Source organism: Idiotropiscis lumnitzeri, chromosome 14, assembly GCF_059441095.1.
Source record: "Idiotropiscis lumnitzeri isolate Australia: NSW breed Sydney's pygmy pipehorse chromosome 14, RoL_Ilum_1.0, whole genome shotgun sequence".
Lineage (NCBI taxonomy): Eukaryota > Metazoa > Chordata > Actinopteri > Syngnathiformes > Syngnathidae > Idiotropiscis > Idiotropiscis lumnitzeri.
The window spans coordinates 288,612-359,048 of record NC_142404.1 but is presented as its reverse complement, the minus strand read 5'-3'; positions in this window follow the sequence as shown (position 1 = coordinate 359,048).

Here is a 70,437-nt window from a genome sequence, read left to right as displayed (position 1 = left end):
GTCTCCCCAGGAGGCGTGGGTTCGAATCCCACCTCAGACAGAGCCCATTGAAAGTACCAAGCAATAACAAAGCAAACACAGTGATGAGAGCATTACCAGTTGCCAGGATGGCAGAGCGGTCTAAGGCGTTGCGTTCAGGTCGCAGTCTCCCCAGGAGGCGTGGGTTCGAATCCCACCTCAGACAGAGCCCATTGAAAGTACCAAGCAATAACAAAGCAAACACAGGAAAGAGAGCATTACCAGCTGCCAGGATGGCAGAGCGGTCTAAGGCGTTGCGTTCAGGTCGCAGTCTCCCCAGGAGGCGTGAGTTCGAATCCCGCCTCAGACAGTGCCCATTGAAAGTACCAAGCAATAATAAAGCAAACACAGTCAAGAGAGCATTACCAGTTGCCAGGATGGCAGAGCGGTCTAAGGCGTTGCGTTCAGGACGCAGTCTCCCCAGGACGCAGGGGTTCGAATCCCACCTCAGACAGAGCCCATTGAAAGTACCAAGCAAGAACAAAGCAAACACATTCAAGAGAGCATTAACAGATGCCAGGATGGCAGAGTGGTCTAAAGCGTTGCGTTCAGGTCGCAGTCTCCCCAGGAGGCGTGGGTTCGAATCCCGCCTCAGACAGAGCCCATTGAAAGTACCAAGCAAGAAAAAAGCAAACACAGTCAAGAGAGCATTACCAGTTGCCAGGATGGCAGAGTGGTCTAAGGCGTTGCGTTCAGGTCGCAGTCTCCCCAGGAGGCGTGGGTTCGAATCCCGCCTCAGACAGAGCCCATTGAAAGTACCAAGCAAGAAAAAAGCAAACACAGTCAAGAGAGCATTACCAGTTGCCAGGATGGCAGAGCGGTCTAAGGCGTTGCGTTCAGGTCGCAGTCTCCCCAGGAGGCGTGGGTTCGAATCCCACCTCAGACAGAGCCCATTGAAAGTACCAAGCAAGAACAAAGCAAACACAGTGATGAGAGCATTACCAGGTGCCAGGATGGCAGAGCGGTCTAAGGCGTTGCGTTCAGGTCGCAGTCTCCCCAGGACGCAGGGTTTCGAATCCCACCTCAGACAGAGCCCATTGAAAGTACCAAGCAAGAACAAAGCAAACACAGTCATAAGAGCATTACGAGGTGCCAGGATGGCAGAGCGGTCTAAGGCATTGCGTTCAGGTCACAGTCTCCCCAGGAGGCGTGGGTTGAATCCCACCTCAGACAGTGCCCATTGAAAGTACCAAGCAAGAACAAAGCAAACACATTCAAGAGAGCATTACCAGATGCCAGGATGGCAGAGCAGTCTAAGGCGTTGCGTTCAGGTCGCAGTCTCCCCAGGAGGCGTGGGTTCGAATCCCACCTCAGACAGTGCCCATTGAAAGTACCAAGCAAGAACAAAGCAAACACATTCAAGTGAGCATTACCAGATGCCAGGATGGCAGAGCGGTCTAAGGCGTTGCGTTCAGGTCGCAGTCTCCCCAGGAGGCGTGGGTTCGAATCCCACCTCAGACAGAGCCCATTGAAAGTACCAAGCAATAACAAAGCAAACACAGTAAAGAGAGCATTACCAGCTGCCAGGATGGCAGAGCGGTCTAAGGCGTTGCGTTCAGGTCGCAGTCTCCCCAGGAGGCGTGAGTTCGAATCCCGCCTCAGACAGTGCCCATTGAAAGTACCAAGCAATAATAAAGCAAACACAGTCAAGAGAGCATTACCAGTTGCCAGGATGGCAGAGCGGTCTAAGGCGTTGCGTTCAGGTCGCAGTCTCCCCAGGACGCAGGGGTTCGAATCCCACCTCAGACAGAGCCCATTGAAAGTACCAAGCAAGAACAAAGCAAACACAGTCATATGAGCATTACGAGGTGCCAGGATGGCAGAGCGGTCTAAGGCGTAGCGTTCAGGTCGCAGTCTCCCCAGGAGGCGTGGGTTGAATCCCACCTCAGACAGTGCCCATTGAAAGTACCAAGCAAGAACAAAGCAAACACATTCAAGAGAGCATTACCAGATGCCAGGATGGCAGAGCAGTCTAAGGCGTTGCGTTCAGGTCGCAGTCTCCCCAGGAGGCGTGGGTTCGAATCCCACCTCAGACAATGCCCATTGAAAGTACCAAGCAAGAACAAAGCAAACACATTCAAGAGAGCATTACCAGATGCCAGGATGGCAGAGTGGTCTAAGGCGTTGCGTTCAGGTCGCAGTCTCCCCAGGAGACGTGGGTTCGAATCCCGCCTCAGACAGTGCCCATTGAAAGTACCAAGCAAGAACAAAGCAAACACATTCAAGAGAGCATTACCAGATGCCAGGATGGCAGAGTGGTCTAAGGCGTTGCGTTCAGGTCGCAGTCTCCCCAGGAGGCGTGGGTTCGAATCCCGCCTCAGACAGAGCCCATTGAAAGTACCAACCAAGAACAAAGCAAACACAGTCAAGAGAGAGGTACCAGTTGCCAGGATGGCAGAGTTGTCTAAGGCGTTGCGTTCAGGTCGCAGTAACCCCAGGAGGCGTGGGTTCGAATCCCAACTCAGACAGAGCCCATTGATAGTACCAAGCAAGAAAAAAGCAAACACAGTCAAGAGAGAATTACCAGTTGCCAGGATGGCAGAGCGGTCTAAGGCGTTGCGTTCAGGTCGCAGTCTCCCCAGGAGGCGTGGGTTCGAATCCCACCTCAGACAGAGCCCATTGAAAGTACCAAGCAATAACAAAGCAAACACAGTCAAGAGAGCATTACCAGTTGCCAGGATGGCAGAGCGGTCTAAGGCGTTGCGTTCAGGTCGCAGTCTCCCCAGGAGGCGTGGGTTCGAATCCCACCTCAGACAGAGCCCATTGAAAGTACCAAGCAATAACAAAGCAAATAAAGTCAAGAGAGCATTACCAGTTGCCAGGATGGCAGAGCGGTCTAAGGCGTTGCGTTCAGGTCGCAGTCTCCCCAGGAGGCGTGGGTTCGAATCCCACCTCAGACAGAGCCCATTGAAAGTACCAAGCAAGAACAAAGCAAACACAGTGATGAGAGCATTACCAGGTGCCAGGATGGCAGAGCGGTCTAAGGCGTTGCGTTCAGGTCGCAGTCTCCCCAGGACGCAGGGGTTCGAATCCCACCTCAGACAGAGCCCATTGAAAGTACCAAGCAAGAACAAAGCAAACACAGTCATAAGAGCATTACGAGGTGCCAGGATGGCAGAGCGGTCTAAGGCATTGCGTTCAGGTCGCAGTCTCCCCAGGAGGCGTGGGTTGAATCCCACCTCAGACAGTGCCCATTGAAAGTACCAAGCAAGAACAAAGCAAACACATTCAAGAGAGCATTACCAGATGCCAGGATGGCAGAGCGGTCTAAGGCGTTGCTTTCAGGTCGCAGTCTCCCCAGGAGGCGTGGGTTCGAATCCCACCTCAGACAGAGCCCATTGAAAGTACCAAGCAAGAACAAAGCAAACACAGTGATGAGAGCATTACCAGGTGCCAGGATGGCAGAGCGGTCTAAGGCGTAGCGTTCAGGTCGCAGTCTCCCCAGGAAACGTGGGTTGAATCCCACCTCAGACAGTGCCCATTGAAAGTACCAAGCAAGAACAAAGCAAACACATTCAAGAGAGCATTACCAGATGCCAGGATGGCAGAGCAGTCTAAGGCGTTGCGTTCAGGTCGCAGTCTCCCCAGGAGGCGTGGGTTCGAATCCCACCTCAGACAATGCCCATTGAAAGTACCAAGCAAGAACAAAGCAAACACATTCAAGAGAGCATTACCAGATGCCAGGATGGCAGAGTGGTCTAAGGCATTGCGTTCAGGTCGCAGTCTCCCCAGGAGACGTGGGTTCGAATCCCGCCTCAGACAGTGCCCATTGAAAGTACCAAGCAAGAACAAAGCAAACACATTCAAGAGAGCATTACCAGATGCCAGGATGGCAGAGTGGTCTAAGGCGTTGCGTTCAGGTCGCAGTCTCCCCAGGAGGCGTAGGTTCGAATCCCGCCTCAGACAGAGCCCATTGAAAGTACTAAGCAAGAACAAAGCAAACACAGTCAAGAGAGAGGTACCAGTTGCCAGGATGGCAGAGTTGTCTAAGGCGTTGCGTTCAGGTCGCAGTAACCCCAGGAGGCGTGGGTTCGAATCCCAACTCAGACAGAGCCCATTGATAGTACCAAGCAAGAAAAAAGCCAACACAGTCAAGAGAGAATTACCAGTTGCCAGGATGGCAGAGCGGTCTAAGGCGTTGCGTTCAGGTTGCAGTCTCCCCAGGAGGCGTGGGTTCGAATCCCACCTCAGACAGAGCCCATTGAAAGTACCAAGCAATAACAAAGCAAACACAGTCAAGAGAGCATTACCAGTTGCCAGGACGGCAGAGCGGTCTCAGGCGTTGCGTTCAGGTCGCAGTCTCCCCAGGAGGCGTGGGTTCGAATCCCACCTCAGACAGAGCCCATTGAAAGTACCAAGCAATAACAAAGCAAACAAAGTCAAGAGAGCATTACCAGTTGCCAGGATGGCAGAGCGGTCTAAGGCGTTGCGTTCAGGTCGCAGTCTCCCCAGGAGGCGTGGGTTCGAATCCCACCTCAGACAGAGCCCATTGAAAGTACCAAGCAATAACAAAGCAAACACAGTAAAGAGAGCATTACCAGCTGCCAGGATGGCAGAGCGGTCTAAGGCGTTGCGTTCAGGTCGCAGTCTCCCCAGGAGGCGTGAGTTCGAATCCCGCCTCAGACAGTGCCCATTGTAAGTACCAAGCAATAAAAAAGCAAACACAGTCAAGAGAGCATTCCCAGTTGCCAGGATGGCAGAGCGGTCTAAGGCGTTGCGTTCAGGTCGCAGTCTCCCCAGGACGCAGGGGTTCGAATCCCACCTCAGACAGAGCCCATTGAAAGTACCAAGCAAGAACAAAGCAAACACAGTCATATGAGCATTACGAGGTGCCAGGATGGCAGAGCGGTCTAAGGCGTAGCGTTCAGGTCGCAGTCTCCCCAGGAGGCGTGGGTTGAATCCCACCTCAGACAGTGCCCATTGAAAGTACCAAGCAAGAACAAAGCAAACACATTCAAGAGAGCATTACCAGATGCCAGGATGGCAGAGCAGTCTAAGGCGTTGCGTTCAGGTCGCAGTCTCCCCAGGAGGCGTGGGTTCGAATCCCACCTCAGACAATGCCCATTGAAAGTACCAAGCAAGAACAAAGCAAACACATTCAAGAGAGCATTACCAGATGCCAGGATGGCAGAGTGGTCTAAGGCGTTGCGTTCAGGTCGCAGTCTCCCCAGGAGACGTGGGTTCGAATCCCGCCTCAGACAGTGCCCATTGAAAGTACCAAGCAAGAACAAAGCAAACACATTCAAGAGAGCATTACCAGATGCCAGGATGGCAGAGTGGTCTAAGGCGTTGCGTTCAGGTCGCAGTCTCCCCAGGAGGCGTGGGTTCGAATCCCGCCTCAGACAGAGCCCATTGAAAGTACCAAGCAAGAACAAAGCAAACACAGTCAAGAGAGAGGTACCAGTTGCCAGGATGGCAGAGTTGTCTAAGGCGTTGCGTTCAGGTCGCAGTAACCCCAGGAGGCGTGGGTTCGAATCCCAACTCAGACAGAGCCCATTGATAGTACCAAGCAAGAAAAAAGCAAACACAGTCAAGAGAGAATTACCAGTTGCCAGGATGGCAGAGCGGTCTAAGGCGTTGCGTTCAGGTCGCAGTCTCCCCAGGAGGCGTGGGTTCGAATCCCACCTCAGACAGAGCCCATTGAAAGTACCAAGCAATAACAAAGCAAACACAGTCAAGAGAGCATTACCAGTTGCCAGGATGGCAGAGCGGTCTAACGCGTTGCGTTCAGGTCGCAGTCTCCCCAGGAGGCGTGGGTTCGAATCCCACCTCAGACAGAGCCCATTGAAAGTACCAAGCAATAACAAAGCAAATAAAGTCAAGAGAGCATTACCAGTTGCCAGGATGGCAGAGCGGTCTAAGGCGTTGCGTTCAGGTCGCAGTCTCCCCAGGAGGCGTGGGTTTGAATCCCACCTCAGACAGAGCCCATTGAAAGTACCAAGCAAGAACAAAGCAAACACAGTGATGAGAGCATTACCAGGTGCCAGGATGGCAGAGCAGTCTAAGGCGTTGCGTTCAGGTCGCAGTCTCCCCAGGACGCAGGGGTTCGAATCCCACCTCAGACAGAGCCCATTGAAAGTACCAAGCAAGAACAAAGCAAACACAGTCATAAGAGCATTACGAGGTGCCAGGATGGCAGAGCGGTCTAAGGCATTGCGTTCAGGTCGCAGTCTCCCCAGGAGGCGTGGGTTGAATCCCACCTCAGACAGTGCCCATTGAAAGTACCAAGCAAGAACAAAGCAAACACATTCAAGAGAGCATTACCAGATGCCAGGATGGCAGAGCGGTCTAAGGCGTTGCGTTCAGGTCGCAGTCTCCCCAGGAGGCGTGGGTTCGAATCCCACCTCAGACAGTGCCCATTGAAAGTACCAAGCAAGAACAAAGCAAACACATTCAAGAGAGCATTACCAGATGCCAGGATGGCAGAGCGGTCTAAGGCGTTGCTTTCAGGTCGCAGTCTCCCCAGGAGGCGTGGGTTCGAATCCCACCTCAGACAGAGCCCATTGAAAGTACCAAGCAAGAACAAAGCAAACACAGTGATGAGAGCATTACCAGGTGCCAGGATGGCAGAGCGGTCTAAGGCGTAGCGTTCAGGTCGCAGTCTCCCCAGGAGGCGTGGGTTGAATCCCACCTCAGACAGTGCCCATTGAAAGTACCAAGCAAGAACAAAGCAAACACATTCAAGAGAGCATTACCAGATGCCAGGATGGCAGAGCAGTCTAAGGCGTTGCGTTCAGGTCGCAGTCTCCCCAGGAGGCGTGGGTTCGAATCCCACCTCAGACAATGCCCATTGAAAGTACCAAGCAAGAACAAAGCAAACACATTCAAGAGAGCATTACCAGATGCCAGGATGGCAGAGTGGTCTAAGGCGTTGCGTTCAGGTCGCAGTCTCCCCAGGAGACGTGGGTTCGAATCCCGCCTCAGACAGTGCCCATTGAAAGTACCATGCAAGAACAAAGCAAAAACATTCAAGAGAGCATTACCAGATGCCAGGATGGCAGAGTGGTCTAAGGCGTTGCGTTCAGGTCGCAGACTCCCCAGGAGGCGTAGGTTCGAATCCCGCCTCAGACAGAGCCCATTGAAAGTACTAAGCAAGAACAAAGCAAACACAGTCAAGAGAGAGGTACCAGTTGCCAGGATGGCAGAGTTGTCTAAGGCGTTGCGTTCAGGTCGCAGTAACCCCAGGAGGCGTGGGTTCGAATCCCAACTCAGACAGAGCCCATTGATAGTACCAAGCAAGAAAAAAGCCAACACAGTCAAGAGAGAATTACCAGTTGCCAGGATGGCAGAGCGGTCTAAGGCGTTGCGTTCAGGTTGCAGTCTCCCCAGGAGGCGTGGGTTCGAATCCCACCTCAGACAGAGCCCATTGAAAGTACCAAGCAATAACAAAGCAAACACAGTCAAGAGAGCATTACCAGTTGCCAGGATGGCAGAGCGGTCTCAGGCGTTGCGTTCAGGTCGCAGTCTCCCCAGGAGGCGTGGGTTCGAATCCCACCTCAGACAGAGCCCATTGAAAGTACCAAGCAATAACAAAGCAAACAAAGTCAAGAGAGCATTACCAGTTGCCAGGATGGCAGAGCGGTCTAAGGCGTTGCGTTCAGGTCGCAGTCTCCCCAGGAGGCGTGGGTTCGAATCCCACCTCAGACAGAGCCCATTGAAAGTACCAAGCAATAACAAAGCAAACACAGTCAAGAGAGAATTACCAGTTGCCAGGATGGCAGAGCGGTCTAAGGCATTGCGTTCAGGTCACAGTCTCCCCAGGAGGCGTGGGTTGAATCCCACCTCAGACAGTGCCCATTGAAAGTACCAAGCAAGAACAAAGCAAACACATTCAAGAGAGCATTACCAGATGCCAGGATGGCAGAGCAGTCTAAGGCGTTGCGTTCAGGTCGCAGTCTCCCCAGGAGGCGTGGGTTCGAATCCCACCTCAGACAGTGCCCATTGAAAGTACCAAGCAAGAACAAAGCAAACACATTCAAGAGAGCATTACCAGATGCCAGGATGGCAGAGCGGTCTAAGGCGTAGCGTTCAGGTCGCAGTCTCCCCAGGAGGCGTGGGTTCGAATCCCACCTCAGACAGAGCCCATTGAAAGTACCAAGCAATAACAAAGCAAACACAGTAAAGAGAGCATTACCAGCTGCCAGGATGGCAGAGCGGTCTAAGGCGTTGCGTTCAGGTCGCAGTCTCCCCAGGAGGCGTGGGTTCGAATCCCACCTCAGACAGTGCCCATTGAAAGTACCAAGCAAGAACAAAGCAAACACATTCAAGAGAGCATTACCAGATGCCAGGATGGCAGAGCGGTCTAAGGCGTTGCGTTCAGGACGCAGTCTCCCCAGGACACAGGGGTTCGAATCCCGCCTCAGACAGTGCCCATTGAAAGTACCAAGCAAGAACAAAGCAAACACATTCAAGAGAGCATTACCAGATGCCAGGATGGCAGAGTGGTCTAAGGCGTTGCGTTCAGGTCGCAGTCTCCCCAGGAGGCGTGGGTTCGAATCCCGCCTCAGACAGAGCCCATTGAAAGTACCAAGCAAGAACAAAGCAAACACATTCAAGAGAGCATTACCAGATGCCAGGATGGCAGAGCGGTCTAAGGCGTTGCGTTCAGGTCGCAGTCTCCCCAGGACGCAGGGGTTCGAATCCCACCTCAGACAGAGCCCATTGAAAGTACCAAGCAAGAACAAAGCAAACACAGTCATATGAGCATTACGAGGTGCCAGAATGGCAGAGCGGTCTAAGGCGTTGCGTTCAGGTCGCAGTCTCCCCAGGAGGCGTGGGTTGAATCCCACCTCAGACAGTGCCCATTTAAAGTACCAAGCAATAATAAAGCAAACACATTCAAGAGAGCATTACCAGATGCCAGGATGGCAGAGCAGTCTAAGGCGTTGCGTTCAGGTCGCAGTCTCCCCAGGAGGCGTGGGTTCGAATCCCACTTCAGACAGTGCCCATTGAAAGTACCAAGCAATAATAAAGCAAACACAGTCAAGAGAGCATTACCAGTTGCCAGGATGGCAGAGCGGTCTAAGGCGTTGCGTTCAGGTCGCAGTCACCCCAGGAGGCGTGGGTTCGAATCCCACCTCAGACAGAGCCCATTGAAAGTACCAAGCAATAACAAAGCAAACACAGTCAAGAGAGAATTACCAGATGCCAGGATGGCAGAGCAGTCTAAGGCGTTGCGTTCAGGTCGCAGTAACCCCAGGAGGCGTGGGTTCGAATCCCACCTCAGACAGAGCCCATTGAAAGTACCAAGCAATAACAAAGCAAACACAGTCAAGAGAGCATTACCAGTTGCCAGGATGGCAGAGCGGTCTAAGGCGTTGCGTTCAGGTCGCAGTCTCCCCAGGAGGCATGGGTTCGAATCCCACCTCAGACAGAGCCCATTGAAAGTACCAAGCAAAAACAAAGCAAACAAAGTCAAGAGAGCATTACCAGTTGCCAGGATGGCAGAGCGGTCTAAGGCGTTGCGTTCAGGTCGCAGTCTCCCCAGGAGGCGTGGGTTCGAATCCCACCTCAGACAGAGCCCATTGAAAGTACCAAGCAATAACAAAACAAACACAGTGATGAGAGCATTACCAGTTGCCAGGATGGCAGAGCGGTCTAAGGCGTTGCGTTCAGGTCGCAGTCTCCCCAGGAGGCGTGGGTTCGAATCCCACCTCAGACAGAGCCCATTGAAAGTACCAAGCAATAACAAAGCAAACACAGGAAAGAGAGCATTACCAGCTGCCAGGATGGCAGAGCGGTCTAAGGCGTTGCGTTCAGGTCGCAGTCTCCCCAGGAGGCGTGAGTTCGAATCCCGCCTCAGACAGTGCCCATTGAAAGTACCAAGCAATAATAAAGCAAACACAGTCAAGAGAGCATTACCAGTTGCCAGGATGGCAGAGCGGTCTAAGGCGTTGCTTTCAGGACGCAGTCTCCCCAGGACACAGGGGTTCGAATCCCGCCTCAGACAGTGCCCATTGAAAGTACCAAGCAAGAACAAAGCAAACACATTCAAGAGAGCATTACCAGATGCCAGGATGGCAGAGTGGTCTAAGGCGTTGCGTTCAGGTCGCAGTCTCCCCAGGAGGCGTGGGTTCGAATCCCGCCTCAGACAGAGCCCATTGAAAGTACCAAGCAAGAACAAAGCAAACACAGTCAAGAGAGAGGTACCAGTTGCCAGGATGGCAGAGTTGTCTAAGGCGTTGCGTTCAGGTCGCAGTAACCCCAGGAGGCGTGGGTTCGAATCCCGCCTCAGACAGAGCCCATTGAAAGTACCAAGCAAGAACAAAGCAAACACAGTCAAGAGAGAGGTACCAGCTGCCAGGATGGCAGAGCGGTCTAAGGCGTTGCGTTCAGGTCGCAGTCTCCCCAGGAGGCGTGAGTTCGAATCCCGCCTCAGACAGTGCCCATTGAAAGTACCAAGCAATAATAAAGCAAACACAGTCAAGAGAGAATTACCAGTTGCCAGGATGGCAGAGCGGTCTAAGGCGTTGCGTTCAGGTCGCAGTCTCCCCAGGAGGCGTGGGTTCGAATCCCACCTCAGACAGAGCCCATTGAAAGTACCAAGCAATAACAAAGCAAACACAGTCAAGAGAGCATTACCAGTTGCCAGGATGGCAGAGCGGTCTAAGGCGTTGCGTTCAGGTCGCAGTCTCCCCAGGAGGCGTGGGTTCGAATCCCACCTCAGACAGAGCCCATTGAAAGTACCAAGCAATAACAAAGCAAACACAGTGATGAGAGCATTACCAGTTGCCAGGATGGCAGAGCGGTCTAAGGCGTTGCGTTCAGGTCGCAGTCTCCCCAGGAGGCGTGGGTTCGAATCCCACCTCAGACAGAGCCCATTGAAAGTACCAAGCAATAACAAAGCAAACACAGGAAAGAGAGCATTACCAGCTGCCAGGATGGCAGAGCGGTCTAAGGCGTTGCGTTCAGGTCGCAGTCTCCCCAGGAGGCGTGAGTTCGAATCCCGCCTCAGACAGTGCCCATTGAAAGTACCAAGCAATAATAAAGCAAACACAGTCAAGAGAGCATTACCAGTTGCCAGGATGGCAGAGCGGTCTAAGGCGTTGCGTTCAGGACGCAGTCTCCCCAGGACGCAGGGGTTCGAATCCCACCTCAGACAGAGCCCATTGAAAGTACCAAGCAAGAACAAAGCAAACACATTCAAGAGAGCATTAACAGATGCCAGGATGGCAGAGTGGTCTAAAGCGTTGCGTTCAGGTCGCAGTCTCCCCAGGAGGCGTGGGTTCGAATCCCGCCTCAGACAGAGCCCATTGAAAGTACCAAGCAAGAAAAAAGCAAACACAGTCAAGAGAGCATTACCAGTTGCCAGGATGGCAGAGTGGTCTAAGGCGTTGCGTTCAGGTCGCAGTCTCCCCAGGAGGCGTGGGTTCGAATCCCGCCTCAGACAGAGCCCATTGAAAGTACCAAGCAAGAAAAAAGCAAACACAGTCAAGAGAGCATTACCAGTTGCCAGGATGGCAGAGCGGTCTAAGGCGTTGCGTTCAGGTCGCAGTCTCCCCAGGAGGCGTGGGTTCGAATCCCACCTCAGACAGAGCCCATTGAAAGTACCAAGCAAGAACAAAGCAAACACAGTGATGAGAGCATTACCAGGTGCCAGGATGGCAGAGCGGTCTAAGGCGTTGCGTTCAGGTCGCAGTCTCCCCAGGACGCAGGGTTTCGAATCCCACCTCAGACAGAGCCCATTGAAAGTACCAAGCAAGAACAAAGCAAACACAGTCATAAGAGCATTACGAGGTGCCAGGATGGCAGAGCGGTCTAAGGCATTGCGTTCAGGTCACAGTCTCCCCAGGAGGCGTGGGTTGAATCCCACCTCAGACAGTGCCCATTGAAAGTACCAAGCAAGAACAAAGCAAACACATTCAAGAGAGCATTACCAGATGCCAGGATGGCAGAGCAGTCTAAGGCGTTGCGTTCAGGTCGCAGTCTCCCCAGGAGGCGTGGGTTCGAATCCCACCTCAGACAGTGCCCATTGAAAGTACCAAGCAAGAACAAAGCAAACACATTCAAGTGAGCATTACCAGATGCCAGGATGGCAGAGCGGTCTAAGGCGTTGCGTTCAGGTCGCAGTCTCCCCAGGAGGCGTGGGTTCGAATCCCACCTCAGACAGAGCCCATTGAAAGTACCAAGCAATAACAAAGCAAACACAGTAAAGAGAGCATTACCAGCTGCCAGGATGGCAGAGCGGTCTAAGGCGTTGCGTTCAGGTCGCAGTCTCCCCAGGAGGCGTGAGTTCGAATCCCGCCTCAGACAGTGCCCATTGAAAGTACCAAGCAATAATAAAGCAAACACAGTCAAGAGAGCATTACCAGTTGCCAGGATGGCAGAGCGGTCTAAGGCGTTGCGTTCAGGTCGCAGTCTCCCCAGGACGCAGGGGTTCGAATCCCACCTCAGACAGAGCCCATTGAAAGTACCAAGCAAGAACAAAGCAAACACAGTCATATGAGCATTACGAGGTGCCAGGATGGCAGAGCGGTCTAAGGCGTAGCGTTCAGGTCGCAGTCTCCCCAGGAGGCGTGGGTTGAATCCCACCTCAGACAGTGCCCATTGAAAGTACCAAGCAAGAACAAAGCAAACACATTCAAGAGAGCATTACCAGATGCCAGGATGGCAGAGCAGTCTAAGGCGTTGCGTTCAGGTCGCAGTCTCCCCAGGAGGCGTGGGTTCGAATCCCACCTCAGACAATGCCCATTGAAAGTACCAAGCAAGAACAAAGCAAACACATTCAAGAGAGCATTACCAGATGCCAGGATGGCAGAGTGGTCTAAGGCGTTGCGTTCAGGTCGCAGTCTCCCCAGGAGACGTGGGTTCGAATCCCGCCTCAGACAGTGCCCATTGAAAGTACCAAGCAAGAACAAAGCAAACACATTCAAGAGAGCATTACCAGATGCCAGGATGGCAGAGTGGTCTAAGGCGTTGCGTTCAGGTCGCAGTCTCCCCAGGAGGCGTGGGTTCGAATCCCGCCTCAGACAGAGCCCATTGAAAGTACCAACCAAGAACAAAGCAAACACAGTCAAGAGAGAGGTACCAGTTGCCAGGATGGCAGAGTTGTCTAAGGCGTTGCGTTCAGGTCGCAGTAACCCCAGGAGGCGTGGGTTCGAATCCCAACTCAGACAGAGCCCATTGATAGTACCAAGCAAGAAAAAAGCAAACACAGTCAAGAGAGAATTACCAGTTGCCAGGATGGCAGAGCGGTCTAAGGCGTTGCGTTCAGGTCGCAGTCTCCCCAGGAGGCGTGGGTTCGAATCCCACCTCAGACAGAGCCCATTGAAAGTACCAAGCAATAACAAAGCAAACACAGTCAAGAGAGCATTACCAGTTGCCAGGATGGCAGAGCGGTCTAAGGCGTTGCGTTCAGGTCGCAGTCTCCCCAGGAGGCGTGGGTTCGAATCCCACCTCAGACAGAGCCCATTGAAAGTACCAAGCAATAACAAAGCAAATAAAGTCAAGAGAGCATTACCAGTTGCCAGGATGGCAGAGCGGTCTAAGGCGTTGCGTTCAGGTCGCAGTCTCCCCAGGAGGCGTGGGTTCGAATCCCACCTCAGACAGAGCCCATTGAAAGTACCAAGCAAGAACAAAGCAAACACAGTGATGAGAGCATTACCAGGTGCCAGGATGGCAGAGCGGTCTAAGGCGTTGCGTTCAGGTCGCAGTCTCCCCAGGACGCAGGGGTTCGAATCCCACCTCAGACAGAGCCCATTGAAAGTACCAAGCAAGAACAAAGCAAACACAGTCATAAGAGCATTACGAGGTGCCAGGATGGCAGAGCGGTCTAAGGCATTGCGTTCAGGTCGCAGTCTCCCCAGGAGGCGTGGGTTGAATCCCACCTCAGACAGTGCCCATTGAAAGTACCAAGCAAGAACAAAGCAAACACATTCAAGAGAGCATTACCAGATGCCAGGATGGCAGAGCGGTCTAAGGCGTTGCTTTCAGGTCGCAGTCTCCCCAGGAGGCGTGGGTTCGAATCCCACCTCAGACAGAGCCCATTGAAAGTACCAAGCAAGAACAAAGCAAACACAGTGATGAGAGCATTACCAGGTGCCAGGATGGCAGAGCGGTCTAAGGCGTAGCGTTCAGGTCGCAGTCTCCCCAGGAAACGTGGGTTGAATCCCACCTCAGACAGTGCCCATTGAAAGTACCAAGCAAGAACAAAGCAAACACATTCAAGAGAGCATTACCAGATGCCAGGATGGCAGAGCAGTCTAAGGCGTTGCGTTCAGGTCGCAGTCTCCCCAGGAGGCGTGGGTTCGAATCCCACCTCAGACAATGCCCATTGAAAGTACCAAGCAAGAACAAAGCAAACACATTCAAGAGAGCATTACCAGATGCCAGGATGGCAGAGTGGTCTAAGGCATTGCGTTCAGGTCGCAGTCTCCCCAGGAGACGTGGGTTCGAATCCCGCCTCAGACAGTGCCCATTGAAAGTACCAAGCAAGAACAAAGCAAACACATTCAAGAGAGCATTACCAGATGCCAGGATGGCAGAGTGGTCTAAGGCGTTGCGTTCAGGTCGCAGTCTCCCCAGGAGGCGTAGGTTCGAATCCCGCCTCAGACAGAGCCCATTGAAAGTACTAAGCAAGAACAAAGCAAACACAGTCAAGAGAGAGGTACCAGTTGCCAGGATGGCAGAGTTGTCTAAGGCGTTGCGTTCAGGTCGCAGTAACCCCAGGAGGCGTGGGTTCGAATCCCAACTCAGACAGAGCCCATTGATAGTACCAAGCAAGAAAAAAGCCAACACAGTCAAGAGAGAATTACCAGTTGCCAGGATGGCAGAGCGGTCTAAGGCGTTGCGTTCAGGTTGCAGTCTCCCCAGGAGGCGTGGGTTCGAATCCCACCTCAGACAGAGCCCATTGAAAGTACCAAGCAATAACAAAGCAAACACAGTCAAGAGAGCATTACCAGTTGCCAGGACGGCAGAGCGGTCTCAGGCGTTGCGTTCAGGTCGCAGTCTCCCCAGGAGGCGTGGGTTCGAATCCCACCTCAGACAGAGCCCATTGAAAGTACCAAGCAATAACAAAGCAAACAAAGTCAAGAGAGCATTACCAGTTGCCAGGATGGCAGAGCGGTCTAAGGCGTTGCGTTCAGGTCGCAGTCTCCCCAGGAGGCGTGGGTTCGAATCCCACCTCAGACAGAGCCCATTGAAAGTACCAAGCAATAACAAAGCAAACACAGTCAAGAGAGAATTACCAGTTGCCAGGATGGCAGAGCGGTCTAAGGCATTGCGTTCAGGTCACAGTCTCCCCAGGAGGCGTGGGTTGAATCCCACCTCAGACAGTGCCCATTGAAAGTACCAAGCAAGAACAAAGCAAACACATTCAAGAGAGCATTACCAGATGCCAGGATGGCAGAGCAGTCTAAGGCGTTGCGTTCAGGTCGCAGTCTCCCCAGGAGGCGTGGGTTCGAATCCCACCTCAGACAGTGCCCATTGAAAGTACCAAGCAAGAACAAAGCAAACACATTCAAGAGAGCATTACCAGATGCCAGGATGGCAGAGCGGTCTAAGGCGTTGCGTTCAGGTCGCAGTCTCCCCAGGAGGCGTGGGTTCGAATCCCACCTCAGACAGAGCCCATTGAAAGTACCAAGCAATAACAAAGCAAACACAGTAAAGAGAGCATTACCAGCTGCCAGGATGGCAGAGCGGTCTAAGGCGTTGCGTTCAGGTCGCAGTCTCCCCAGGAGGCGTGGGTTCGAATCCCACCTCAGACAGTGCCCATTGAAAGTACCAAGCAAGAACAAAGCAAACACATTCAAGAGAGCATTACCAGATGCCAGGATGGCAGAGCGGTCTAAGGCGTTGCGTTCAGGTCGCAGTCTCCCCAGGAGGCGTGGGTTCGAATCCCACCTCAGACAGAGCCCATTGAAAGTACCAAGCAAGAACAAAGCAAACACAGTGATGAGAGCATTACCAGGTGCAAGGATGGCAGAGCGGTCTAAGGCGTAGCGTTCAGGTCGCAGTCTCCCCAGGAGGCGTGGGTTCGAATCCCACCTCAGACAGTGCCCATTGAAAGTACCAAGCAATAACAAAGCAAACACATTCAAGAGAGCATTACCAGATGCCAGGATGGCAGAGCAGTCTAAGGCGTTGCGTTCAGGTCGCAGTCTCCCCAGGAGGCGTGGGTTCGAATCCCACCTCAGACAGTGCCCATTGAAAGTACCAAGCAAGAACAAAGCAAACACATTCAAGAGAGCATTACCAGATGCCAGGATGGCAGAGCGGTCTAAGGCGTTGCGTTCAGGTCGCAGTCTCCCCAGGAGGCGTGGGTTCGAATCCCACCTCAGACAGAGCCCATTGAAAGTACCAAGCAATAACAAAGCAAACAAAGTCAAGAGAGCATTACCAGTTGCCAGGATGGCAGAGCGGTCTAAGGCGTTGCGTTCAGGTCGCAGTCTCCCCAGGAGACGTGGGTTCGAATCCCGCCTCAGACAGTGCCCATTGAAAGTACCAAGCAAGAACAAAGCAAACACATTCAAGAGAGCATTACCAGATGCCAGGATGGCTTGAGTGGTCTAAGGCGTTGCGTTGAGGTCGCAGTCTCCCCAGGAGGCGTGGGTTCGAATCCCGCCTCAGACAGAGCCCATTGAAAGTACTAAGCAAGAACAAAGCAAACACAGTCAAGAGAGAGGTACCAGTTGCCAGGATGGCAGAGTTGTCTTAGGCGTTGCGTTCAGGTCGCAGTAACCCCAGGAGGCGTGGGTTCGAATCCCAACTCAGACAGAGCCCATTGATAGTACCAAGCAAGAAAAAAGCCAACACAGTCAAGAGAGAATTACCAGTTGCCAGGATGGCAGAGCGGTCTAAGGCGTTGCGTTCAGGTTGCAGTCTCCCCAGGAGGCGTGGGTTCGAATCCCACCTCAGACAGAGCCCATTGAAAGTACCAAGCAATAACAAAGCAAACAAAGTCAAGAGAGCATTACCAGTTGCCAGGATGGCAGAGCGGTCTAAGGCGTTGCGTTCAGGTCGCAGTCTCCCCAGGAGGCGTGGGTTCGAATCCCACCTCAGACAGAGCCCATTGAAAGTACCAAGCAATAACAAAGCAAACACAGTCAAGAGAGAATTACCAGTTGCCAGGATGGCAGAGCGGTCTAAGGCGTTGCGTTCAGGTCGCAGTCTCCCCAGGAGTCGTGGGTTCGAATCACACCTCAGACAGAGCCCATTGAAAGTACCATGCAATAACAAAGCAAACACAGTCAAGAGAGCATTACCAGTTGCCAGGATGGCAGAGCGGTCTAAGGCGTTGCGTTCAGGTCGCAGTAACCCCAGGAGGCGTGGGTTCGAATCCCACCTCAGACAGAGCCCATTAAAAGTACCAAGCAAGAAAAAAGCAAACAAAGTCAAGAGAGCATTACCAGTTGCCAGGATGGCAGAGCGGTCTAAGGCGTTGCGTTCAGGTCGCAGTCTCCCCAGGAGGCGTGGGTTCGAATCCCACCTCAGACAGAGCCCATTGAAAGTACCAAGCAAGAACAAAGCAAACAAAGTGATGAGAGCATTACCAGGTGCCAGGATGGCAGAGCGGTCTAAGGCGTTGCGTTCAGGTCGCAGTCTCCCCAGGAGGCGTGGGTTCGAATCCCACCTCAGACAGTGCCCATTGAAAGTACCAAGCAAGAACAAAGCAAACACATTCAAGAGAGCATTACCAGATGCCAGGATGGCAGAGTGGTCTAAGGCGTTGCGTTCAGGTCGCAGTCTCCCCAGGAGGCGTGGGTTCGAATCCCACCTCAGACAGAGCCCATTGAAAGTACCAAGCAATAACAAAGCAATCACAGTAAAGAGAGCATTACCAGCTGCCAGGATGGCAGAGCGGTCTAAGGCGTTGCGTTCAGGTCGCAGTAACCCCAGGAGGCGTGGGTGCGAATCCCACCTCAGACAGAGCCCATTGAAAGTACCAAGCAATAACAAAGCAAACACAGTCAAGAGAGCATTACCAGTTGCCAGGATGGCAGAGCAGTCTAAGGCGTTGCGTTCAGGTCGCAGTCTCCCCAGGAGGCGTGGGTTCGAATCCCACTTCAGACAGTGCCCATTGAAAGTACCAAGCAATAATAAAGCAAACACAGTCAAGAGAGCATTACCAGTTGCCAGGATGGCAGAGCGGTCTAAGGCGTTGCGTTCAGGTCGCAGTCTCCCCAGGAGGCGTGGGTTCGAATCCCACCTCAGACAGAGCCCATTGAAAGTACCAAGCAATAACAAAGCAAACACAGTAAAGAGAGCATTACCAGCTGCCAGGATGGCAGAGCGGTCTAAGGCGTTGCGTTCAGGTCGCAGTCTCCCCAGGAGGCGTGAGTTCGAATCCCGCCTCAGACAGTGCCCATTGAAAGTACCAAGCAATAATAAAGCAAACACAGTCAAGAGAGCATTACCAGTTGCCAGGATGGCAGAGCGGTCTAAGGCGTTGCGTTCAGGTCGCAGTCTCCCCAGGACGCAGGGGTTCGAATCCCACCTCAGACAGAGCCCATTGAAAGTACCAAGCAAGAACAAAGCAAACACAGTCATATGAGCATTACGAGGTGCCAGGATGGCAGAGCGGTCTAAGGCGTAGCGTTCAGGTCGCAGTCTCCCCAGGAGGCGTGGGTTGAATCCCACCTCAGACAGTGCCCATTGAAAGTACCAAGCAAGAACAAAGCAAACACATTCAAGAGAGCATTACCAGATGCCAGGATGGCAGAGCAGTCTAAGGCGTTGCGTTCAGGTCGCAGTCTCCCCAGGAGGCGTGGGTTCGAATCCCACCTCAGACAATGCCCATTGAAAGTACCAAGCAAGAACAAAGCAAACACATTCAAGAGAGCATTACCAGATGCCAGGATGGCAGAGTGGTCTAAGGCGTTGCGTTCAGGTCGCAGTCTCCCCAGGAGACGTGGGTTCGAATCCCGCCTCAGACAGTGCCCATTGAAAGTACCAAGCAAGAACAAAGCAAACACATTCAAGAGAGCATTACCAGATGCCAGGATGGCAGAGTGGTCTAAGGCGTTGCGTTCAGGTCGCAGTCTCCCCAGGAGGCGTGGGTTCGAATCCCGCCTCAGACAGAGCCCATTGAAAGTACCAACCAAGAACAAAGCAAACACAGTCAAGAGAGAGGTACCAGTTGCCAGGATGGCAGAGTTGTCTAAGGCGTTGCGTTCAGGTCGCAGTAACCCCAGGAGGCGTGGGTTCGAATCCCAACTCAGACAGAGCCCATTGATAGTACCAAGCAAGAAAAAAGCAAACACAGTCAAGAGAGAATTACCAGTTGCCAGGATGGCAGAGCGGTCTAAGGCGTTGCGTTCAGGTCGCAGTCTCCCCAGGAGGCGTGGGTTCGAATCCCACCTCAGACAGAGCCCATTGAAAGTACCAAGCAATAACAAAGCAAACACAGTCAAGAGAGCATTACCAGTTGCCAGGATGGCAGAGCGGTCTAAGGCGTTGCGTTCAGGTCGCAGTCTCCCCAGGAGGCGTGGGTTCGAATCCCACCTCAGACAGAGCCCATTGAAAGTACCAAGCAATAACAAAGCAAATAAAGTCAAGAGAGCATTACCAGTTGCCAGGATGGCAGAGCGGTCTAAGGCGTTGCGTTCAGGTCGCAGTCTCCCCAGGAGGCGTGGGTTCGAATCCCACCTCAGACAGAGCCCATTGAAAGTACCAAGCAAGAACAAAGCAAACACAGTGATGAGAGCATTACCAGGTGCCAGGATGGCAGAGCGGTCTAAGGCGTTGCGTTCAGGTCGCAGTCTCCCCAGGACGCAGGGGTTCGAATCCCACCTCAGACAGAGCCCATTGAAAGTACCAAGCAAGAACAAAGCAAACACAGTCATAAGAGCATTACGAGGTGCCAGGATGGCAGAGCGGTCTAAGGCATTGCGTTCAGGTCGCAGTCTCCCCAGGAGGCGTGGGTTGAATCCCACCTCAGACAGTGCCCATTGAAAGTACCAAGCAAGAACAAAGCAAACACATTCAAGAGAGCATTACCAGATGCCAGGATGGCAGAGCGGTCTAAGGCGTTGCTTTCAGGTCGCAGTCTCCCCAGGAGGCGTGGGTTCGAATCCCACCTCAGACAGAGCCCATTGAAAGTACCAAGCAAGAACAAAGCAAACACAGTGATGAGAGCATTACCAGGTGCCAGGATGGCAGAGCGGTCTAAGGCGTAGCGTTCAGGTCGCAGTCTCCCCAGGAAACGTGGGTTGAATCCCACCTCAGACAGTGCCCATTGAAAGTACCAAGCAAGAACAAAGCAAACACATTCAAGAGAGCATTACCAGATGCCAGGATGGCAGAGCAGTCTAAGGCGTTGCGTTCAGGTCGCAGTCTCCCCAGGAGGCGTGGGTTCGAATCCCACCTCAGACAATGCCCATTGAAAGTACCAAGCAAGAACAAAGCAAACACATTCAAGAGAGCATTACCAGATGCCAGGATGGCAGAGTGGTCTAAGGCATTGCGTTCAGGTCGCAGTCTCCCCAGGAGACGTGGGTTCGAATCCCGCCTCAGACAGTGCCCATTGAAAGTACCAAGCAAGAACAAAGCAAACACATTCAAGAGAGCATTACCAGATGCCAGGATGGCAGAGTGGTCTAAGGCGTTGCGTTCAGGTCGCAGTCTCCCCAGGAGGCGTAGGTTCGAATCCCGCCTCAGACAGAGCCCATTGAAAGTACTAAGCAAGAACAAAGCAAACACAGTCAAGAGAGAGGTACCAGTTGCCAGGATGGCAGAGTTGTCTAAGGCGTTGCGTTCAGGTCGCAGTAACCCCAGGAGGCGTGGGTTCGAATCCCAACTCAGACAGAGCCCATTGATAGTACCAAGCAAGAAAAAAGCCAACACAGTCAAGAGAGAATTACCAGTTGCCAGGATGGCAGAGCGGTCTAAGGCGTTGCGTTCAGGTTGCAGTCTCCCCAGGAGGCGTGGGTTCGAATCCCACCTCAGACAGAGCCCATTGAAAGTACCAAGCAATAACAAAGCAAACACAGTCAAGAGAGCATTACCAGTTGCCAGGACGGCAGAGCGGTCTCAGGCGTTGCGTTCAGGTCGCAGTCTCCCCAGGAGGCGTGGGTTCGAATCCCACCTCAGACAGAGCCCATTGAAAGTACCAAGCAATAACAAAGCAAACAAAGTCAAGAGAGCATTACCAGTTGCCAGGATGGCAGAGCGGTCTAAGGCGTTGCGTTCAGGTCGCAGTCTCCCCAGGAGGCGTGGGTTCGAATCCCACCTCAGACAGAGCCCATTGAAAGTACCAAGCAATAACAAAGCAAACACAGTCAAGAGAGAATTACCAGTTGCCAGGATGGCAGAGCGGTCTAAGGCATTGCGTTCAGGTCACAGTCTCCCCAGGAGGCGTGGGTTGAATCCCACCTCAGACAGTGCCCATTGAAAGTACCAAGCAAGAACAAAGCAAACACATTCAAGAGAGCATTACCAGATGCCAGGATGGCAGAGCAGTCTAAGGCGTTGCGTTCAGGTCGCAGTCTCCCCAGGAGGCGTGGGTTCGAATCCCACCTCAGACAGTGCCCATTGAAAGTACCAAGCAAGAACAAAGCAAACACATTCAAGAGAGCATTACCAGATGCCAGGATGGCAGAGCGGTCTAAGGCGTTGCGTTCAGGTCGCAGTCTCCCCAGGAGGCGTGGGTTCGAATCCCACCTCAGACAGAGCCCATTGAAAGTACCAAGCAATAACAAAGCAAACACAGTAAAGAGAGCATTACCAGCTGCCAGGATGGCAGAGCGGTCTAAGGCGTTGCGTTCAGGTCGCAGTCTCCCCAGGAGGCGTGGGTTCGAATCCCACCTCAGACAGTGCCCATTGAAAGTACCAAGCAAGAACAAAGCAAACACATTCAAGAGAGCATTACCAGATGCCAGGATGGCAGAGCGGTCTAAGGCGTTGCGTTCAGGTCGCAGTCTCCCCAGGAGGCGTGGGTTCGAATCCCACCTCAGACAGAGCCCATTGAAAGTACCAAGCAAGAACAAAGCAAACACAGTGATGAGAGCATTACCAGGTGCAAGGATGGCAGAGCGGTCTAAGGCGTAGCGTTCAGGTCGCAGTCTCCCCAGGAGGCGTGGGTTCGAATCCCACCTCAGACAGTGCCCATTGAAAGTACCAAGCAATAACAAAGCAAACACATTCAAGAGAGCATTACCAGATGCCAGGATGGCAGAGCAGTCTAAGGCGTTGCGTTCAGGTCGCAGTCTCCCCAGGAGGCGTGGGTTCGAATCCCACCTCAGACAGTGCCCATTGAAAGTACCAAGCAAGAACAAAGCAAACACATTCAAGAGAGCATTACCAGATGCCAGGATGGCAGAGCGGTCTAAGGCGTTGCGTTCAGGTCGCAGTCTCCCCAGGAGGCGTGGGTTCGAATCCCGCCTCAGACAGTGCCCATTGAAAGTACCAAGCAAGAACAAAGCAAACACATTCAAGAGAGCATTACCAGATGCCAGGATGGCAGAGTGGTCTAAGGCGTTGCGTTCAGGTCGCAGTCTCCCCAGGAGGCGTGGGTTCGAATCCCGCCTCAGACAGAGCCCATTGAAAGTACCAACCAAGAACAAAGCAAACACAGTCAAGAGAGAGGTACCAGTTGCCAGGATGGCAGAGTTGTCTAAGGCGTTGCGTTCAGGTCGCAGTAACCCCAGGAGGCGTGGGTTCGAATCCCAACTCAGACAGAGCCCATTGATAGTACCAAGCAAGAAAAAAGCAAACACAGTCAAGAGAGAATTACCAGTTGCCAGGATGGCAGAGCGGTCTAAGGCGTTGCGTTCAGGTCGCAGTCTCCCCAGGAGGCGTGGGTTCGAATCCCACCTCAGACAGAGCCCATTGAAAGTACCAAGCAATAACAAAGCAAACACAGTCAAGAGAGCATTACCAGTTGCCAGGATGGCAGAGCGGTCTAAGGCGTTGCGTTCAGGTCGCAGTCTCCCCAGGAGGCGTGGGTTCGAATCCCACCTCAGACAGAGCCCATTGAAAGTACCAAGCAATAACAAAGCAAATAAAGTCAAGAGAGCATTACCAGTTGCCAGGATGGCAGAGCGGTCTAAGGCGTTGCGTTCAGGTCGCAGTCTCCCCAGGAGGCGTGGGTTCGAATCCCACCTCAGACAGAGCCCATTGAAAGTACCAAGCAAGAACAAAGCAAACACAGTGATGAGAGCATTACCAGGTGCCAGGATGGCAGAGCGGTCTAAGGCGTTGCGTTCAGGTCGCAGTCTCCCCAGGACGCAGGGGTTCGAATCCCACCTCAGACAGAGCCCATTGAAAGTACCAAGCAAGAACAAAGCAAACACAGTCATAAGAGCATTACGAGGTGCCAGGATGGCAGAGCGGTCTAAGGCATTGCGTTCAGGTCGCAGTCTCCCCAGGAGGCGTGGGTTGAATCCCACCTCAGACAGTGCCCATTGAAAGTACCAAGCAAGAACAAAGCAAACACATTCAAGAGAGCATTACCAGATGCCAGGATGGCAGAGCGGTCTAAGGCGTTGCTTTCAGGTCGCAGTCTCCCCAGGAGGCGTGGGTTCGAATCCCACCTCAGACAGAGCCCATTGAAAGTACCAAGCAAGAACAAAGCAAACACAGTGATGAGAGCATTACCAGGTGCCAGGATGGCAGAGCGGTCTAAGGCGTAGCGTTCAGGTCGCAGTCTCCCCAGGAAACGTGGGTTGAATCCCACCTCAGACAGTGCCCATTGAAAGTACCAAGCAAGAACAAAGCAAACACATTCAAGAGAGCATTACCAGATGCCAGGATGGCAGAGCAGTCTAAGGCGTTGCGTTCAGGTCGCAGTCTCCCCAGGAGGCGTGGGTTCGAATCCCACCTCAGACAATGCCCATTGAAAGTACCAAGCAAGAACAAAGCAAACACATTCAAGAGAGCATTACCAGATGCCAGGATGGCAGAGTGGTCTAAGGCATTGCGTTCAGGTCGCAGTCTCCCCAGGAGACGTGGGTTCGAATCCCGCCTCAGACAGTGCCCATTGAAAGTACCAAGCAAGAACAAAGCAAACACATTCAAGAGAGCATTACCAGATGCCAGGATGGCAGAGTGGTCTAAGGCGTTGCGTTCAGGTCGCAGTCTCCCCAGGAGGCGTAGGTTCGAATCCCGCCTCAGACAGAGCCCATTGAAAGTACTAAGCAAGAACAAAGCAAACACAGTCAAGAGAGAGGTACCAGTTGCCAGGATGGCAGAGTTGTCTAAGGCGTTGCGTTCAGGTCGCAGTAACCCCAGGAGGCGTGGGTTCGAATCCCAACTCAGACAGAGCCCATTGATAGTACCAAGCAAGAAAAAAGCCAACACAGTCAAGAGAGAATTACCAGTTGCCAGGATGGCAGAGCGGTCTAAGGCGTTGCGTTCAGGTTGCAGTCTCCCCAGGAGGCGTGGGTTCGAATCCCACCTCAGACAGAGCCCATTGAAAGTACCAAGCAATAACAAAGCAAACACAGTCAAGAGAGCATTACCAGTTGCCAGGACGGCAGAGCGGTCTCAGGCGTTGCGTTCAGGTCGCAGTCTCCCCAGGAGGCGTGGGTTCGAATCCCACCTCAGACAGAGCCCATTGAAAGTACCAAGCAATAACAAAGCAAACAAAGTCAAGAGAGCATTACCAGTTGCCAGGATGGCAGAGCGGTCTAAGGCGTTGCGTTCAGGTCGCAGTCTCCCCAGGAGGCGTGGGTTCGAATCCCACCTCAGACAGAGCCCATTGAAAGTACCAAGCAATAACAAAGCAAACACAGTCAAGAGAGAATTACCAGTTGCCAGGATGGCAGAGCGGTCTAAGGCATTGCGTTCAGGTCACAGTCTCCCCAGGAGGCGTGGGTTGAATCCCACCTCAGACAGTGCCCATTGAAAGTACCAAGCAAGAACAAAGCAAACACATTCAAGAGAGCATTACCAGATGCCAGGATGGCAGAGCAGTCTAAGGCGTTGCGTTCAGGTCGCAGTCTCCCCAGGAGGCGTGGGTTCGAATCCCACCTCAGACAGTGCCCATTGAAAGTACCAAGCAAGAACAAAGCAAACACATTCAAGAGAGCATTACCAGATGCCAGGATGGCAGAGCGGTCTAAGGCGTTGCGTTCAGGTCGCAGTCTCCCCAGGAGGCGTGGGTTCGAATCCCACCTCAGACAGAGCCCATTGAAAGTACCAAGCAATAACAAAGCAAACACAGTAAAGAGAGCATTACCAGCTGCCAGGATGGCAGAGCGGTCTAAGGCGTTGCGTTCAGGTCGCAGTCTCCCCAGGAGGCGTGGGTTCGAATCCCACCTCAGACAGTGCCCATTGAAAGTACCAAGCAAGAACAAAGCAAACACATTCAAGAGAGCATTACCAGATGCCAGGATGGCAGAGCGGTCTAAGGCGTTGCGTTCAGGTCGCAGTCTCCCCAGGAGGCGTGGGTTCGAATCCCACCTCAGACAGAGCCCATTGAAAGTACCAAGCAAGAACAAAGCAAACACAGTGATGAGAGCATTACCAGGTGCAAGGATGGCAGAGCGGTCTAAGGCGTAGCGTTCAGGTCGCAGTCTCCCCAGGAGGCGTGGGTTCGAATCCCACCTCAGACAGTGCCCATTGAAAGTACCAAGCAATAACAAAGCAAACACATTCAAGAGAGCATTACCAGATGCCAGGATGGCAGAGCAGTCTAAGGCGTTGCGTTCAGGTCGCAGTCTCCCCAGGAGGCGTGGGTTCGAATCCCACCTCAGACAGTGCCCATTGAAAGTACCAAGCAAGAACAAAGCAAACACATTCAAGAGAGCATTACCAGATGCCAGGATGGCAGAGCGGTCTAAGGCGTTGCGTTCAGGTCGCAGTCTCCCCAGGAGGCGTGGGTTCGAATCCCACCTCAGACAGAGCCCATTGAAAGTACCAAGCAATAACAAAGCAAACAAAGTCAAGAGAGCATTACCAGTTGCCAGGATGGCAGAGCGGTCTAAGGCGTTGCGTTCAGGTCGCAGTCTCCCCAGGAGACGTGGGTTCGAATCCCGCCTCAGACAGTGCCCATTGAAAGTACCAAGCAAGAACAAAGCAAACACATTCAAGAGAGCATTACCAGATGCCAGGATGGCTTGAGTGGTCTAAGGCGTTGCGTTGAGGTCGCAGTCTCCCCAGGAGGCGTGGGTTCGAATCCCGCCTCAGACAGAGCCCATTGAAAGTACTAAGCAAGAACAAAGCAAACACAGTCGAGAGAGAGGTACCAGTTGCCAGGATGGCAGAGTTGTCTTAGGCGTTGCGTTCAGGTCGCAGTAACCCCAGGAGGCGTGGGTTCGAATCCCAACTCAGACAGAGCCCATTGATAGTACCAAGCAAGAAAAAAGCCAACACAGTCAAGAGAGAATTACCAGTTGCCAGGATGGCAGAGCGGTCTAAGGCGTTGCGTTCAGGTTGCAGTCTCCCCAGGAGGCGTGGGTTCGAATCCCACCTCAGACAGAGCCCATTGAAAGTACCAAGCAATAACAAAGCAAACAAAGTCAAGAGAGCATTACCAGTTGCCAGGATGGCAGAGCGGTCTAAGGCGTTGCGTTCAGGTCGCAGTCTCCCCAGGAGGCGTGGGTTCGAATCCCACCTCAGACAGAGCCCATTGAAAGTACCAAGCAATAACAAAGCAAACACAGTCAAGAGAGAATTACCAGTTGCCAGGATGGCAGAGCGGTCTAAGGCGTTGCGTTCAGGTCGCAGTCTCCCCAGGAGTCGTGGGTTCGAATCACACCTCAGACAGAGCCCATTGAAAGTACCATGCAATAACAAAGCAAACACAGTCAAGAGAGCATTACCAGTTGCCAGGATGGCAGAGCGGTCTAAGGCGTTGCGTTCAGGTCGCAGTAACCCCAGGAGGCGTGGGTTCGAATCCCACCTCAGACAGAGCCCATTAAAAGTACCAAGCAAGAAAAAAGCAAACAAAGTCAAGAGAGCATTACCAGTTGCCAGGATGGCAGAGCGGTCTAAGGCGTTGCGTTCAGGTCGCAGTCTCCCCAGGAGGCGTGGGTTCGAATCCCACCTCAGACAGAGCCCATTGAAAGTACCAAGCAAGAACAAAGCAAACAAAGTGATGAGAGCATTACCAGGTGCCAGGATGGCAGAGCGGTCTAAGGCGTTGCGTTCAGGTCGCAGTCTCCCCAGGAGGCGTGGGTTCGAATCCCACCTCAGACAGTGCCCATTGAAAGTACCAAGCAAGAACAAAGCAAACACATTCAAGAGAGCATTACCAGATGCCAGGATGGCAGAGTGGTCTAAGGCGTTGCGTTCAGGTCGCAGTCTCCCCAGGAGGCGTGGGTTCGAATCCCACCTCAGACAGAGCCCATTGAAAGTACCAAGCAATAACAAAGCAATCACAGTAAAGAGAGCATTACCAGCTGCCAGGATGGCAGAGCGGTCTAAGGCGTTGCGTTCAGGTCGCAGTAACCCCAGGAGGCGTGGGTGCGAATCCCACCTCAGACAGAGCCCATTGAAAGTACCAAGCAATAACAAAGCAAACACAGTCAAGAGAGCATTACCAGTTGCCAGGATGGCAGAGCAGTCTAAGGCGTTGCGTTCAGGTCGCAGTCTCCCCAGGAGGCGTGGGTTCGAATCCCACTTCAGACAGTGCCCATTGAAAGTACCAAGCAATAATAAAGCAAACACAGTCAAGAGAGCATTACCAGTTGCCAGGATGGCAGAGCGGTCTAAGGCGTTGCGTTCAGGTCGCAGTCACCCCAGGAGGCGTGGGTTCGAATCCCACCTCAGACAGAGCCCATTGAAAGTACCAAGCAATAACAAAGCAAACACAGTCAAGAGAGAATTACCAGATGCCAGGATGGCAGAGCAGTCTAAGGCGTTGCGTTCAGGTCGCAGTCTCCCCAGGAGGCGTGGGTTCGAATCCCACCTCAGACAGAGCCCATTGAAAGTACCAAGCAAGAACAAAGCAAACACAGTGATGAGAGCATTACCAGGTGCCAGGATGGCAGAGCGGTCTAAGGCGTTGCGTTCAGGTCGCAGTCTCCCCAGGAGGCGTGGGTTCGAATCCCACCTCAGACAGTGCCCATTGAAAGTACCAAGCAAGAACAAAGCAAACACATTCAAGAGAGCATTACCAGATGCCAGGATGGCAGAGTGGTCTAAGGCGTTGCGTTCAGGTCGCAGTCTCCCCAGGAGGCGTGGGTTCGAATCCCACCTCAGACAGAGCCCATTGAAAGTACCAAGCAATAATAAAGCAAACACAGTCAAGAGAGCATTACCAGTTGCCAGGATGGCAGAGCGGTCTAAGGCGTTGCGTTCAGGTCGCAGTCTCCCCAGGACGCAGGGGTTCGAATCCCACCTCAGACAGAGCCCATTGAAAGTACCAAGCAAGAACAAAGCAAACACATTCAAGAGAGCATTAACAGATGCCAGGATGGCAGAGTGGTCTAAGGCGTTGCGTTCAGGTCGCAGTCTCCCCAGGAGGCGTGGGTTCGAATCCCGCCTCAGACAGAGCCCATTGAAAGTACCAAGCAAGAACAAAGCAAACACAGTCAAGAGAGAGGTACCAGTTGCCAGGATGGCAGAGTTGTCTAAGGCGTTGCGTTCAGGTCGCAGTCTCCCCAGGAGGCGTGGGTTCGAATCCCACCTCAGACAGAGCCCATTGAAAGTACCAAGCAATAACAAAGCAAACACAGTCAAGAGAGCATTACCAGTTGCCAGGATGGCAGAGCGGTCTAAGGCGTTGCGTTCAGGTCGCAGTTACCCCAGGAGGCGTGGGTTCGAATCCCACCTCAGACAGAGCCCATTGAAAGTACCAAGCAAGAAAAAAGCAAACACAGTCAAGAGAGCATTACCAGTTGCCAGGATGGCAGAGCGGTCTAAGGCGTTGCGTTCAGGTCGCAGTCTCCCCAGGAGGCGTGGGTTCGAATCCCACCTCAGACAGAGCCCATTGAAAGTACCAAGCAAGAACAAAGCAAACACAGTGATGAGAGCATTACCAGGTGCCAGGATGGCAGAGCGGTCTAAGGCGTTGCGTTCAGGTCGCAGTAACCCCAGGAGGCGTGGGTTCGAATCCCACCTCAGACAGAGCCCATTGAAAGTACCAAGCAAAAACAAAGCAAACAAAGTCAAGAGAGCATTACCAGTTGCCAGGATGGCAGAGCGGTCTAAGGCGTTGCGTTCAGGTCGCAGTCTCCCCAGGAGGCGTGGGTTCGAATCCCACCTCAGACAGAGCCCATTGAAAGTACCAAGCAAGAACAAAGCAAACACAGTGATGAGAGCATTATCAGGTGCCAGGATGGCAGAGCGCTCTAAGGCATTGCGTTCAGGTCGCAGTCTCCCCAGGTTGGCGTGGGTTGAATCCCACCTCAGACAGTGCCTATTGAAAGAACCAAGCAAGAACAAAGCAAACACATTCAAGAGAGCATTACCAGATGCCAGGATGGCAGAGTGGTCTAAGGCGTTGCGTTCAGGTCGCAGTCTCCCCAGGAGACGTGGGTTCGAATCCCGCCTCAGACAGTGCCCATTGAAAGTACCAAGCAAGAACAAAGCAAACACATTCAAGAGAGCATTACCAGATGCCAGGATGGCAGAGTGGTCTAAGCCGTTGCGTTCAGGTCGCAGTCTCCCCAGGAGGCGTGGGTTCGAATCCCGCCTCAGACAGAGCCCATTGAAAGTACCAAGCAAGAACAAAGCAAACACAGTCAAGAGAGAGGTACCAGTTGCCAGGATGACAGAGTTGTCTAAGGCGTTGCGTTCAGGTTGCAGTAACCCCAGGAGGCGTGGGTTCGAATCCCAACTCAGACAGAGCCCATTGATAGTACCAAGCAAGAAAAAAGCAAACACAGTCAAGAGAGAATTACCAGTTGCCAGGATGGCAGAGCGGTCTAAGGCGTTGCGTTCAGGTCGCAGTCTCCCCAGGAGGCGTGGGTTCGAATCCCGCCTCAGACAGAGCCCATTGAAAGTACCAAGCAAGAACAAAGCAAACACAGTCAAGAGAGAGGTACCAGTTGCCAGGATGGCAGAGTTGTCTAAGGCGTTGCGTTCAGGTCGCAGTCTCCCCAGGAGGCGTGGGTTCGAATCCCACCTCAGACAGAGCCCATTGAAAGTACCAAGCAATAACAAAGCAAACACAGTCAAGAGAGCATTACCAGTTGCCAGGATGGCAGAGCGGTCTAAGGCGTTGCGTTCAGGTCGCAGTTACCCCAGGAGGCGTGGGTTCGAATCCCACCTCAGACAGAGCCCATTGAAAGTACCAAGCAAGAAAAAAGCAAACACAGTCAAGAGAGCATTACCAGTTGCCAGGATGGCAGAGCGGTCTAAGGCGTTGCGTTCAGGTCGCAGTCTCCCCAGGAGGCGTGGGTTCGAATCCCACCTCAGACAGAGCCCATTGAAAGTACCAAGCAAGAACAAAGCAAACACAGTGATGAGAGCATTACCAGGTGCCAGGATGGCAGAGCGGTCTAAGGCGTTGCGTTCAGGTCGCAGTAACCCCAGGAGGCGTGGGTTCGAATCCCACCTCAGACAGAGCCCATTGAAAGTACCAAGCAAAAACAAAGCAAACAAAGTCAAGAGAGCATTACCAGTTGCCAGGATGGCAGAGCGGTCTAAGGCGTTGCGTTCAGGTCGCAGTCTCCCCAGGAGGCGTGGGTTCGAATCCCACCTCAGACAGAGCCCATTGAAAGTACCAAGCAAGAACAAAGCAAACACAGTGATGAGAGCATTATCAGGTGCCAGGATGGCAGAGCGCTCTAAGGCATTGCGTTCAGGTCGCAGTCTCCCCAGGTTGGCGTGGGTTGAATCCCACCTCAGACAGTGCCTATTGAAAGAACCAAGCAAGAACAAAGCAAACACATTCAAGAGAGCATTACCAGATGCCAGGATGGCAGAGTGGTCTAAGGCGTTGCGTTCAGGTCGCAGTCTCCCCAGGAGACGTGGGTTCGAATCCCGCCTCAGACAGTGCCCATTGAAAGTACCAAGCAAGAACAAAGCAAACACATTCAAGAGAGCATTACCAGATGCCAGGATGGCAGAGTGGTCTAAGCCGTTGCGTTCAGGTCGCAGTCTCCCCAGGAGGCGTGGGTTCGAATCCCGCCTCAGACAGAGCCCATTGAAAGTACCAAGCAAGAACAAAGCAAACACAGTCAAGAGAGAGGTACCAGTTGCCAGGATGACAGAGTTGTCTAAGGCGTTGCGTTCAGGTTGCAGTAACCCCAGGAGGCGTGGGTTCGAATCCCAACTCAGACAGAGCCCATTGATAGTACCAAGCAAGAAAAAAGCAAACACAGTCAAGAGAGAATTACCAGTTGCCAGGATGGCAGAGCGGTCTAAGGCGTTGCGTTCAGGTCGCAGTCTCCCCAGGAGGCGTGGGTTCGAATCCCACCTCAGACAGAGCCCATTGAAAGTACCAAGCAATAACAAAGCAAACACAGTCAAGAGAGCATTACAAGTTGCCAGGATGGCAGAGCGGTCTAAGGCGTTGCGTTCAGGTCGCAGTCTCCCCAGGAGGCGTGGGTTCGAATCCCACCTCAGACAGAGCCCATTGAAAGTACCAAGCAAGAACAAAGCAAACACAGTGATGAGAGCATTACCAGGTGCCAGGATGGCAGAGCGGTCTAAGGCGTTGCGTTCAGGTCGCAGTCTCCCCAGGAGGCGTGGGTTCGAATCCCACCTCAGACAATGTCCATTGAAAGTACCAAGCAAGAACAAAGCAAACACATTCAAGAGAGCATTACCAGATGCCAGGATGGCAGAGTGGTCTAAGGCGTTGCGTTCAGGTCGCAGTCTCCCCAGGAGGCGTGGGTTCGAATCCCACCTCAGACAGAGCCCATTGAAAGTACCAAGCAATAACAAAGCAATCACAGTAAAGAGAGCATTACCAGCTGCCAGGATGGCAGAGCGGTCTAAGGCGTTGCGTTCAGGTCGCAGTAACCCCAGGAGGCGTGGGTGCGAATCCCGCCTCAGACTGAGCCCATTGAAAGTACCAAGCAATAACAAAGCAAACACAGTCAAGAGAGCATTACCAGCTGCCAGGATGGCAGAGCGGTCTAAGGCGTTGCGTTCAGGTCGCAGTCTCCCCAGGAGGCGTGAGTTCAAATCCCGCCTCAGACAGTGCCCATTGAAAGTACCAAGCAATAATAAAGCAAACACAGTCAAGAGAGCATTACCAGTTGCCAGGATGGCAGAGCGGTCTAAGGCGTTGCGTTCAGGTCGCAGTCTCCCCAGGACGCAGGGGTTCGAATCCCACCTCAGACAGAGCCCATTGAAAGTACCAAGCAAGAACAAAGCAAACACAGTCATATGAGCATTACGAGGTGCCAGAATGGCAGAGCGGTCTAAGGCGTTGCGTTCAGGTCGCAGTCTCCCCAGGAGGCGTGGGTTGAATCCCACCTCAGACAGTGCCCATTTAAAGTACCAAGCAATAATAAAGCAAACACATTCAAGAGAGCATTACCAGATGCCAGGATGGCAGAGCAGTCTAAGGCGTTGCGTTCAGGTCGCAGTCTCCCCAGGAGGCGTGGGTTCGAATCCCACTTCAGACAGTGCCCATTGAAAGTACCAAGCAATAATAAAGCAAACACAGTCAAGAGAGCATTACCAGTTGCCAGGATGGCAGAGCGGTCTAAGGCGTTGCGTTCAGGTCGCAGTCACCCCAGGAGGCGTGGGTTCGAATCCCACCTCAGACAGAGCCCATTGAAAGTACCAAGCAATAACAAAGCAAACACAGTCAAGAGAGAATTACCAGATGCCAGGATGGCAGAGCAGTCTAAGGCGTTGCGTTCAGGTCGCAGTAACCCCAGGAGGCGTGGGTTCGAATCCCACCTCAGACAGAGCCCATTGAAAGTACCAAGCAATAACAAAGCAAACACAGTCAAGAGAGCATTACCAGTTGCCAGGATGGCAGAGCGGTCTAAGGCGTTGCGTTCGGGTCGCAGTCTCCCCAGGAGGCGTGGGTTCGAATCCCACCTCAGACAGAGCCCATTGAAAGTACCAAGCAAAAACAAAGCAAACAAAGTCAAGAGAGCATTACCAGTTGCCAGGATGGCAGAGCGGTCTAAGGCGTTGCGTTCAGGTCGCAGTCTCCCCAGGAGGCGTGGGTTCGAATCCCACCTCAGACAGAGCCCATTGAAAGTACCAAGCAATAACAAAGCAAACACAGTGATGAGAGCATTACCAGTTGCCAGGATGGCAGAGCGGTCTAAGGCGTTGCGTTCAGGTCGCAGTCTCCCCAGGAGGCGTGGGTTCGAATCCCACCTCAGACAGAGCCCATTGAAAGTACCAAGCAATAACAAAGCAAACACAGGAAAGAGAGCATTACCAGCTGCCAGGATGGCAGAGCGGTCTAAGGCGTTGCGTTCAGGTCGCAGTCTCCCCAGGAGGCGTGAGTTCGAATCCCGCCTCAGACAGTGCCCATTGAAAGTACCAAGCAATAATAAAGCAAACACAGTCAAGAGAGCATTACCAGTTGCCAGGATGGCAGAGCGGTCTAAGGCGTTGCGTTCAGGACGCAGTCTCCCCAGGACACAGGGGTTCGAATCCCGCCTCAGACAGTGCCCATTGAAAGTACCAAGCAAGAACAAAGCAAACACATTCAAGAGAGCATTACCAGATGCCAGGATGGCAGAGTGGTCTAAGGCGTTGCGTTCAGGTCGCAGTCTCCCCAGGAGGCGTGGGTTCGAATCCCGCCTCAGACAGAGCCCATTGAAAGTACCAAGCAAGAACAAAGCAAACACAGTCAAGAGAGAGGTACCAGTTGCCAGGATGGCAGAGTTGTCTAAGGCGTTGCGTTCAGGTCGCAGTAACCCCAGGAGGCGTGGGTTCGAATCCCAACTCAGACAGAGCCCATTGATAGAACCAAGCAAGAAAAAAGCAAACACAGTCAAGAGAGAATTACCAGTTGCCAGGATGGCAGAGCGGTCTAAGGCGTTGCGTTCAGGTCGCAGTCTCCCCAGGAGGCGTGGGTTCGAATCCCACCTCAGACAGAGCCCATTGAAAGTACCAAGCAATAACAAAGCAAACACAGTGATGAGAGCATTACCAGTTGCCAGGATGGCAGAGCGGTCTAAGGCGTTGCGTTCAGGTCGCAGTCTCCCCAGGAGGCGTGGGTTCGAATCCCACCTCAGACAGAGCCCATTGAAAGTACCAAGCAATAACAAAGCAAACACAGGAAAGAGAGCATTACCAGCTGCCAGGATGGCAGAGCGGTCTAAGGCGTTGCGTTCAGGTCGCAGTCTCCCCAGGAGGCGTGAGTTCGAATCCCGCCTCAGACAGTGCCCATTGAAAGTACCAAGCAATAATAAAGCAAACACAGTAAAGAGAGCATTACCAGTTGCCAGGATGGCAGAGCGGTCTAAGGCGTTGCGTTCAGGACGCAGTCTCCCCAGGACGCAGGGGTTCGAATCCCACCTCAGACAGAGCCCATTGAAAGTACCAAGCAAGAACAAAGCAAACACATTCAAGAGAGCATTAACAGATGCCAGGATGGCAGAGTGGTCTAAAGCGTTGCGTTCAGGTCGCAGTCTCCCCAGGAGGCGTGGGTTCGAATCCCGCCTCAGACAGAGCCCATTGAAATTACCAAGCAAGAAAAAAGCAAACACAGTCAAGAGAGCATTACCAGTTGCCAGGATGGCAGAGTGGTCTAAGGCGTTGCGTTCAGGTCGCAGTCTCCCCAGGAGGCGTGGGTTCGAATCCCGCCTCAGACAGAGCCCATTGAAAGTACCAAGCAAGAAAAAAGCAAACACAGTCAAGAGAGCATTACCAGTTGCCAGGATGGCAGAGCGGTCTAAGGCGTTGCGTTCAGGTCGCAGTCTCCCCAGGAGGCGAGGGTTCGAATCCCACCTCAGACAGAGCCCATTGAAAGTACCAAGCAAGAACAAAGCAAACACAGTGATGCGAGCATTACCAGGTGCCAGGATGGCAGAGCGGTCTAAGGCGTTGCGTTCAGGTCGCAGTCTCCCCAGGACGCAGGGTTTCGAATCCCACCTCAGACAGAGCCCATTGAAAGTACCAAGCAAGAACAAAGCAAACACAGTCATAAGAGCATTACGAGGTGCCAGGATGGCAGAGCGGTCTAAGGCATTGCGTTCAGGTCACAGTCTCCCCAGGAGGCGTGGGTTGAATCCCACCTCAGACAGTGCCCATTGAAAGTACCAAGCAAGAACAAAGCAAACACATTCAAGAGAGCATTACCAGATGCCAGGATGGCAGAGCAGTCTAAGGCGTTGCGTTCAGGTCGCAGTCTCCCCAGGAGGCGTGGGTTCGAATCCCACCTCAGACAGTGCCCATTGAAAGTACCAAGCAAGAACAAAGCAAACACATTCAAGAGAGCATTACCAGATGCCAGGATGGCAGAGCGGTCTAAGGCGTTGCGTTCAGGTCGCAGTCTCCCCAGGAGGCGTGGGTTCGAATCCCACCTCAGACAGAGCCCATTGAAAGTACCAAGCAATAACAAAGCAAACACAGTAAAGAGAGCATTACCAGCTGCCAGGATGGCAGAGCGGTCTAAGGCGTTGCGTTCAGGTCGCAGTCTCCCCAGGAGGCGTGAGTTCGAATCCCGCCTCAGACAGTGCCCATTGAAAGTACCAAGCAATAATAAAGCAAACACAGTCAAGAGAGCATTCCCAGTTGCCAGGATGGCAGAGCGGTCTAAGGCGTTGCGTTCAGGTCGCAGTAACCCCAGGAGGCGTGGGTGCGAATCCCGCCTCAGACTGAGCCCATTGAAAGTACCAAGCAATAACAAAGCAAACACAGTCAAGAGAGCATTACCAGCTGCCAGGATGGCAGAGCGGTCTAAGGCGTTGCGTTCAGGTCGCAGTCTCCCCAGGAGGCGTGAGTTCAAATCCCGCCTCAGACAGTGCCCATTGAAAGTACCAAGCAATAATAAAGCAAACACAGTCAAGAGAGCATTACCAGTTGCCAGGATGGCAGAGCGGTCTAAGGCGTTGCGTTCAGGTCGCAGTCTCCCCAGGACGCAGGGGTTCGAATCCCACCTCAGACAGAGCCCATTGAAAGTACCAAGCAAGAACAAAGCAAACACAGTCATATGAGCATTACGAGGTGCCAGAATGGCAGAGCGGTCTAAGGCGTTGCGTTCAGGTCGCAGTCTCCCCAGGAGGCGTGGGTTGAATCCCACCTCAGACAGTGCCCATTTAAAGTACCAAGCAATAATAAAGCAAACACATTCAAGAGAGCATTACCAGATGCCAGGATGGCAGAGCAGTCTAAGGCGTTGCGTTCAGGTCGCAGTCTCCCCAGGAGGCGTGGGTTCGAATCCCACTTCAGACAGTGCCCATTGAAAGTACCAAGCAATAATAAAGCAAACACAGTCAAGAGAGCATTACCAGTTGCCAGGATGGCAGAGCGGTCTAAGGCGTTGCGTTCAGGTCGCAGTCACCCCAGGAGGCGTGGGTTCGAATCCCACCTCAGACAGAGCCCATTGAAAGTACCAAGCAATAACAAAGCAAACACAGTCAAGAGAGAATTACCAGATGCCAGGATGGCAGAGCAGTCTAAGGCGTTGCGATCAGGTCGCAGTAACCCCAGGAGGCGTGGGTTCGAATCCCACCTCAGACAGAGCCCATTGAAAGTACCAAGCAATAACAAAGCAAACACAGTCAAGAGAGCATTACCAGTTGCCAGGATGGCAGAGCGGTCTAAGGCGTTGCGTTCGGGTCGCAGTCTCCCCAGGAGGCGTGGGTTCGAATCCCACCTCAGACAGAGCCCATTGAAAGTACCAAGCAAAAACAAAGCAAACAAAGTCAAGAGAGCATTACCAGTTGCCAGGATGGCAGAGCGGTCTAAGGCGTTGCGTTCAGGTCGCAGTCTCCCCAGGAGGCGTGGGTTCGAATCCCACCTCAGACAGAGCCCATTGAAAGTACCAAGCAATAACAAAGCAAACACAGTGATGAGAGCATTACCAGTTGCCAGGATGGCAGAGCGGTCTAAGGCGTTGCGTTCAGGTCGCAGTCTCCCCAGGAGGCGTGGGTTCGAATCCCACCTCAGACAGAGCCCATTGAAAGTACCAAGCAATAACAAAGCAAACACAGGAAAGAGAGCATTACCAGCTGCCAGGATGGCAGAGCGGTCTAAGGCGTTGCGTTCAGGTCGCAGTCTCCCCAGGAGGCGTGAGTTCGAATCCCGCCTCAGACAGTGCCCATTGAAAGTACCAAGCAATAATAAAGCAAACACAGTCAAGAGAGCATTACCAGTTGCCAGGATGGCAGAGCGGTCTAAGGCGTTGCGTTCAGGACGCAGTCTCCCCAGGACACAGGGGTTCGAATCCCGCCTCAGACAGTGCCCATTGAAAGTACCAAGCAAGAACAAAGCAAACACATTCAAGAGAGCATTACCAGATGCCAGGATGGCAGAGTGGTCTAAGGCGTTGCGTTCAGGTCGCAGTCTCCCCAGGAGGCGTGGGTTCGAATCCCGCCTCAGACAGAGCCCATTGAAAGTACCAAGCAAGAACAAAGCAAACACAGTCAAGAGAGAGGTACCAGTTGCCAGGATGGCAGAGTTGTCTAAGGCGTTGCGTTCAGGTCGCAGTAACCCCAGGAGGCGTGGGTTCGAATCCCAACTCAGACAGAGCCCATTGATAGAACCAAGCAAGAAAAAAGCAAACACAGTCAAGAGAGAATTACCAGTTGCCAGGATGGCAGAGCGGTCTAAGGCGTTGCGTTCAGGTCGCAGTCTCCCCAGGAGGCGTGGGTTCGAATCCCACCTCAGACAGAGCCCATTGAAAGTACCAAGCAATAACAAAGCAAACACAGTGATGAGAGCATTACCAGTTGCCAGGATGGCAGAGCGGTCTAAGGCGTTGCGTTCAGGTCGCAGTCTCCCCAGGAGGCGTGGGTTCGAATCCCACCTCAGACAGAGCCCATTGAAAGTACCAAGCAATAACAAAGCAAACACAGGAAAGAGAGCATTACCAGCTGCCAGGATGGCAGAGCGGTCTAAGGCGTTGCGTTCAGGTCGCAGTCTCCCCAGGAGGCGTGAGTTCGAATCCCGCCTCAGACAGTGCCCATTGAAAGTACCAAGCAATAATAAAGCAAACACAGTAAAGAGAGCATTACCAGTTGCCAGGATGGCAGAGCGGTCTAAGGCGTTGCGTTCAGGACGCAGTCTCCCCAGGACGCAGGGGTTCGAATCCCACCTCAGACAGAGCCCATTGAAAGTACCAAGCAAGAACAAAGCAAACACATTCAAGAGAGCATTAACAGATGCCAGGATGGCAGAGTGGTCTAAAGCGTTGCGTTCAGGTCGCAGTCTCCCCAGGAGGCGTGGGTTCGAATCCCGCCTCAGACAGAGCCCATTGAAAGTACCAAGCAAGAAAAAAGCAAACACAGTCAAGAGAGCATTACCAGTTGCCAGGATGGCAGAGTGGTCTAAGGCGTTGCGTTCAGGTCGCAGTCTCCCCAGGAGGCGTGGGTTCGAATCCCGCCTCAGACAGAGCCCATTGAAAGTACCAAGCAAGAAAAAAGCAAACACAGTCAAGAGAGCATTACCAGTTGCCAGGATGGCAGAGCGGTCTAAGGCGTTGCGTTCAGGTCGCAGTCTCCCCAGGAGGCGAGGGTTCGAATCCCACCTCAGACAGAGCCCATTGAAAGTACCAAGCAAGAACAAAGCAAACACAGTGATGCGAGCATTACCAGGTGCCAGGATGGCAGAGCGGTCTAAGGCGTTGCGTTCAGGTCGCAGTCTCCCCAGGACGCAGGGTTTCGAATCCCACCTCAGACAGAGCCCATTGAAAGTACCAAGCAAGAACAAAGCAAACACAGTCATAAGAGCATTACGAGGTGCCAGGATGGCAGAGCGGTCTAAGGCATTGCGTTCAGGTCACAGTCTCCCCAGGAGGCGTGGGTTGAATCCCACCTCAGACAGTGCCCATTGAAAGTACCAAGCAAGAACAAAGCAAACACATTCAAGAGAGCATTACCAGATGCCAGGATGGCAGAGCAGTCTAAGGCGTTGCGTTCAGGTCGCAGTCTCCCCAGGAGGCGTGGGTTCGAATCCCACCTCAGACAGTGCCCATTGAAAGTACCAAGCAAGAACAAAGCAAACACATTCAAGAGAGCATTACCAGATGCCAGGATGGCAGAGCGGTCTAAGGCGTTGCGTTCAGGTCGCAGTCTCCCCAGGAGGCGTGGGTTCGAATCCCACCTCAGACAGAGCCCATTGAAAGTACCAAGCAATAACAAAGCAAACACAGTAAAGAGAGCATTACCAGCTGCCAGGATGGCAGAGCGGTCTAAGGCGTTGCGTTCAGGTCGCAGTCTCCCCAGGAGGCGTGAGTTCGAATCCCGCCTCAGACAGTGCCCATTGAAAGTACCAAGCAATAATAAAGCAAACACAGTCAAGAGAGCATTCCCAGTTGCCAGGATGGCAGAGCGGTCTAAGGCGTTGCGTTCAGGTCGCAGTAACCCCAGGAGGCGTGGGTGCGAATCCCGCCTCAGACTGAGCCCATTGAAAGTACCAAGCAATAACAAAGCAAACACAGTCAAGAGAGCATTACCAGCTGCCAGGATGGCAGAGCGGTCTAAGGCGTTGCGTTCAGGTCGCAGTCTCCCCAGGAGGCGTGAGTTCAAATCCCGCCTCAGACAGTGCCCATTGAAAGTACCAAGCAAGAACAAAGCAAACACAGTCATATGAGCATTACGAGGTGCCAGAATGGCAGAGCGGTCTAAGGCGTTGCGTTCAGGTCGCAGTCTCCCCAGGAGGCGTGGGTTGAATCCCACCTCAGACAGTGCCCATTTAAAGTACCAAGCAATAATAAAGCAAACACATTCAAGAGAGCATTACCAGATGCCAGGATGGCAGAGCAGTCTAAGGCGTTGCGTTCAGGTCGCAGTCTCCCCAGGAGGCGTGGGTTCGAATCCCACTTCAGACAGTGCCCATTGAAAGTACCAAGCAATAATAAAGCAAACACAGTCAAGAGAGCATTACCAGTTGCCAGGATGGCAGAGCGGTCTAAGGCGTTGCGTTCAGGTCGCAGTCACCCCAGGAGGCGTGGGTTCGAATCCCACCTCAGACAGAGCCCATTGAAAGTACCAAGCAATAACAAAGCAAACACAGTCAAGAGAGAATTACCAGATGCCAGGATGGCAGAGCAGTCTAAGGCGTTGCGTTCAGGTCGCAGTAACCCCAGGAGGCGTGGGTTCGAATCCCACCTCAGACAGAGCCCATTGAAAGTACCAAGCAATAACAAAGCAAACACAGTCAAGAGAGCATTACCAGTTGCCAGGATGGCAGAGCGGTCTAAGGCGTTGCGTTCAGGTCGCAGTCTCCCCAGGAGGCGTGGGTTCGAATCCCACCTCAGACAGAGCCCATTGAAAGTACCAAGCAAAAACAAAGCAAACAAAGTCAAGAGAGCATTACCAGTTGCCAGGATGGCAGAGCGGTCTAAGGCGTTGCGTTCAGGTCGCAGTCTCCCCAGGAGGCGTGGGTTCGAATCCCACCTCAGACAGAGCCCATTGAAAGTACCAAGCAATAACAAAGCAAACACAGTGATGAGAGCATTACCAGTTGCCAGGATGGCAGAGCGGTCTAAGGCGTTGCGTTCAGGTCGCAGTCTCCCCAGGAGGCGTGAGTTCGAATCCCGCCTCAGACAGTGCCCATTGAAAGTACCAAGCAATAACAAAGCAAACACAGGAAAGAGAGCATTACCAGCTGCCAGGATGGCAGAGCGGTCTAAGGCGTTGCGTTCAGGTCGCAGTCTCCCCAGGAGGCGTGAGTTCGAATCCCGCCTCAGACAGTGCCCATTGAAAGTACCAAGCAATAATAAAGCAAACACAGTCAAGAGAGCATTACCAGTTGCCAGGATGGCAGAGCGGTCTAAGGCGTTGCGTTCAGGACGCAGTCTCCCCAGGACACAGGGGTTCGAATCCCGCCTCAGACAGTGCCCATTGAAAGTACCAAGCAAGAACAAAGCAAACACATTCAAGAGAGCATTACCAGATGCCAGGATGGCAGAGTGGTCTAAGGCGTTGCGTTCAGGTCGCAGTCTCCCCAGGAGGCGTGGGTTCGAATCCCACTTCAGACAGTGCCCATTGAAAGTACCAAGCAATAATAAAGCAAACACAGTCAAGAGAGCATTACCAGTTGCCAGGATGGCAGAGCGGTCTAAGGCGTTGCGTTCAGGTCGCAGTCACCCCAGGAGGCGTGGGTTCGAATCCCACCTCAGACAGAGCCCATTGAAAGTACCAAGCAATAACAAAGCAAACACAGTCAAGAGAGAATTACCAGATGCCAGGATGGCAGAGCAGTCTAAGGCGTTGCGTTCAGGTCGCAGTAACCCCAGGAGGCGTGGGTTCGAATCCCACCTCAGACAGAGCCCATTGAAAGTACCAAGCAATAACAAAGCAAACACAGTCAAGAGAGCATTACCAGTTGCCAGGATGGCAGAGCGGTCTAAGGCGTTGCGTTCAGGTCGCAGTCTCCCCAGGAGGCGTGGGTTCGAATCCCACCTCAGACAGAGCCCATTGAAAGTACCAAGCAAAAACAAAGCAAACAAAGTCAAGAGAGCATTACCAGTTGCCAGGATGGCAGAGCGGTCTAAGGCGTTGCGTTCAGGTCGCAGTCTCCCCAGGAGGCGTGGGTTCGAATCCCACCTCAGACAGAGCCCATTGAAAGTACCAAGCAATAACAAAGCAAACACAGTGATGAGAGCATTACCAGTTGCCAGGATGGCAGAGCGGTCTAAGGCGTTGCGTTCAGGTCGCAGTCTCCCCAGGAGGCGTGAGTTCGAATCCCGCCTCAGACAGTGCCCATTGAAAGTACCAAGCAATAACAAAGCAAACACAGGAAAGAGAGCATTACCAGCTGCCAGGATGGCAGAGCGGTCTAAGGCGTTGCGTTCAGGTCGCAGTCTCCCCAGGAGGCGTGAGTTCGAATCCCGCCTCAGACAGTGCCCATTGAAAGTACCAAGCAATAATAAAGCAAACACAGTCAAGAGAGCATTACCAGTTGCCAGGATGGCAGAGCGGTCTAAGGCGTTGCGTTCAGGACGCAGTCTCCCCAGGACACAGGGGTTCGAATCCCGCCTCAGACAGTGCCCATTGAAAGTACCAAGCAAGAACAAAGCAAACACATTCAAGAGAGCATTACCAGATGCCAGGATGGCAGAGTGGTCTAAGGCGTTGCGTTCAGGTCGCAGTCTCCCCAGGAGGCGTGGGTTCGAATCCCGCCTCAGACAGAGCCCATTGAAAGTACCAAGCAAGAACAAAGCAAACACAGTCAAGAGAGAGGTACCAGTTGCCAGGATGGCAGAGTTGTCTAAGGCGTTGCGTTCAGGTCGCAGTAACCCCAGGAGGCGTGGGTTCGAATCCCAACTCAGACAGAGCCCATTGATAGTACCAAGCAAGAAAAAAGCAAACACAGTCAAGAGAGAATTACCAGTTGCCAGGATGGCAGAGCGGTCTAAGGCGTTGCGTTCAGGTCGCAGTCTCCCCAGGAGGCGTGGGTTCGAATCCCACCTCAGACAGAGCCCATTGAAAGTACCAAGCAATAACAAAGCAAACACAGTCAAGAGAGCATTACCAGTTGCCAGGATGGCAGAGCGGTCTAAGGCGTTGCGTTCAGGTCGCAGTCTCCCCAGGAGGCGTGGGTTCGAATCCCACCTCAGACAGAGCCCATTGAAAGTACCAAGCAATAACAAAGCAAACACAGTGATGAGAGCATTACCAGTTGCCAGGATGGCAGAGCGGTCTAAGGCGTTGCGTTCAGGTCGCAGTCTCCCCAGGAGGCGTGGGTTCGAATCCCACCTCAGACAGAGCCCATTGAAAGTACCAAGCAATAACAAAGCAAACACAGGAAAGAGAGCATTACCAGCTGCCAGGATGGCAGAGCGGTCTAAGGCGTTGCGTTCAGGTCGCAGTCTCCCCAGGAGGCGTGAGTTCGAATCCCGCCTCAGACAGTGCCCATTGAAAGTACCAAGCAATAATAAAGCAAACACAGTCAAGAGAGCATTACCAGTTGCCAGTATGGCAGAGCGGTCTAAGGCGTTGCGTTCAGGACGCAGTCTCCCCAGGACGCAGGGGTTCGAATCCCACCTCAGACAGAGCCCATTGAAAGTACCAAGCAAGAACAAAGCAAACACATTCAAGAGAGCATTAACAGATGCCAGGATGGCAGAGTGGTCTAAAGCGTTGCGTTCAGGTCGCAGTCTCCCCAGGAGGCGTGGGTTCGAATCCCGCCTCAGACAGAGCCCATTGAAAGTACCAAGCAAGAAAAAAGCAAACACAGTCAAGAGAGCATTACCAGTTGCCAGGATGGCAGAGTGGTCTAAGGCGTTGCGTTCAGGTCGCAGTCTCCCCAGGAGGCGTGGGTTCGAATCCCGCCTCAGACAGAGCCCATTGAAAGTACCAAGCAAGAAAAAAGCAAACACAGTCAAGAGAGCATTACCAGTTGCCAGGATGGCAGAGCGGTCTAAGGCGTTGCGTTCAGGTCGCAGTCTCCCCAGGAGGCGTGGGTTCGAATCCCACCTCAGACAGAGCCCATTGAAAGTACCAAGCAAGAACAAAGCAAACACAGTGATGAGAGCATTACCAGGTGCCAGGATGGCAGAGCGGTCTAAGGCGTTGCGTTCAGGTCGCAGTCTCCCCAGGACGCAGGGTTTCGAATCCCACCTCAGACAGAGCCCATTGAAAGTACCAAGCAAGAACAAAGCAAACACAGTAAAGAGAGCATTACCAGTTGCCAGGATGGCAGAGCGGTCTAAGGCGTTGCGTTCAGGTCGCAGTCTCCCCAGGAGGCGTGGGTTGAATCCCACCTCAGACAGTGCCCATTGAAAGTACCAAGCAAGAACAAAGCAAACACATTCAAGAGAGCATTACCAGATGCCAGGATGGCAGAGCGGTCTAAGGCGTTGCGTTCAGGTCGCAGTCTCCCCAGGAGGCGTGGGTTCGAATCCCACCTCAGACAGAGCCCATTGAAAGTACCAAGCAATAACAAAGCAAACACAGTAAAGAGAGCATTACCAGCTGCCAGGATGGCAGAGCGGTCTAAGGCGTTGCGTTCAGGTCGCAGTCTCCCCAGGAGGCGTGAGTTCGAATCCCGCCTCAGACAGTGCCCATTGTAAGTACCAAGCAATAAAAAAGCAAACACAGTCAAGAGAGCATTCCCAGTTGCCAGGATGGCAGAGCGGTCTAAGGCGTTGCGTTCAGGTCGCAGTCTCCCCAGGACGCAGGGGTTCGAATCCCACCTCAGACAGAGCCCATTGAAAGTACCAAGCAAGAACAAAGCAAACACAGTCATATGAGCATTACGAGGTGCCAGGATGGCAGAGCGGTCTAAGGCGTAGCGTTCAGGTCGCAGTCTCCCCAGGAGGCGTGGGTTGAATCCCACCTCAGACAGTGCCCATTGAAAGTACCAAGCAAGAACAAAGCAAACACATTCAAGAGAGCATTACCAGATGCCAGGATGGCAGAGCAGTCTAAGGCGTTGCGTTCAGGTCGCAGTCTCCCCAGGAGGCGTGGGTTCGAATCCCACCTCAGACAATGCCCATTGAAAGTACCAAGCAAGAACAAAGCAAACACATTCAAGAGAGCATTACCAGATGCCAGGATGGCAGAGTGGTCTAAGGCGTTGCGTTCAGGTCGCAGTCTCCCCAGGAGACGTGGGTTCGAATCCCGCCTCAGACAGTGCCCATTGAAAGTACCAAGCAAGAACAAAGCAAACACATTCAAGAGAGCATTACCAGATGCCAGGATGGCAGAGTGGTCTAAGGCGTTGCGTTCAGGTCGCAGTCTCCCCAGGAGGCGTGGGTTCGAATCCCGCCTCAGACAGAGCCCATTGAAAGTACCAAGCAAGAACAAAGCAAACACAGTCAAGAGAGAGGTACCAGTTGCCAGGATGGCAGAGTTGTCTAAGGCGTTGCGTTCAGGTCGCAGTAACCCCAGGAGGCGTGGGTTCGAATCCCAACTCAGACAGAGCCCATTGATAGTACCAAGCAAGAAAAAAGCAAACACAGTCAAGAGAGAATTACCAGTTGCCAGGATGGCAGAGCGGTCTAAGGCGTTGCGTTCAGGTCGCAGTCTCCCCAGGAGGCGTGGGTTCGAATCCCACCTCAGACAGAGCCCATTGAAAGTACCAAGCAATAACAAAGCAAACACAGTCAAGAGAGCATTACCAGTTGCCAGGATGGCAGAGCGGTCTAAGGCGTTGCGTTCAGGTTGCAGTCTCCCCAGGAGGCGTGGGTTCGAATCCCACCTCAGACAGAGCCCATTGAAAGTACCAAGCAATAACAAAGCAAACACAGTCAAGAGAGCATTACCAGTTGCCAGGATGGCAGAGCGGTCTCAGGCGTTGCGTTCAGGTCGCAGTCTCCCCAGGAGGCGTGGGTTCGAATCCCACCTCAGACAGAGCCCATTGAAAGTACCAAGCAATAACAAAGCAAACAAAGTCAAGAGAGCATTACCAGTTGCCAGGATGGCAGAGCGGTCTAAGGCGTTGCGTTCAGGTCGCAGTCTCCCCAGGAGGCGTGGGTTCGAATCCCACCTCAGACAGAGCCCATTGAAAGTACCAAGCAATAACAAAGCAAACACAGGAAAGAGAGCATTACCAGCTGCCAGGATGGCAGAGCGGTCTAAGGCGTTGCGTTCAGGTCGCAGTCTCCCCAGGAGGCGTGAGTTCGAATCCCGCCTCAGACAGTGCCCATTGAAAGTACCAAGCAATAATAAAGCAAACACAGTCAAGAGAGCATTACCAGTTGCCAGGATGGCAGAGCGGTCTAAGGCGTTGCGTTCAGGACGCAGTCTCCCCAGGACGCAGGGGTTCGAATCCCACCTCAGACAGAGCCCATTGAAAGTACCAAGCAAGAACAAAGCAAACACATTCAAGAGAGCATTAACAGATGCCAGGATGGCAGAGTGGTCTAAAGCGTTGCGTTCAGGTCGCAGTCTCCCCAGGAGGCGTGGGTTCGAATCCCGCCTCAGACAGAGCCCATTGAAAGTACCAAGCAAGAAAAAAGCAAACACAGTCAAGAGAGCATTACCAGTTGCCAGGATGGCAGAGCGGTCTAAGGCGTTGCGTTCAGGTCGCAGTCTCCCCAGGAGGCGTGGGTTCGAATCCCACCTCAGACAGAGCCCATTGAAAGTACCAAGCAATAACAAAGCAAACACAGTGATGAGAGCATTACCAGTTGCCAGGATGGCAGAGCGGTCTAAGGCGTTGCGTTCAGGTCGCAGTCTCCCCAGGAGGCGTGGGTTCGAATCCCACCTCAGACAGAGCCCATTGAAAGTACCAAGCAATAACAAAGCAAACACAGGAAAGAGAGCATTACCAGCTGCCAGGATGGCAGAGCGGTCTAAGGCGTTGCGTTCAGGTCGCAGTAACCCCAGGAGGCGTGGGTGCGAATCCCGCCTCAGACTGAGCCCATTGAAAGTACCAAGCAATAACAAAGCAAACACAGTCAAGAGAGCATTACCAGCTGCCAGGATGGCAGAGCGGTCTAAGGCGTTGCGTTCAGGTCGCAGTCTCCCCAGGAGGCGTGAGTTCAAATCCCGCCTCAGACAGTGCCCATTGAAAGTACCAAGCAATAATAAAGCAAACACAGTCAAGAGAGCATTACCAGTTGCCAGGATGGCAGAGCGGTCTAAGGCGTTGCGTTCAGGTCGCAGTCTCCCCAGGACGCAGGGGTTCGAATCCCACCTCAGACAGAGCCCATTGAAAGTACCAAGCAAGAACAAAGCAAACACAGTCATATGAGCATTACGAGGTGCCAGAATGGCAGAGCGGTCTAAAGGCGTTGCGTTCAGGTCGCAGTCTCCCCAGGAGGCGTGGGTTGAATCCCACCTCAGACAGTGCCCATTTAAAGTACCAAGCAATAATAAAGCAAACACATTCAAGAGAGCATTACCAGATGCCAGGATGGCAGAGCAGTCTAAGGCGTTGCGTTCAGGTCGCAGTCTCCCCAGGAGGCGTGGGTTCGAATCCCACTTCAGACAGTGCCCATTGAAAGTACCAAGCAATAATAAAGCAAACACAGTCAAGAGAGCATTACCAGTTGCCAGGATGGCAGAGCGGTCTAAGGCGTTGCGTTCAGGTCGCAGTCACCCCAGGAGGCGTGGGTTCGAATCCCACCTCAGACAGAGCCCATTGAAAGTACCAAGCAATAACAAAGCAAACACAGTCAAGAGAGAATTACCAGATGCCAGGATGGCAGAGCAGTCTAAGGCGTTGCGTTCAGGTCGCAGTAACCCCAGGAGGCGTGGGTTCGAATCCCACCTCAGACAGAGCCCATTGAAAGTACCAAGCAATAACAAAGCAAACACAGTCAAGAGAGCATTACCAGTTGCCAGGATGGCAGAGCGGTCTAAGGCGTTGCGTTCAGGTCGCAGTCTCCCCAGGAGGCGTGGGTTCGAATCCCACCTCAGACAGAGCCCATTGAAAGTACCAAGCAAAAACAAAGCAAACAAAGTCAAGAGAGCATTACCAGTTGCCAGGATGGCAGAGCAGTCTAAGGCGTTGCGTTCAGGTCGCAGTCTCCCCAGGAGGCGTGGGTTCGAATCCCACCTCAGACAGAGCCCATTGAAAGTACCAAGCAATAACAAAGCAAACACAGTGATGAGAGCATTACCAGTTGCCAGGATGGCAGAGCGGTCTAAGGCGTTGCGTTCAGGTCGCAGTCTCCCCAGGAGGCGTGGGTTCGAATCCCACCTCAGACAGAGCCCATTGAAAGTACCAAGCAATAATAAAGCAAACACAGTCAAGAGAGCATTACCAGATGCCAGGATGGCAGAGTGGTCTAAGGCGTTGCGTTCAGGTCGCAGTCTCCCCAGGAGGCGTGGGTTCGAATCCCGCCTCAGACAGAGCCCATTGAAAGTACCAAGCAAGAACAAAGCAAACACAGTCAAGAGAGAGGTACCAGTTGCCAGGATGGCAGAGTTGTCTAAGGCGTTGCGTTCAGGTCGCAGTAACCCCAGGAGGCGTGGGTTCGAATCCCAACTCAGACAGAGCCCATTGATAGTACCAAGCAAGAAAAAAGCAAACACAGTCAAGAGAGAATTACCAGTTGCCAGGATGGCAGAGCGGTCTAAGGCGTTGCGTTCAGGTCGCAGTCTCCCCAGGAGGCGTGGGTTCGAATCCCACCTCAGACAGAGCCCATTGAAAGTACCAAGCAATAACAAAGCAAACACAGTCAAGAGAGCATTACCAGTTGCCAGGATGGCAGAGCGGTCTAAGGCGTTGCGTTCAGGTCGCAGTCTCCCCAGGAGGCGTGGGTTCGAATCCCACCTCAGACAGAGCCCATTGAAAGTACCAAGCAATAACAAAGCAAACACAGTGATGAGAGCATTACCAGTTGCCAGGATGGCAGAGCGGTCTAAGGCGTTGCGTTCAGGTCGCAGTCTCCCCAGGAGGCGTGGGTTCGAATCCCACCTCAGACAGAGCCCATTGAAAGTACCAAGCAATAACAAAGCAAACACAGGAAAGAGAGCATTACCAGCTGCCAGGATGGCAGAGCGGTCTAAGGCGTTGCGTTCAGGTCGCAGTCTCCCCAGGAGGCGTGAGTTCGAATCCCGCCTCAGACAGTGCCCATTGAAAGTACCAAGCAATAATAAAGCAAACACAGTCAAGAGAGCATTACCAGTTGCCAGGATGGCAGAGCGGTCTAAGGCGTTGCGTTCAGGACGCAGTCTCCCCAGGACGCAGGGGTTCGAATCCCACCTCAGACAGAGCCCATTGAAAGTACCAAGCAAGAACAAAGCAAACACATTCAAGAGAGCATTAACAGATGCCAGGATGGCAGAGTGGTCTAAAGCGTTGCGTTCAGGTCGCAGTCTCCCCAGGAGGCGTGGGTTCGAATCCCGCCTCAGACAGAGCCCATTGAAAGTACCAAGCAAGAAAAAAGCAAACACAGTCAAGAGAGCATTACCAGTTGCCAGGATGGCAGAGTGGTCTAAGGCGTTGCGTTCAGGTCGCAGTCTCCCCAGGAGGCGTGGGTTCGAATCCCGCCTCAGACAGAGCCCATTGAAAGTACCAAGCAAGAAAAAAGCAAACACAGTCAAGAGAGCATTACCAGTTGCCAGGATGGCAGAGCGGTCTAAGGCGTTGCGTTCAGGTCGCAGTCTCCCCAGGAGGCGTGGGTTCGAATCCCACCTCAGACAGAGCCCATTGAAAGTACCAAGCAAGAACAAAGCAAACACAGTGATGAGAGCATTACCAGGTGCCAGGATGGCAGAGCGGTCTAAGGCGTTGCGTTCAGGTCGCAGTCTCCCCAGGACGCAGGGTTTCGAATCCCACCTCAGACAGAGCCCATTGAAAGTACCAAGCAAGAACAAAGCAAACACAGTCATAAGAGCATTACGAGGTGCCAGGATGGCAGAGCGGTCTAAGGCATTGCGTTCAGGTCACAGTCTCCCCAGGAGGCGTGGGTTGAATCCCACCTCAGACAGTGCCCATTGAAAGTACCAAGCAAGAACAAAGCAAACACATTCAAGAGAGCATTACCAGATGCCAGGATGGCAGAGCAGTCTAAGGCGTTGCGTTCAGGTCGCAGTCTCCCCAGGAGGCGTGGGTTCGAATCCCACCTCAGACAGTGCCCATTGAAAGTACCAAGCAAGAACAAAGCAAACACATTCAAGAGAGCATTACCAGATGCCAGGATGGCAGAGCGGTCTAAGGCGTTGCGTTCAGGTCGCAGTCTCCCCAGGAGGCGTGGGTTCGAATCCCACCTCAGACAGAGCCCATTGAAAGTACCAAGCAATAACAAAGCAAACACAGTAAAGAGAGCATTACCAGCTGCCAGGATGGCAGAGCGGTCTAAGGCGTTGCGTTCAGGTCGCAGTCTCCCCAGGAGGCGTGAGTTCGAATCCCGCCTCAGACAGTGCCCATTGTAAGTACCAAGCAATAAAAAAGCAAACACAGTCAAGAGAGCATTCCCAGTTGCCAGGATGGCAGAGCGGTCTAAGGCGTTGCGTTCAGGTCGCAGTCTCCCCAGGACGCAGGGGTTCGAATCCCACCTCAGACAGAGCCCATTGAAAGTACCAAGCAAGAACAAAGCACACACAGTCATATGAGCATTACGAGGTGCCAGGATGGCAGAGCGGTCTAAGGCGTAGCGTTCAGGTCGCAGTCTCCCCAGGAGGCGTGGGTTGAATCCCACCTCAGACAGTGCCCATTGAAAGTACCAAGCAAGAACAAAGCAAACACATTCAAGAGAGCATTACCAGATGCCAGGATGGCAGAGCAGTCTAAGGCGTTGCGTTCAGGTCGCAGTCTCCCCAGGAGGCGTGGGTTCGAATCCCACCTCAGACAATGCCCATTGAAAGTACCAAGCAAGAACAAAGCAAACACATTCAAGAGAGCATTACCAGATGCCAGGATGGCAGAGTGGTCTAAGGCGTTGCGTTCAGGTCGCAGTCTCCCCAGGAGACGTGGGTTCGAATCCCGCCTCAGACAGTGCCCATTGAAAGTACCAAGCAAGAACAAAGCAAACACATTCAAGAGAGCATTACCAGATGCCAGGATGGCAGAGTGGTCTAAGGCGTTGCGTTCAGGTCGCAGTCTCCCCAGGAGGCGTGGGTTCGAATCCCGCCTCAGACAGAGCCCATTGAAAGTACCAAGCAAGAACAAAGCAAACACAGTCAAGAGAGAGGTACCAGTTGCCAGGATGGCAGAGTTGTCTAAGGCGTTGCGTTCAGGTCGCAGTAACCCCAGGAGGCGTGGGTTCGAATCCCAACTCAGACAGAGCCCATTGATAGTACCAAGCAAGAAAAAAGCAAACACAGTCAAGAGAGAATTACCAGTTGCCAGGATGGCAGAGCGGTCTAAGGCGTTGCGTTCAGGTCGCAGTCTCCCCAGGAGGCGTGGGTTCGAATCCCACCTCAGACAGAGCCCATTGAAAGTACCAAGCAATAACAAAGCAAACACAGTCAAGAGAGCATTACCAGTTGCCAGGATGGCAGAGCGGTCTAAGGCGTTGCGTTCAGGTTGCAGTCTCCCCAGGAGGCGTGGGTTCGAATCCCACCTCAGACAGAGCCCATTGAAAGTACCAAGCAATAACAAAGCAAACACAGTCAAGAGAGCATTACCAGTTGCCAGGATGGCAGAGCGGTCTCAGGCGTTGCGTTCAGGTCGCAGTCTCCCCAGGAGGCGTGGGTTCGAATCCCACCTCAGACAGAGCCCATTGAAAGTACCAAGCAATAACAAAGCAAACAAAGTCAAGAGAGCATTACCAGTTGCCAGGATGGCAGAGCGGTCTAAGGCGTTGCGTTCAGGTCGCAGTCTCCCCAGGAGGCGTGGGTTCGAATCCCACCTCAGACAGAGCCCATTGAAAGTACCAAGCAATAACAAAGCAAACACAGGAAAGAGAGCATTACCAGCTGCCAGGATGGCAGAGCGGTCTAAGGCGTTGCGTTCAGGTCGCAGTCTCCCCAGGAGGCGTGAGTTCGAATCCCGCCTCAGACAGTGCCCATTGAAAGTACCAAGCAATAATAAAGCAAACACAGTCAAGAGAGCATTACCAGTTGCCAGGATGGCAGAGCGGTCTAAGGCGTTGCGTTCAGGACGCAGTCTCCCCAGGACGCAGGGGTTCGAATCCCACCTCAGACAGAGCCCATTGAAAGTACCAAGCAAGAACAAAGCAAACACATTCAAGAGAGCATTAACAGATGCCAGGATGGCAGAGCGGTCTAAAGCGTTGCGTTCAGGTCGCAGTCTCCCCAGGAGGCGTGGGTTCGAATCCCGCCTCAGACAGAGCCCATTGAAAGTACCAAGCAAGAAAAAAGCAAACACAGTCAAGAGAGCATTACCAGTTGTCAGGATGGCAGAGTGGTCTAAGGCGTTGCGTTCAGGTCGCAGTCTCCCCAGGAGGCGTGGGTTCGAATCCCGCCTCAGACAGAGCCCATTGAAAGTACCAAGCAAGAAAAAAGCAAACACAGTCAAGAGAGCATTACCAGTTGCCAGGATGGCAGAGCGGTCTAAGGCGTTGCGTTCAGGTCGCAGTCTCCCCAGGAGGCGTGGGTTCGAATCCCACCTCAGACAGAGCCCATTGAAAGTACCAAGCAAGAACAAAGCAAACACAGTGATGAGAGCATTACCAGGTGCCAGGATGGCAGAGCGGTCTAAGGCGTTGCGTTCAGGTCGCAGTCTCCCCAGGACGCAGGGTTTCGAATCCCACCTCAGACAGAGCCCATTGAAAGTACCAAGCAAGAACAAAGCAAACACAGTCATAAGAGCATTACGAGGTGCCAGGATGGCAGAGCGGTCTAAGGCATTGCGTTCAGGTCACAGTCTCCCCAGGAGGCGTGGGTTGAATCCCACCTCAGACAGTGCCCATTGAAAGTACCAAGCAAGAACAAAGCAAACACATTCAAGAGAGCATTACCAGATGCCAGGATGGCAGAGCAGTCTAAGGCGTTGCGTTCAGGTCGCAGTCTCCCCAGGAGGCGTGGGTTCGAATCCCACCTCAGACAGTGCCCATTGAAAGTACCAAGCAAGAACAAAGCAAACACATTCAAGAGAGCATTACCAGATGCCAGGATGGCAGAGCGGTCTAAGGCGTTGCGTTCAGGTCGCAGTCTCCCCAGGAGGCGTGGGTTCGAATCCCACCTCAGACAGAGCCCATTGAAAGTACCAAGCAATAACAAAGCAAACACAGTAAAGAGAGCATTACCAGCTGCCAGGATGGCAGAGCGGTCTAAGGCGTTGCGTTCAGGTCGCAGTCTCCCCAGGAGGCGTGAGTTCGAATCCCGCCTCAGACAGTGCCCATTGTAAGTACCAAGCAATAAAAAAGCAAACACAGTCAAGAGAGCATTCCCAGTTGCCAGGATGGCAGAGCGGTCTAAGGCGTTGCGTTCAGGTCGCAGTCTCCCCAGGACGCAGGGGTTCGAATCCCACCTCAGACAGAGCCCATTGAAAGTACCAAGCAAGAACAAAGCAAACACAGTCATATGAGCATTACGAGGTGCCAGGATGGCAGAGCGGTCTAAGGCGTAGCGTTCAGGTCGCAGTCTCCCCAGGAGGCGTGGGTTGAATCCCACCTCAGACAGTGCCCATTGAAAGTACCAAGCAAGAACAAAGCAAACACATTCAAGAGAGCATTACCAGATGCCAGGATGGCAGAGCAGTCTAAGGCGTTGCGTTCAGGTCGCAGTCTCCCCAGGAGGCGTGGGTTCGAATCCCACCTCAGACAATGCCCATTGAAAGTACCAAGCAAGAACAAAGCAAACACATTCAAGAGAGCATTACCAGATGCCAGGATGGCAGAGTGGTCTAAGGCGTTGCGTTCAGGTCGCAGTCTCCCCAGGAGACGTGGCTTCGAATCCCGCCTCAGACAGTGCCCATTGAAAGTACCAAGCAAGAACAAAGCAAACACATTCAAGAGAGCATTACCAGATGCCAGGATGGCAGAGTGGTCTAAGGCGTTGCGTTCAGGTCGCAGTCTCCCCAGGAGGCGTGGGTTCGAATCCCGCCTCAGACAGAGCCCATTGAAAGTACCAAGCAAGAACAAAGCAAACACAGTCAAGAGAGAGGTACCAGTTGCCAGGATGGCAGAGTTGTCTAAGGCGTTGCGTTCAGGTCGCAGTAACCCCAGGAGGCGTGGGTTCGAATCCCAACTCAGACAGAGCCCATTGATAGTACCAAGCAAGAAAAAAGCAAACACAGTCAAGAGAGAATTACCAGTTGCCAGGATGGCAGAGCGGTCTAAGGCGTTGCGTTCAGGTCGCAGTCTCCCCAGGAGGCGTGGGTTCGAATCCCACCTCAGACAGAGCCCATTGAAAGTACCAAGCAATAACAAAGCAAACACAGTCAAGAGAGCATTACCAGTTGCCAGGATGGCAGAGCGGTCTAACGCGTTGCGTTCAGGTCGCAGTCTCCCCAGGAGGCGTGGGTTCGAATCCCACCTCAGACAGAGCCCATTGAAAGTACCAAGCAATAACAAAGCAAATAAAGTCAAGAGAGCATTACCAGTTGCCAGGATGGCAGAGCGGTCTAAGGCGTTGCGTTCAGGTCGCAGTCTCCCCAGGAGGCGTGGGTTCGAATCCCACCTCAGACAGAGCCCATTGAAAGTACCAAGCAAGAACAAAGCAAACACAGTGATGAGAGCATTACCAGGTGCCAGGATGGCAGAGCAGTCTAAGGCGTTGCGTTCAGGTCGCAGTCTCCCCAGGACGCAGGGGTTCGAATCCCACCTCAGACAGAGCCCATTGAAAGTACCAAGCAAGAACAAAGCAAACACAGTCATAAGAGCATTACGAGGTGCCAGGATGGCAGAGCGGTCTAAGGCATTGCGTTCAGGTCGCAGTCTCCCCAGGAGGCGTGGGTTGAATCCCACCTCAGACAGTGCCCATTGAAAGTACCAAGCAAGAACAAAGCAAACACATTCAAGAGAGCATTACCAGATGCCAGGATGGCAGAGCGGTCTAAGGCGTTGCGTTCAGGTCGCAGTCTCCCCAGGAGGCGTGGGTTCGAATCCCACCTCAGACAGTGCCCATTGAAAGTACCAAGCAAGAACAAAGCAAACACATTCAAGAGAGCATTACCAGATGCCAGGATGGCAGAGCGGTCTAAGGCGTTGCTTTCAGGTCGCAGTCTCCCCAGGAGGCGTGGGTTCGAATCCCACCTCAGACAGAGCCCATTGAAAGTACCAAGCAAGAACAAAGCAAACACAGTGATGAGAGCATTACCAGGTGCCAGGATGGCAGAGCGGTCTAAGGCGTAGCGTTCAGGTCGCAGTCTCCCCAGGAGGCGTGGGTTGAATCCCACCTCAGACAGTGCCCATTGAAAGTACCAAGCAAGAACAAAGCAAACACATTCAAGAGAGCATTACCAGATGCCAGGATGGCAGAGCAGTCTAAGGCGTTGCGTTCAGGTCGCAGTCTCCCCAGGAGGCGTGGGTTCGAATCCCACCTCAGACAATGCCCATTGAAAGTACCAAGCAAGAACAAAGCAAACACATTCAAGAGAGCATTACCAGATGCCAGGATGGCAGAGTGGTCTAAGGCGTTGCGTTCAGGTCGCAGTCTCCCCAGGAGACGTGGGTTCGAATCCCGCCTCAGACAGTGCCCATTGAAAGTACCATGCAAGAACAAAGCAAAAACATTCAAGAGAGCATTACCAGATGCCAGGATGGCAGAGTGGTCTAAGGCGTTGCGTTCAGGTCGCAGACTCCCCAGGAGGCGTAGGTTCGAATCCCGCCTCAGACAGAGCCCATTGAAAGTACTAAGCAAGAACAAAGCAAACACAGTCAAGAGAGAGGTACCAGTTGCCAGGATGGCAGAGTTGTCTAAGGCGTTGCGTTCAGGTCGCAGTAACCCCAGGAGGCGTGGGTTCGAATCCCAACTCAGACAGAGCCCATTGATAGTACCAAGCAAGAAAAAAGCCAACACAGTCAAGAGAGAATTACCAGTTGCCAGGATGGCAGAGCGGTCTAAGGCGTTGCGTTCAGGTTGCAGTCTCCCCAGGAGGCGTGGGTTCGAATCCCACCTCAGACAGAGCCCATTGAAAGTACCAAGCAATAACAAAGCAAACACAGTCAAGAGAGCATTACCAGTTGCCAGGATGGCAGAGCGGTCTCAGGCGTTGCGTTCAGGTCGCAGTCTCCCCAGGAGGCGTGGGTTCGAATCCCACCTCAGACAGAGCCCATTGAAAGTACCAAGCAATAACAAAGCAAACAAAGTCAAGAGAGCATTACCAGTTGCCAGGATGGCAGAGCGGTCTAAGGCGTTGCGTTCAGGTCGCAGTCTCCCCAGGAGGCGTGGGTTCGAATCCCACCTCAGACAGAGCCCATTGAAAGTACCAAGCAATAACAAAGCAAACACAGTCAAGAGAGAATTACCAGTTGCCAGGATGGCAGAGCGGTCTAAGGCATTGCGTTCAGGTCACAGTCTCCCCAGGAGGCGTGGGTTGAATCCCACCTCAGACAGTGCCCATTGAAAGTACCAAGCAAGAACAAAGCAAACACATTCAAGAGAGCATTACCAGATGCCAGGATGGCAGAGCAGTCTAAGGCGTTGCGTTCAGGTCGCAGTCTCCCCAGGAGGCGTGGGTTCGAATCCCACCTCAGACAGTGCCCATTGAAAGTACCAAGCAAGAACAAAGCAAACACATTCAAGAGAGCATTACCAGATGCCAGGATGGCAGAGCGGTCTAAGGCGTAGCGTTCAGGTCGCAGTCTCCCCAGGAGGCGTGGGTTCGAATCCCACCTCAGACAGAGCCCATTGAAAGTACCAAGCAATAACAAAGCAAACACAGTAAAGAGAGCATTACCAGCTGCCAGGATGGCAGAGCGGTCTAAGGCGTTGCGTTCAGGTCGCAGTCTCCCCAGGAGGCGTGGGTTCGAATCCCACCTCAGACAGTGCCCATTGAAAGTACCAAGCAAGAACAAAGCAAACACATTCAAGAGAGCATTACCAGATGCCAGGATGGCAGAGCGGTCTAAGGCGTTGCGTTCAGGACGCAGTCTCCCCAGGACACAGGGGTTCGAATCCCGCCTCAGACAGTGCCCATTGAAAGTACCAAGCAAGAACAAAGCAAACACATTCAAGAGAGCATTACCAGATGCCAGGATGGCAGAGTGGTCTAAGGCGTTGCGTTCAGGTCGCAGTCTCCCCAGGAGGCGTGGGTTCGAATCCCGCCTCAGACAGAGCCCATTGAAAGTACCAAGCAAGAACAAAGCAAACACATTCAAGAGAGCATTACCAGATGCCAGGATGGCAGAGCGGTCTAAGGCGTTGCGTTCAGGTCGCAGTCTCCCCAGGACGCAGGGGTTCGAATCCCACCTCAGACAGAGCCCATTGAAAGTACCAAGCAAGAACAAAGCAAACACAGTCATATGAGCATTACGAGGTGCCAGAATGGCAGAGCGGTCTAAGGCGTTGCGTTCAGGTCGCAGTCTCCCCAGGAGGCGTGGGTTGAATCCCACCTCAGACAGTGCCCATTTAAAGTACCAAGCAATAATAAAGCAAACACATTCAAGAGAGCATTACCAGATGCCAGGATGGCAGAGCAGTCTAAGGCGTTGCGTTCAGGTCGCAGTCTCCCCAGGAGGCGTGGGTTCGAATCCCACTTCAGACAGTGCCCATTGAAAGTACCAAGCAATAATAAAGCAAACACAGTCAAGAGAGCATTACCAGTTGCCAGGATGGCAGAGCGGTCTAAGGCGTTGCGTTCAGGTCGCAGTCACCCCAGGAGGCGTGGGTTCGAATCCCACCTCAGACAGAGCCCATTGAAAGTACCAAGCAATAACAAAGCAAACACAGTCAAGAGAGAATTACCAGATGCCAGGATGGCAGAGCAGTCTAAGGCGTTGCGTTCAGGTCGCAGTAACCCCAGGAGGCGTGGGTTCGAATCCCACCTCAGACAGAGCCCATTGAAAGTACCAAGCAATAACAAAGCAAACACAGTCAAGAGAGCATTACCAGTTGCCAGGATGGCAGAGCGGTCTAAGGCGTTGCGTTCAGGTCGCAGTCTCCCCAGGAGGCATGGGTTCGAATCCCACCTCAGACAGAGCCCATTGAAAGTACCAAGCAAAAACAAAGCAAACAAAGTCAAGAGAGCATTACCAGTTGCCAGGATGGCAGAGCGGTCTAAGGCGTTGCGTTCAGGTCGCAGTCTCCCCAGGAGGCGTGGGTTCGAATCCCACCTCAGACAGAGCCCATTGAAAGTACCAAGCAATAACAAAACAAACACAGTGATGAGAGCATTACCAGTTGCCAGGATGGCAGAGCGGTCTAAGGCGTTGCGTTCAGGTCGCAGTCTCCCCAGGAGGCGTGGGTTCGAATCCCACCTCAGACAGAGCCCATTGAAAGTACCAAGCAATAACAAAGCAAACACAGGAAAGAGAGCATTACCAGCTGCCAGGATGGCAGAGCGGTCTAAGGCGTTGCGTTCAGGTCGCAGTCTCCCCAGGAGGCGTGAGTTCGAATCCCGCCTCAGACAGTGCCCATTGAAAGTACCAAGCAATAATAAAGCAAACACAGTCAAGAGAGCATTACCAGTTGCCAGGATGGCAGAGCGGTCTAAGGCGTTGCGTTCAGGACGCAGTCTCCCCAGGACACAGGGGTTCGAATCCCGCCTCAGACAGTGCCCATTGAAAGTACCAAGCAAGAACAAAGCAAACACATTCAAGAGAGCATTACCAGATGCCAGGATGGCAGAGTGGTCTAAGGCGTTGCGTTCAGGTCGCAGTCTCCCCAGGAGGCGTGGGTTCGAATCCCGCCTCAGACAGAGCCCATTGAAAGTACCAAGCAAGAACAAAGCAAACACAGTCAAGAGAGAGGTACCAGTTGCCAGGATGGCAGAGTTGTCTAAGGCGTTGCGTTCAGGTCGCAGTAACCCCAGGAGGCGTGGGTTCGAATCCCGCCTCAGACAGAGCCCATTGAAAGTACCAAGCAAGAACAAAGCAAACACAGTCAAGAGAGAGGTACCAGCTGCCAGGATGGCAGAGCGGTCTAAGGCGTTGCGTTCAGGTCGCAGTCTCCCCAGGAGGCGTGAGTTCGAATCCCGCCTCAGACAGTGCCCATTGAAAGTACCAAGCAATAATAAAGCAAACACAGTCAAGAGAGAATTACCAGTTGCCAGGATGGCAGAGCGGTCTAAGGCGTTGCGTTCAGGTCGCAGTCTCCCCAGGAGGCGTGGGTTCGAATCCCACCTCAGACAGAGCCCATTGAAAGTACCAAGCAATAACAAAGCAAACACAGTCAAGAGAGCATTACCAGTTGCCAGGATGGCAGAGCGGTCTAAGGCGTTGCGTTCAGGTCGCAGTCTCCCCAGGAGGCGTGGGTTCGAATCCCACCTCAGACAGAGCCCATTGAAAGTACCAAGCAATAACAAAGCAAACACAGTGATGAGAGCATTACCAGTTGCCAGGATGGCAGAGCGGTCTAAGGCGTTGCGTTCAGGTCGCAGTCTCCCCAGGAGGCGTGGGTTCGAATCCCACCTCAGACAGAGCCCATTGAAAGTACCAAGCAATAACAAAGCAAACACAGGAAAGAGAGCATTACCAGCTGCCAGGATGGCAGAGCGGTCTAAGGCGTTGCGTTCAGGTCGCAGTCTCCCCAGGAGGCGTGAGTTCGAATCCCGCCTCAGACAGTGCCCATTGAAAGTACCAAGCAATAATAAAGCAAACACAGTCAAGAGAGCATTACCAGTTGCCAGGATGGCAGAGCGGTCTAAGGCGTTGCGTTCAGGACGCAGTCTCCCCAGGACGCAGGGGTTCGAATCCCACCTCAGACAGAGCCCATTGAAAGTACCAAGCAAGAACAAAGCAAACACATTCAAGAGAGCATTAACAGATGCCAGGATGGCAGAGTGGTCTAAAGCGTTGCGTTCAGGTCGCAGTCTCCCCAGGAGGCGTGGGTTCGAATCCCGCCTCAGACAGAGCCCATTGAAAGTACCAAGCAAGAAAAAAGCAAACACAGTCAAGAGAGCATTACCAGTTGCCAGGATGGCAGAGTGGTCTAAGGCGTTGCGTTCAGGTCGCAGTCTCCCCAGGAGGCGTGGGTTCGAATCCCGCCTCAGACAGAGCCCATTGAAAGTACCAAGCAAGAAAAAAGCAAACACAGTCAAGAGAGCATTACCAGTTGCCAGGATGGCAGAGCGGTCTAAGGCGTTGCGTTCAGGTCGCAGTCTCCCCAGGAGGCGTGGGTTCGAATCCCACCTCAGACAGAGCCCATTGAAAGTACCAAGCAAGAACAAAGCAAACACAGTGATGAGAGCATTACCAGGTGCCAGGATGGCAGAGCGGTCTAAGGCGTTGCGTTCAGGTCGCAGTCTCCCCAGGACGCAGGGTTTCGAATCCCACCTCAGACAGAGCCCATTGAAAGTACCAAGCAAGAACAAAGCAAACACAGTCATAAGAGCATTACGAGGTGCCAGGATGGCAGAGCGGTCTAAGGCATTGCGTTCAGGTCACAGTCTCCCCAGGAGGCGTGGGTTGAATCCCACCTCAGACAGTGCCCATTGAAAGTACCAAGCAAGAACAAAGCAAACACATTCAAGAGAGCATTACCAGATGCCAGGATGGCAGAGCAGTCTAAGGCGTTGCGTTCAGGTCGCAGTCTCCCCAGGAGGCGTGGGTTCGAATCCCACCTCAGACAGTGCCCATTGAAAGTACCAAGCAAGAACAAAGCAAACACATTCAAGTGAGCATTACCAGATGCCAGGATGGCAGAGCGGTCTAAGGCGTTGCGTTCAGGTCGCAGTCTCCCCAGGAGGCGTGGGTTCGAATCCCACCTCAGACAGAGCCCATTGAAAGTACCAAGCAATAACAAAGCAAACACAGTAAAGAGAGCATTACCAGCTGCCAGGATGGCAGAGCGGTCTAAGGCGTTGCGTTCAGGTCGCAGTCTCCCCAGGAGGCGTGAGTTCGAATCCCGCCTCAGACAGTGCCCATTGAAAGTACCAAGCAATAATAAAGCAAACACAGTCAAGAGAGCATTACCAGTTGCCAGGATGGCAGAGCGGTCTAAGGCGTTGCGTTCAGGTCGCAGTCTCCCCAGGACGCAGGGGTTCGAATCCCACCTCAGACAGAGCCCATTGAAAGTACCAAGCAAGAACAAAGCAAACACAGTCATATGAGCATTACGAGGTGCCAGGATGGCAGAGCGGTCTAAGGCGTAGCGTTCAGGTCGCAGTCTCCCCAGGAGGCGTGGGTTGAATCCCACCTCAGACAGTGCCCATTGAAAGTACCAAGCAAGAACAAAGCAAACACATTCAAGAGAGCATTACCAGATGCCAGGATGGCAGAGCAGTCTAAGGCGTTGCGTTCAGGTCGCAGTCTCCCCAGGAGGCGTGGGTTCGAATCCCACCTCAGACAATGCCCATTGAAAGTACCAAGCAAGAACAAAGCAAACACATTCAAGAGAGCATTACCAGATGCCAGGATGGCAGAGTGGTCTAAGGCGTTGCGTTCAGGTCGCAGTCTCCCCAGGAGACGTGGGTTCGAATCCCGCCTCAGACAGTGCCCATTGAAAGTACCAAGCAAGAACAAAGCAAACACATTCAAGAGAGCATTACCAGATGCCAGGATGGCAGAGTGGTCTAAGGCGTTGCGTTCAGGTCGCAGTCTCCCCAGGAGGCGTGGGTTCGAATCCCGCCTCAGACATGCCCATTGAAAGTACCAACCAAGAACAAAGCAAACACAGTCAAGAGAGAGGTACCAGTTGCCAGGATGGCAGAGTTGTCTAAGGCGTTGCGTTCAGGTCGCAGTAACCCCAGGAGGCGTGGGTTCGAATCCCAACTCAGACAGAGCCCATTGATAGTACCAAGCAAGAAAAAAGCAAACACAGTCAAGAGAGAATTACCAGTTGCCAGGATGGCAGAGCGGTCTAAGGCGTTGCGTTCAGGTCGCAGTCTCCCCAGGAGGCGTGGGTTCGAATCCCACCTCAGACAGAGCCCATTGAAAGTACCAAGCAATAACAAAGCAAACACAGTCAAGAGAGCATTACCAGTTGCCAGGATGGCAGAGCGGTCTAAGGCGTTGCGTTCAGGTCGCAGTCTCCCCAGGAGGCGTGGGTTCGAATCCCACCTCAGACAGAGCCCATTGAAAGTACCAAGCAATAACAAAGCAAATAAAGTCAAGAGAGCATTACCAGTTGCCAGGATGGCAGAGCGGTCTAAGGCGTTGCGTTCAGGTCGCAGTCTCCCCAGGAGGCGTGGGTTCGAATCCCACCTCAGACAGAGCCCATTGAAAGTACCAAGCAAGAACAAAGCAAACACAGTGATGAGAGCATTACCAGGTGCCAGGATGGCAGAGCGGTCTAAGGCGTTGCGTTCAGGTCGCAGTCTCCCCAGGACGCAGGGGTTCGAATCCCACCTCAGACAGAGCCCATTGAAAGTACCAAGCAAGAACAAAGCAAACACAGTCATAAGAGCATTACGAGGTGCCAGGATGGCAGAGCGGTCTAAGGCATTGCGTTCAGGTCGCAGTCTCCCCAGGAGGCGTGGGTTGAATCCCACCTCAGACAGTGCCCATTGAAAGTACCAAGCAAGAACAAAGCAAACACATTCAAGAGAGCATTACCAGATGCCAGGATGGCAGAGCGGTCTAAGGCGTTGCTTTCAGGTCGCAGTCTCCCCAGGAGGCGTGGGTTCGAATCCCACCTCAGACAGAGCCCATTGAAAGTACCAAGCAAGAACAAAGCAAACACAGTGATGAGAGCATTACCAGGTGCCAGGATGGCAGAGCGGTCTAAGGCGTAGCGTTCAGGTCGCAGTCTCCCCAGGAAACGTGGGTTGAATCCCACCTCAGACAGTGCCCATTGAAAGTACCAAGCAAGAACAAAGCAAACACATTCAAGAGAGCATTACCAGATGCCAGGATGGCAGAGCAGTCTAAGGCGTTGCGTTCAGGTCGCAGTCTCCCCAGGAGGCGTGGGTTCGAATCCCACCTCAGACAATGCCCATTGAAAGTACCAAGCAAGAACAAAGCAAACACATTCAAGAGAGCATTACCAGATGCCAGGATGGCAGAGTGGTCTAAGGCATTGCGTTCAGGTCGCAGTCTCCCCAGGAGACGTGGGTTCGAATCCCGCCTCAGACAGTGCCCATTGAAAGTACCAAGCAAGAACAAAGCAAACACATTCAAGAGAGCATTACCAGATGCCAGGATGGCAGAGTGGTCTAAGGCGTTGCGTTCAGGTCGCAGTCTCCCCAGGAGGCGTAGGTTCGAATCCCGCCTCAGACAGAGCCCATTGAAAGTACTAAGCAAGAACAAAGCAAACACAGTCAAGAGAGAGGTACCAGTTGCCAGGATGGCAGAGTTGTCTAAGGCGTTGCGTTCAGGTCGCAGTAACCCCAGGAGGCGTGGGTTCGAATCCCAACTCAGACAGAGCCCATTGATAGTACCAAGCAAGAAAAAAGCCAACACAGTCAAGAGAGAATTACCAGTTGCCAGGATGGCAGAGCGGTCTAAGGCGTTGCGTTCAGGTTGCAGTCTCCCCAGGAGGCGTGGGTTCGAATCCCACCTCAGACAGAGCCCATTGAAAGTACCAAGCAATAACAAAGCAAACACAGTCAAGAGAGCATTACCAGTTGCCAGGACGGCAGAGCGGTCTCAGGCGTTGCGTTCAGGTCGCAGTCTCCCCAGGAGGCGTGGGTTCGAATCCCACCTCAGACAGAGCCCATTGAAAGTACCAAGCAATAACAAAGCAAACAAAGTCAAGAGAGCATTACCAGTTGCCAGGATGGCAGAGCGGTCTAAGGCGTTGCGTTCAGGTCGCAGTCTCCCCAGGAGGCGTGGGTTCGAATCCCACCTCAGACAGAGCCCATTGAAAGTACCAAGCAATAACAAAGCAAACACAGTCAAGAGAGAATTACCAGTTGCCAGGATGGCAGAGCGGTCTAAGGCATTGCGTTCAGGTCACAGTCTCCCCAGGAGGCGTGGGTTGAATCCCACCTCAGACAGTGCCCATTGAAAGTACCAAGCAAGAACAAAGCAAACACATTCAAGAGAGCATTACCAGATGCCAGGATGGCAGAGCAGTCTAAGGCGTTGCGTTCAGGTCGCAGTCTCCCCAGGAGGCGTGGGTTCGAATCCCACCTCAGACAGTGCCCATTGAAAGTACCAAGCAAGAACAAAGCAAACACATTCAAGAGAGCATTACCAGATGCCAGGATGGCAGAGCGGTCTAAGGCGTTGCGTTCAGGTCGCAGTCTCCCCAGGAGGCGTGGGTTCGAATCCCACCTCAGACAGAGCCCATTGAAAGTACCAAGCAATAACAAAGCAAACACAGTAAAGAGAGCATTACCAGCTGCCAGGATGGCAGAGCGGTCTAAGGCGTTGCGTTCAGGTCGCAGTCTCCCCAGGAGGCGTGGGTTCGAATCCCACCTCAGACAGTGCCCATTGAAAGTACCAAGCAAGAACAAAGCAAACACATTCAAGAGAGCATTACCAGATGCCAGGATGGCAGAGCGGTCTAAGGCGTTGCGTTCAGGTCGCAGTCTCCCCAGGAGGCGTGGGTTCGAATCCCACCTCAGACAGAGCCCATTGAAAGTACCAAGCAAGAACAAAGCAAACACAGTGATGAGAGCATTACCAGGTGCAAGGATGGCAGAGCGGTCTAAGGCGTAGCGTTCAGGTCGCAGTCTCCCCAGGAGGTGTGGGTTGAATCCCACCTCAGACAGTGCCCATTGAAAGTACCAAGCAAGAACAAAGCAAACACATTCAAGAGAGCATTACCAGATGCCAGGATGGCAGAGCAGTCTAAGGCGTTGCGTTCAGGTCGCAGTCTCCCCAGGAGGCGTGGGTTCGAATCCCACCTCAGACAATGCCCATTGAAAGTACCAAGCAAGAACAAAGCAAACACATTCAAGAGAGCATTACCAGATGCCAGGATGGCAGAGTGGTCTAAGGCGTTGCGTTCAGGTCGCAGTCTCCCCAGGAGACGTGGGTTCGAATCCCGCCTCAGACAGTGCCCATTGAAAGTACCAAGCAAGAACAAAGCAAACACATTCAAGAGAGCATTACCAGATGCCAGGATGGCTTGAGTGGTCTAAGGCGTTGCGTTGAGGTCGCAGTCTCCCCAGGAGGCGTGGGTTCGAATCCCGCCTCAGACAGAGCCCATTGAAAGTACTAAGCAAGAACAAAGCAAACACAGTCAAGAGAGAGGTACCAGTTGCCAGGATGGCAGAGTTGTCTTAGGCGTTGCGTTCAGGTCGCAGTAACCCCAGGAGGCGTGGGTTCGAATCCCAACTCAGACAGAGCCCATTGATAGTACCAAGCAAGAAAAAAGCCAACACAGTCAAGAGAGAATTACCAGTTGCCAGGATGGCAGAGCGGTCTAAGGCGTTGCGTTCAGGTTGCAGTCTCCCCAGGAGGCGTGGGTTCGAATCCCACCTCAGACAGAGCCCATTGAAAGTACCAAGCTATAACAAAGCAAACACAGTCAAGAGAGCACTACCAGTTGCCAGGATGGCAGTGCGGTCTCAGGCGTTGCGTTCAGGTCGCAGTCTCCCCAGGAGGCGTGGGTTCGAATCCCACCTCAGACAGAGCCCATTGAAAGTACCAAGCAATAACAAAGCAAACAAAGTCAAGAGAGCATTACCAGTTGCCAGGATGGCAGAGCGGTCTAAGGCGTTGCGTTCAGGTCGCAGTCTCCCCAGGAGGCGTGGGTTCGAATCCCACCTCAGACAGAGCCCATTGAAAGTACCAAGCAATAACAAAGCAAACACAGTCAAGAGAGAATTACCAGTTGCCAGGATGGCAGAGCGGTCTAAGGCGTTGCGTTCAGGTCGCAGTCTCCCCAGGAGTCGTGGGTTCGAATCACACCTCAGACAGAGCCCATTGAAAGTACCATGCAATAACAAAGCAAACACAGTCAAGAGAGCATTACCAGTTGCCAGGATGGCAGAGCGGTCTAAGGCGTTGCGTTCAGGTCGCAGTAACCCCAGGAGGCGTGGGTTCGAATCCCACCTCAGACAGAGCCCATTAAAAGTACCAAGCAAGAAAAAAGCAAACAAAGTCAAGAGAGCATTACCAGTTGCCAGGATGGCAGAGCGGTCTAAGGCGTTGCGTTCAGGTCGCAGTCTCCCCAGGAGGCGTGGGTTCGAATCCCACCTCAGACAGAGCCCATTGAAAGTACCAAGCAAGAACAAAGCAAACAAAGTGATGAGAGCATTACCAGGTGCCAGGATGGCAGAGCGGTCTAAGGCGTTGCGTTCAGGTCGCAGTCTCCCCAGGAGGCGTGGGTTCGAATCCCACCTCAGACAGTGCCCATTGAAAGTACCAAGCAAGAACAAAGCAAACACATTCAAGAGAGCATTACCAGATGCCAGGATGGCAGAGTGGTCTAAGGCGTTGCGTTCAGGTCGCAGTCTCCCCAGGAGGCGTGGGTTCGAATCCCACCTCAGACAGAGCCCATTGAAAGTACCAAGCAATAACAAAGCAATCACAGTAAAGAGAGCATTACCAGCTGCCAGGATGGCAGAGCGGTCTAAGGCGTTGCGTTCAGGTCGCAGTAACCCCAGGAGGCGTGGGTGCGAATCCCGCCTCAGACTGAGCTCATTGAAAGTACCAAGCAATAACAAAGCAAACACAGTCAAGAGAGCATTACCAGCTGCCAGGATGGCAGAGCGGTCTAAGGCGTTGCGTTCAGGTCGCAGTCTCCCCAGGAGGCGTGAGTTCGAATCCCGCCTCAGACAGTGCCCATTGAAAGTACCAAGCAATAATAAAGCAAACACAGTCAAGAGAGCATTACCAGTTGCCAGGATGGCAGAGCGGTCTAAGGCGTTGCGTTCAGGTCGCAGTCTCCCCAGGACGCAGGGGTTCGAATCCCACCTCAGACAGAGCCCATTGAAAGTACCAAGCAAGAACAAAGCAAACACAGTCATATGAGCATTACGAGGTGCCAGAATGGCAGAGCGGTCTAAGGCGTTGCGTTCAGGTCGCAGTCTCCCCAGGACGCAGGGGTTCGAATCCCACCTCAGACAGAGCCCATTGAAAGTACCAAGCAAGAACAAAGCAAACACAGTCATATGAGCATTACGAGGTGCCAGGATGGCAAAGCGGTCTAAGGCGTAGCGTTTAGGTCGCAGTCTCCCCAGGAGGCGTGGGTTGAATCCCACCTCAGACAGTGCCCATTGAAAGTACCAAGCAAGAACAAAGCAAACACATTCAAAAGAGCATTACCAGATGCCAGGATGGCAGAGCAGTCTAAGGCGTTGCGTTCAGGTCGCAGTCTCCCCAGGAGGCGTGGGTTCGAATCCCACCTCAGACAATGCCCATTGAAAGTACCAAGCAAGAACAAAGCAAACACATTCAAGAGAGCATTACCAGATGCCAGGATGGCAGAGTGGTCTAAGGCGTTGCGTTCAGGTCGCAGTCTCCCCAGGAGGCGTGGGTTCGAATCCCGCCTCAGACAGTGCCCATTGAAAGTACCAAGCAAGAACAAAGCAAACACATTCAAGAGAGCATTACCAGATGCCAGGATGGCAGAGTGGTCTAAGGCGTTGCGTTCAGGTCGCAGTCTCCCCAGGAGGTGTGGGTTCGAATCCCGCCTCAGACAGAGCCCATTGAAAGGGCCAAGCAAGAACAAAGCAAACACAGTCAAGAGAGAGGTACCAGTTGCCAGGATGGCAGAGTTGTCTAAGGCGTTGCGTTCAGGTCGCAGTAACCCCAGGAGGCGTGGGTTCGAATCCCAACTCAGACAGAGCCCATTGATAGTACCAAGCAAGAAAAAAGCAAACACAGTCAAGAGAGAATTACCAGTTGCCAGGATGGCAGAGTGGTCTAAGGCGTTGCGTTCAGGTCGCAGTCTCCCCAGGAGGCGTGAGTTCGAATCCCGCCTCAGACAGTGCCCATTGAAAGTACCAAGCAAGAAAAAAGCAAACACAGTCAAGAGAGCATTACCAGTTGCCAGGATGGCAGAGCGGTCTAAGGCGTTGCGTTCAGGTCGCAGTCTCCCCAGGACGCAGGGGTTCGAATCCCACCTCAGACAGAGCCCATTGAAAGTACCAAGCAAGAACAAAGCAAACACAGTCATATGAGCATTACGAGGTGCCAGGTGGCAGAGCGGTCTAAGGCGTAGCGTTTAGGTCGCAGTCTCCCCAGGAGGCGTGGGTTGAATCCCACCTCAGACAGTGCCCATTGAAAGTACCAAGCAAGAACAAAGCAACCACATTCAAGAGAGCATTACCAGATGCCAGGATGGCAGAGCAGTCTAAGGCGTTGCGTTCAGGTCGCAGTCTCCCCAGGAGGCGTGGGTTCGAATCCCACCTCAGACAATGCCCATTGAAAGTACCAAGCAAGAACAAAGCAAACACATTCAAGAGAGCATTACCAGATGCCAGGATGGCAGAGTGGTCTAAGGCGTTGCGTTCAGGTCGCAGTCTCCCCAGGAGGCGTGGGTTCGAATCCCGCCTCAGACAGTGCCCATTGAAAGTACCAAGCAAGAACAAAGCAAACACATTCAAGAGAGCATTACCAGATGCCAGGATGGCAGAGTGGTCTAAGGCGTTGTGTTCAGGTCGCAGTCTCCCCAGGAGGCGTGGGTTCGAATCCCGCCTCAGACAGAGCCCATTGAAAGTACCAAGCAAGAACAAAGCAAACACAGTCAAGAGAGAGGTACCAGTTGCCAGGATGGCAGAGTTGTCTAAGGCGTTGCGTTCAGGTCGCAGTAACCCCAGGAGGCGTGGGTTCGAATCCCAACTCAGACAGAGCCCATTGATAGTACCAAGCAAGAAAAAAGCCAACACAGTCAAGAGAGAATTACCAGTTGCCAGGATGGCAGAGCGGTCTAAGGCGTTGCGTTCAGGTTGCAGTCTCCCCAGGAGGCGTGGGTTCGAATCCCACCTCAGACAGAGCCCATTGAAAGTACCAAGCAATAACAAAGCAAACACAGTCAAGAGAGCACTACCAGTTGCCAGGATGGCAGAGCGGTCTCAGGCGTTGCGTTCAGGTCGCAGTCTCCCCAGGAGGCGTGGGTTCGAATCCCACCTCAGACAGAGCCCATTGAAAGTACCAAGCAATAACAAAGCAAACAAAGTCAAGAGAGCATTACCAGTTGCCAGGATGGCAGAGCGGTCTCAGGCGTTGCGTTCAGGTCGCAGTCTCCCCAGGAGGCGTGGGTTCGAATCCCACCTCAGACAGAGCCCATTGAAAGTACCAAGCAATAACAAAGCAAACACAGTCAAGAGAGAATTACCAGTTGCCAGGATGGCAGAGCGGTCTAAGGCGTTGCGTTCAGGTCGCAGTCTCCCCAGGAGTCGTGGGTTCGAATCACACCTCAGACAGAGCCCATTGAAAGTACCATGCAATAACAAAGCAAACACAGTCAAGAGAGCATTACCAGTTGCCAGGATGGCAGAGCGGTCTAAGGCGTTGCGTTCAGGTCGCAGTAACCCCAGGAGGCGTGGGTTCGAATCCCACCTCAGACAGAGCCCATTAAAAGTACCAAGCAAGAAAAAAGCAAACAAAGTCAAGAGAGCATTACCAGTTGCCAGGATGGCAGAGCGGTCTAAGGCGTTGCGTTCAGGTCGCAGTCTCCCCAGGAGGCGTGGGTTCGAATCCCACCTCAGACAGAGCCCATTGAAAGTACCAAGCAAGAACAAAGCAAACACAGTGATGAGAGCATTACCAGGTGCCAGGATGGCAGAGCGGTCTAAGGCGTTGCGTTCAGGTCGCAGTCTCCCCAGGAGGCGTGGGTTCGAATCCCACCTCAGACAGTGCCCATTGAAAGTACCAAGCAAGAACAAAGCAAACACATTCAAGAGAGCATTACCAGATGCCAGGATGGCAGAGTGGTCTAAGGCGTTGCGTTCAGGTCGCAGTTTCCCCAGGAGGCGTGGGTTCGAATCCCACCTCAGACAGAGCCCATTGAAAGTACCAAGCAATAACAAAGCAATCACAGTAAAGAGAGCATTACCAGCTGCCAGGATGGCAGAGCGGTCTAAGGCGTTGCGTTCAGGTCGCAGTAACCCCAGGAGGTGTGGGTGCGAATCCCGCCTCAGACTGAGCTCATTGAAAGTACCAAGCAATAACAAAGCAAACACAGTCAAGAGAGCATTACCAGCTGCCAGGATGGCAGAGCGGTCTAAGGCGTTGCGTTCAGGTCGCAGTCTCCCCAGGAGGCGTGAGTTCGAATCCCGCCTCAGACAGTGCCCATTGAAAGTACCAAGCAATAATAAAGCAAACACAGTCAAGAGAGCATTACCAGTTGCCAGGATGGCAGAGCGGTCTAAGGCGTTGCGTTCAGGTCGCAGTCTCCCCAGGACGCAGGGGTTCGAATCCCACCTCAGACAGAGCCCATTGAAAGTACCAAGCAAGAACAAAGCAAACACAGTCATATGAGCATTACGAGGTGCCAGAATGGCAGAGCGGTCTAAGGCGTTGCGTTCAGGTCGCAGTCTCCCCAGGACGCAGGGGTTCGAATCCCACCTCAGACAGAGCCCATTGAAAGTACCAAGCAAGAACAAAGCAAACACAGTCATATGAGCATTACGAGGTGCCAGGATGGCAGAGCGGTCTAAGGCGTAGCGTTTAGGTCGCAGTCTCCCCAGGAGGCGTGGGTTGAATCCCACCTCAGACAGTGCCCATTGAAAGTACCAAGCAAGAACAAAGCAAACACATTCAAGAGAGCATTACCAGATGCCAGGATGGCAGAGCAGTCTAAGGCGTTGCGTTCAGGTCGCAGTCTCCCCAGGAGGCGTGGGTTCGAATCCCACCTCAGACAATGCCCATTGAAAGTACCAAGCAAGAACAAAGCAAACACATTCAAGAGAGCATTACCAGATGCCAGGATGGCAGAGTGGTCTAAGGCATTGCGTTCAGGTCGCAGTCTCCCCAGGAGACGTGGGTTCGAATCCCGCCTCAGACAGTGCCCATTGAAAGTACCAAGCAAGAACAAAGCAAACACATTCAAGAGAGCATTACCAGATGCCAGGATGGCAGAGTGGTCTAAGGCGTTGCGTTCAGGTCGCAGTCTCCCCAGAAGGTGTAGGTTCGAATCCCGCCTCAGACAGAGCCCATTGAAAGTACTAAGCAAGAACAAAGCAAACACAGTCAAGAGAGAGGTACCAGTTGCCAGGATGGCAGAGTTGTCTAAGGCGTTGCGTTCAGGTCGCAGTAACCCCAGGAGGCGTGGGTTCGAATCCCAACTCAGACAGAGCCCATTGAAAGTACCAAGCAAT